This window comes from Impatiens glandulifera, chromosome 4 (genome assembly GCF_907164915.1).
Source record: "Impatiens glandulifera chromosome 4, dImpGla2.1, whole genome shotgun sequence".
NCBI classification, from domain to species: Eukaryota; Viridiplantae; Streptophyta; class Magnoliopsida; order Ericales; family Balsaminaceae; genus Impatiens; species Impatiens glandulifera.
The window spans coordinates 16523415-16595503 of record NC_061865.1 but is presented as its reverse complement, the minus strand read 5'-3'; the positions used below and the strand labels follow the sequence as shown (position 1 = coordinate 16595503).

At 31.3% G+C, this 72089-nt stretch overlaps 3 protein-coding genes across 3 annotated transcripts; 1 reads left to right on the top strand and 2 right to left on the bottom strand.

Moving 5' to 3' along the window:
* Positions 1-36997: 36997 nt before the first annotated feature.
* LOC124935746 (ras-related protein RABA4d-like) lies at positions 36998-38507 on the bottom strand. The gene is made up of 2 exons (XM_047476166.1): positions 38281-38507; positions 36998-37624 (listed from the first exon to the last, which is right to left on the bottom strand). The coding sequence occupies exons 1-2, from the start codon at positions 38505-38507 to the stop codon at positions 37189-37191; spliced, it is 663 nt and encodes a 220-aa protein (XP_047332122.1). The 3' UTR covers positions 36998-37188.
* A 5595-nt stretch (positions 38508-44102) lies between these two features.
* LOC124935738 lies at positions 44103-48340 on the top strand. Its single transcript, XM_047476158.1, has 7 exons — positions 44103-44283; positions 45679-46888; positions 46967-47143; positions 47229-47402; positions 47481-47633; positions 47714-47827; positions 47909-48340. Exons 2-7 carry the CDS (start codon positions 45710-45712, stop codon positions 48149-48151), a joined length of 2040 nt encoding a protein of 679 aa, XP_047332114.1. The 5' UTR covers positions 44103-44283; positions 45679-45709; the 3' UTR covers positions 48152-48340.
* Positions 48341-50058: 1718 nt separating this feature from the next.
* On the bottom strand, positions 50059-54201 carry LOC124935718. Its single transcript, XM_047476137.1, has 6 exons — positions 53992-54201; positions 51252-51376; positions 50865-51173; positions 50715-50794; positions 50584-50642; positions 50059-50506 (listed from the first exon to the last, which is right to left on the bottom strand). The coding sequence occupies exons 3-6, from the start codon at positions 51162-51164 to the stop codon at positions 50202-50204; spliced, it is 744 nt and encodes a 247-aa protein (XP_047332093.1). The 5' UTR covers positions 51165-51173; positions 51252-51376; positions 53992-54201; the 3' UTR covers positions 50059-50201.
* Between the last annotated feature and the right edge of the window lie 17888 nt (positions 54202-72089).

Here is a 72089-nt window from a genome sequence, read left to right as displayed (position 1 = left end):
TAGCTCTTGAGAAGATTCTCGAGAGTGAGAATCCAGCTGATATGTTGACGAAAGCTGTGAAAAATGGGATACTGAAGTTGTGTGCAATTTCAATTGGTCTTCTTCGTTAAGACACCGGATGGAAAGCCTTTACCGATCGAGAGATAATGAAGTTAGTCTCCAAGTGGGAGATTGTTGAGTTATGGAGCCTACACTTATAATAAACTCTATATTATTAATTAGAGTTTATTGGATTTTCTTTTTGGTTTTGGGCTTGGGCCTGACCAAAGTTATTTAAGTTTATTACGTGAATGTTTACCCTATAAATATATGATTATTAAGGGTTTACATGGTTAAGACATAATTCTAGAGATATAAAGTGTGAGGCAAAAACACTCTGAATTCCTTCTTTTCCTTCATAATGAAATCTGGTGGTGGCTGAAGTGGACGTAGCTCAATTTGAGCGAACCACTATAAATATGTGTCTTCTTGTGTTATTATTTCTTGCATTTTTACAGATTGTTTCAAACAAGTCGGATTTGGGAGATAAAAATCCTAAAAATTTATATGAAGGTGTTAAGTGTTTTCTATGAAAGTGGACAATGGGTAAACAATTGTAAACATAAGAATACTAACCCTTAGGGATCTTGATGTCAATTTGTTCACAATTGTTTTAGGGTTGATTGTTTTCGTTTTTTTTGTGGTCGACCGTGAGCTCCTACTTTTAAAGGAGACTATATCAATTTCTCAATTGATGTAGAAGCTTCATTGGATTTCTCATTATTATCAGTCTTTGCAATCTAAAATTTGTCCTTCATGTCTTTCAAGACTTCAATGAAAAGAGAAGAATTGTCTTCACATTTTGCATCAATGTGATGTACCTCTTGCACCAATGGAGTGAGGATATTATACTAATTTATTTCACTATCACACAATCCTGAATTGTAAATGTTAGTGATACTTTGATACCTACCTTGACTCTTCCCAACACTCTAATGATATGCCTACATAAAACCTCTAAACTCAAAAATCCAACATTGACACCTTAGTCTAACTCGATATAGAATACTTTGTATGAAACATCTCTCAAGTGTTCTCCATTAATCCACAAAATGGTCTCTAATACTTGAAATATGGAAGTTACCTCTTCATATAATAAGGAGTTGTCACAAAACATCAACCTTCTCACTTCATTCTAAAACAACCTAAGTATGGCATTAGTATAAACATTTTAAATTTCCTTAACAATGCATAACCATTCACAATTAGTATGAACAAATTAAAAGACTGAAAATTTACATTCGTTTCATTCTTAATGTTCTTCTTCAAAACCCTATCATATTGCTCAACAAATTGCTTCAGTGATGTTTTTAAATGAACAAAATCATTAAAAAAAACATTCATACTTTCACTTATTTGAAATATTGATATAACTACGCAGAAGTGACTTTTAACATACACATGAATCCATTTACTAATTCTTTCCACAAACAACGAATTCAATCCATCATTCCGGTCCAATTTAAGCTCTAATATCGTTTTGAACCAATTATCCTCACACTACTCAATTTTAATGTAGTTATTAACAATATCTTTCATTACTTTCTTTATCATTTTATATTCAATATGGGCAGTTAATTATACTAGGAGTTTCTTTATAATTAATATGCCAAAGACAATAACCATGATGGGTATTGAAAAAAAAGTTTTCAATTGCAATCAACATTGATCAGTTATTATGGCGTTTGGAGCACGTTCATGCATACATGTCAACCAAGCTTTAAACAACCAAGTGAACGACTCTAAATATTCACTTTATAATAAGGCAAATCCAAACAAAATTGATTGGTCATGATGATTGACCCTACAAATGGAGCAAATGGTATGTCGTAGTGGTTGGTCAAATATGTTGTATCAAAAGTGATGACATTAAAGAAGTATTCATAAATTGTCCGACATTTTCTATCTACCCAAAACACATTTTTTTTATCTGAGATTCCTCGCTAAGTCAAACACATAGTAAACGTTTAAGCACCTATTTTTCATTTTAGAGAAATAATTATTTAAGGTTTCAGAATCTCCATCCTCTAACATCAACCTTCTAGCTTCTGAAATGAATTTTCTACAAAATCTCTCGTCAAATGACAATTTATAATAACCTCCAGCCTCCACTACAAATGATTGAAAACTCATAGTGAAAGTTATAGCAGCTTCATCATTTAATTTCAATCTTTCTTGGACATTGAATTCAAAACAACACGAAATTTAAGATGTAGTGACTTTCTCGGACTCAACAAATAATTATGCTCAAGAAATACACTAGTTATCACAAATTCACATTTATTCTGAACCACAACATTAATTTGGCCTTACATTTTGTCTTAGTGGAAGGTGATGATGTAAAAAAAATTTGGTTTTTCTTCCCATCTTCTTTATTTTTGGCTTGGGCATATGAATTATATTATTCACGTAGTTCAGTTTTGGTAGTTCGGTTTTGGACGAAAACATCATTTCAACTGACAAAATTTTGACATCACCAACATTTTGTAGTTGGACATCACTTCAGCAACAATGGGAATTGGGACCTCGGACAAAGATATTGATGGTTGAGTTACATGAAACATCATGTAACAACCTTTGTTACATTTTATATAAATGTATAAATCGTTTTATACAAGAATTTGTTGTATATTTTTCAGTTTTGCAATAAAAGTCATATTTGTTGTTTATATTTCCGTTTTCAAGCAATAAAATTTGTATTTGAACTTGAAACCAATTATTTTAAATGATTTAAACAGTTTTTGTTATCCTATTTTATTTTTAAAACAATACAATAAATATCATTATAGATATAAACTACGCTGAGTGTGCTGTATATTTTTTAGTTTTCAAGCAATAAAATTAATATTTTCTTTTATACAATTAAGTTTTAAAATAATAAAATCTGTATTTAACATGAAACCCAGCATTCTAAAGGATTATAAAAAGATTTTGTTATCATCAGTTATTTTTAAAATCCTGCAGTATATCGCAATCCAGGTCTAAACTATGTTTTATATGAATATATAAATCATTTTATACAAAGATATAAATAATATATTTTTAAGCATATAAGTTGTATTTTCTGTTTATATTTCAGTTTTTAAGGAGAATTTACATGAAAACCAACTACAATATTAAAACAATTTACACCTTCATTCACTTAATATTATAAAGGCACTTATACATACTTATTTTCTACACTCAAACAAGGCCCTTTATCTTACCAAATATTTGCCTTCTTCTTCATTCCTTTCACCATTTTCTGTCCAAATTCACAATGACTCTAGTAGCTCTCAAGTCCATTATTATGATGTGTAATTTGTGGTGTTCCTGAAACATGGAGATGGAGACGATAACAGTGATTATGATTATGATTATGCTCCTACATGTTTGGAAGGAGGCGGCGATGACGACATTGATTATGCTCCTGCAGCATGATTAAGATATTTTGAACATCAATATAATATTGACCTACCCACAACTGACTAACTGGCTGTTATTGTATTAGTAGAGCTTCTTGAAGTTCTAATCTACTTCAATATATTGTACTATTCTTGTGAATTGCAATAAATTATATTATAATTACTCTTTATCCACTCCATGAAAGTCTAACTTTTGCTTTAAAGTCTTGTGTTTTGACACCGATAGGAGAATCTAGAAAATCGATTCAATCATCCAGTCAAGTCACCTTAATGGCCCCACTTTGGGTATAGACATGATATTGATCCTAGCAAACAAAATTTTGTTTCTAATAGATGAACTAATATATTCCTAGTTAGATTAGGAATTAAATCATTCAAAAAATATTTTAAATTTATAATATCTATCTAAAGTAACTACTGATCAATTTTATATATCCATAAGATCTTTCAAATCTACCAATATGGGAATTAAACCTTATAACTAAACAATAATAAGTGTTACTTGTCAATTGATGCATTGTTACTTCAGTACTTTGTCCATTCATACGTTTTGGTTCTAGTGACAAGAAAGCACCAGAATTACCTTTCCAATATATCGATGTGGGATCTTGTAGCATTCCTTTATTCGTCATTTATGTCGAGCATCTATTGTCTTCAAGTCTCAATATATACCAAATTCATCAACATTATGCCTGCAATCACATTTTGCAGAGATAAAAAAAGTTCAAAATATTATCCCTAATCTAAGATATGTATCTACAAATGTAAGAACACAAAAGAAAAAATGAATGTATCTTCGCCACAACAGGTGCAGCTCTAGAACCCATACCCACAGTAGTGAAAATAAAATCTGAGCCTGTAAGAGCAGAACCTAAGTGATAAGAGAATGTTGGTTTCTAATGAACATTGTTAAATTATCAATTAAAAGGCCCAAGCCTTCGCTCAAGACCATGACCCTAACTCATCGCTTGGAACGGGCGGGCCAACATTAGCAACCAAGAACCACACACAATTGGTCAAACCCATTATCCAATCACAGTAATGCCACCGTTTGAGTTACAGGCCCATGCTACTGAGCCCGTAGATTATAAGTTGAATTCTAATCAATTATATTAATAACATTACCTTTCTAATCTAGTAATGTGGGAATAATGTCCACCCTCCTTCACTTGCATCCACTCCCCCCTTATTATTAGTCCTTTATGTACAGCATCCATTGCCTTCTGGTGTCAATATACCACCAAATCCATATTCAAATTCGCTAATCTTCAAAAGAAATGAACAAAGTTAAGGGATCCTTTTTCGGTCGATTCTCTGCTTCGCGGGAGGATCATTGTTGTCACCCCGAAGAATGCAGCGACAGAGAACTTGATCGATGGTGGAAAGGATAAGACTAGGGAAGATGGATGGATCCACTGCTCCGAACAACTAAAGCAGGAAGAAGTTCGCCCTAGCCTAGAAGACTGGACCTCTCTCTCTCGTATAGAATTACAAGTATAAGATATAGAGGGAATAGGAGGAGTCGTAGCTTCTTCAAGTATTCTTCATTCATTTATTCATTTTGGGCGGTTATACATGATTGATTGCTCGAATTTAAAAAAAAAAAATAGAAAGAAAAAAATTACCTTTGTTGTGTGGAAGAGCTTGCTAATTTTGGCATTTTGGTTTTGAAGGCCTCAACTTGGTGTGAAATCAATTGGGATACCTTGTTAGAATCACCCGTAAATTCTGTAAACCTTTGAATTTCATCCAATTTTCGTGTAACTTTGTAATTCTTTACAAATATAATTATGAATGGAAACAACACCATTTAGGTATTCTAATTACTCGATGTTCAATTCCTTGTTTTTATTCGTTTCTAAGTGTAGCATTTAACATTTCTGAAATAGTTTGAACATTTAAAATGAACTAAGAAAGAAATGCTCAATTCCAAATTTGTATAAATTTGTTGTGTAGGTTTTGATTTTAAATTTAGAATGATTCTAAATACTCTAGACACGTTCTAAATGACTTATAGGAACACTTAGTGTACTAAAAAAATGTTTAGATCCCTCTATTTTGAAATCACATTTTGGTTGGGTGAATAAATTGGTCTTTTTATGTTTAATATTGAGATGATGTTTGGTTTATGTAGAAATGTGTATTTGGTAGTATATATATGTTTGTGATTGTAGTTTTCATTTTGGAGTTGGTAAAAGAAAAAATAAAATAAAAAGATTGTTACAATTTGTTTAGCATTAAAATGTCTTTATTGCTCTGATCGCCTTGTGCCAAGCTCAAGTCTAATTCCTACACCACTACGCTAACATGGGGTTTATTAATTAAATATTTTATATGATACTTGAGATTTCCTCGTTTACTAAAGAGTAAAAGAGAAAATGTGTTTCCTAGTTTAAAAAAAACATTAAAAAAAATTATGTATGACCTATTTGGTTTCTTTCTTCATTTTCTCATTACATTTATATTTATATGCATTTAAAAATTCAAAGAAAAAATAGAAAACACCCAAAAATAAAATTTCTAACAAAAGAAATGTAATTTTTTAAAGACTCGTTTGGTTTTATTTCTATTTTTTTAAATCTAACACTTTAATTTTTTTTGGTACCTTTATTAATAATTTTCCCCGCACCATGTATTTCATTCATTCCCTCATTTGTTAGATTTATGACCCATGATAATGACGCAGACTTTATAAGCATAATGATACAAAATTGGACATATGTTTAGGCTTAAATTCACTTTTAGATTCATTTTTAGGATGAAATAAATAACTAAGGTATAAAATAATATTATTTTAAATGATCAAAAGTTTAAAGTTGAGACCATTAGTTGATGGACACGTGAGACATATTGTCGATGCTCTTTTTCATGTGTAACCAAATACCTAACAAAAAACATAATCACTAAAACGCGTTTGAACACGCACAATATTTTTCTTTCTAATTTCTCGAGAAGTAAATTAGGTGGCGATTCTAAAAAAGTACAAGCTAGTCTAAATAAGTATTTTTAAAATATATTTTAGCGAAGCCTACAATTTTGATTTCTCGTCTCACTCGAGACTCGAGAGAAATGTGAGTTGTATGACGTGATTATCGAGTTCAAAAACTTCTTTTCGGAAATGGTCAATTTTTGGTGTTAAAGCTTATTTTGCGACTCTATTGTGAACTATCGATGATTAACTTGAAATAAACTTTTGACTATTTTTAAGAATAATATTTCACACTTTCAACAAAAATAAATCTAAAAAGAAACAAATTCAAAAGAAAAAATAATAAATGAAGGTGAAAAACGATACATCACTCAACTTTGTCTTTCTACATGAATTGGTTCTAATCTTGGGGGTACATCGCTCTATTGTTTTGAGGTAGTACACGATGTGCGTTATTCGACATCATTTATACACCTATAATATTATGTACAAAGATCAACCAATGAGGAATGATAATATGTTCTAAATGCTTGAGTGACGTTTCGTGAGCTTTAACTTAGGTCTCAAGATCGATCCACACTTCCACATTTAGCGTGTTTTCTATTTAGAGGTAGAACTAAGGCGAGGAGAAATTCCTAATTTAGGGTGTATGTGTGAAATAGGGATTTGGCATGTATAATACTGATCAATTTGATATGTCTAAATATCGACACTCAATTTTTACTCCCTAATTTTATAGTTTATATATTTTAATAAATTTCGGCCTATTAATCTTTAAAATCCATATACGGGCTTATTGTACGGATTATTAAATAAATAATTTTTTTGAAGTCATCGTCGTGTTGATCAAACTCTGAAAATAATTAATTCCGAATTATAAAATAAATAATAAGATATATAATAAGTTAGATTTGAACAATCTAGCCTATTATTGATATATTTGATTCTTGTTAAATAAATAATTGTTTTTGGAGTCATTGTCGTGTCGATAGGACTACGAAAATAATTAATTTTAACTTAGAATAAATCAAATATATAAGATAAGTGATATGTTAATGTATAGATGAATTTTAATAAATTTATTTGATATTAATATTATATTATTTGTTTGTAAATATTTTGAGAACTGAAAATAATAATAAAAATTGTGGTTGGAATGGCCAAAAAAGTCGTCGATCGTTGAGGGTTCCCACAGTGTCGCCAATGGACTGACGGTAGAGCCCATCGGGCCAGGTCAACAGGCAGTCGCCCATGTCAACAACCGAGTGACCCTGACCCAAGCGTGATCCCATACCTAGACTTAGGCCTAGGCCGCGACCGAGCAATCAAAGGTCCGACTAAGGTGCAACCCACGCGCGTGACCGAGAAATCTCAAGAACATAGACAATCTTCAAAGGTCATGTTCTTGGTGTTCTTCAATTGTTGTTCTTCTGAAGACCAAGTCCAAGACACGTGGAAACTTTTTAATTTACTAAAACGTATTTTTCTCCTTCGATACAACTCCGATTTTAGCTCTAAAAATTTATGTGTCACCACACAAATGTGAGCAATTTAAATATGCCAATAATGTTTGGTTTTGAGCTCCTATTTTATTTGAGTTTATATATTGTAATGGGTTTTAAGCCTTTATTTGGGTGAGAAGTATTACTTTAGTGTTTTTGCTTTTGATGTACTCCTATAGATAGAGACATTATAACCTAGAGTTACTTGGACCATTATTCTATGAAAAATCAATATAATCAATGACTCCGAGGATGTAGGCATTGTTGGTCAAAACTCATTATATCTTGTGTTCTTTATTATTTTTTACTCATTTATCTATATATCTTCTTTTATCGTATGTTTAAATTATATATTTTCTCAACAAGTGGTATTAGAATATGTTTTGAGAATATTTATTCTAATCTATTTATGAAGATAAGATATAATATTATGATATAATATAATATATTGAGAGAAGGAGCCAAGAATCGTTGAAGCGGTCAATAACTAAGAATTTTTCTTTAAGTCTCAATTGTTTTCATAAAATAGGTTTAAGACCTATTTGATTCTAATTTTCACAAGTAAAGCCTTGTATGATTTCAATCAAGTTCTTAAATCTTTGTTTACTTTGATTTTGGATTTGTATTAAGGCTTGTTTGACTTGAATTTCTCAAAGATGGAGATTTATGATTTATCTTCTAAGGGATTTCATATTTGTCAATATGAAGATTAAAAATTGGAGTTGAAAAAGAAGGTGGAGGAATATTTATTCGATATTGCAGATTGTGGAAGATAGATGATGCGACATGTAAATGATTTTCTAATTAAAGTAGATGGCTTTAAGGATTGTTTGCAAGAGTATGATTTTGATGTGTGTGTATAAGGTCCGGATTTGGATTTGTAGCAAACTTTGTGAATTGGTTTGTTTGGCAATCTCTGGTAAGTGCTGGTACAAAGTTATCAAGTGGGTGTTGATGCCTTAAAGGTTTTACTAAGAATGATAACTTTTAAGGTATAAGTTAAAGGTGTGCTAATTATATACTTGGTTTGTTATATTCTTTTTATGCAGGATTTGGCTAGAAGAATGTGGAAAACAAACGATATATCTTCATGCTTGTTGAAAATTAGTTGAGATTTTAAAATAACTGATTGTTGTCTTGGCATACATGAGTGACATTATTTCATTATGTTGAGGGATTTGACTTAAATAAATTCTTGGCTAAAATAAGTTTGGAGAGATTTTTCTTTGAAAAATGGTTATTGAAGAAGCCAAAATTAAAAGAGAGGTAGAGAGAAAATCTAGCACCAGATTTTTGCATACTGTCGCGCAGAGTTCATCAAACTGACGAACAGAGATTCAAACGGAGTTCGATTGCACTGAGATTTTATTGAGAGGGTTGGTAACTCAATCCTCTATATTTTTAACTGTCGGATCAAGGTTTGGACGTCTTGAAGTTTGTTTTCTGGGGCTTAAAGTTTTTGCCTAATTTTTGTTTTATTTGACTTTTTTAGGACCAAAATGTTTTTATCTTTTTAGTTATGACCTTTTATCTTATTGGAAGAGCTAATCAAGATGAAGACAGTTGTGAGATTAAGTGTTTTATACTTGATAAAAACAAGATCGAGTATGGAAAGTTGTTAACAAAATGGTGTTTACCGATAACAATATTGTCGACATGTTGATAGGGCAATCCTTCGGGCCAAATTGTAAGATTGCATTGAGTCGGCGGGTGATTAAGGATTGACACAATTCCAGTTAACACATAATATGAATGAAATACCAGGAAGATGAAGACTAATGAAATACAATTATAAGTTGAGGTGGAGACATCTTGAGAGCAACTCTCAAACGACCAAGAAGAAATCATTGCATTATCTTCTAGTGTGAGAAAATAAATAAAAACTTGAGTAGGATTTGTAGTCATGAAAAAGGGGCTAGATGGGAGACTCGGTTAATTCGAAGTTGATGATTTTGTTACTTCTTTTGTTCTATCTTAATTGTCTATACATTGTGAATCATAGTTTAGATGAATGAGATGATTGATTTGTCATCTTATTGATGAGATGATTGAGACCTTAAATGGGATTCCTAGTCACGAAAAAAGGGCTAGATGAGAGGTTCGATCAATTCAAATGGAAGGATATTCGATTTCTTTCAGAGAAATTATAGACGATCATTTGAAGCATTGGTAAAAATAATTGAAGAGAGATAATGAATCTTAAAATAATATTCATAGGTTGCTAGGAGTTTTTTATTCAAAAACTAGCAGATTGTAAGTTAATGTGTTCAAGGAGAAGTATGAGGTTCAAGTTGGTTGAGTATGCAACGTTCAATGCAAGATGGGGGACAAATACTTTTTAATATCTTGAGCTAGATAAAAGGGATGTAGTGATAGCCTAATTTATTTGTTATAATGTAGACGATAAAAGTTTGTCTTGGGTCTTCTCATTTTCAATCGATATCTTATTTTGAAGGAGTTGACGATGAAAGTTCGTTTTGGGTGTCCTAAGTTGTCGATAGATATCTTATTCTGAAAAAGTAGACGATAAAAGTTCGTCTTGGGTCTATTCGGTATTTTCGTTTCAGTCGATTGTTGGACTTGAAAAATAAGATACTCAGTTTGTGGCAAATAAGGATAAAGATTATTTTGACATAATAAAGAATTGTTAATTCTAGTTTCCGTATATGTCAACGGGGGTATAACAAAGATTGGGAAGAGTTGTTGAATGTCTCTCATCATTGAATAATGTGGTTACCCAAATTTATTTGGTGTTATAATCTCTACGATGTTATCTTCTAAGGGCTTTTGAGCAAAAGTAGAGGTATAATGATTTATCTTGTGAATGGCTCGAGTAGTGAAGATTGATGTGTAGCTAAAACTTTTTTATGACGCGATATACGTGATGGTAGAGATTGTTATTCTTCTTCGGCTCTTGAGTGGAAGTGGAGGTACCAAAAATTATCTCATGAATGACTCGAGCAAATATGAAGATTGAAGTGTTGAACCCACTTATTTCTTGATGGCTTGATTTTTGTCAAGGTGGAGATTGATGGGTACGGCTCATGTATTTCCTAAGGGATGTGAAATTCGTCAAGATGGAGATTGTTAAATTGTAATTTATTCATCACATCTAAATAAGCGCGTATTCTCCCAAGGTGGAGATTGTTGGGTTTGGGGATCATATTTTATTAGAGTTTATATATTTTAATTGGGCTTTAAGCCTTAGTTTATTGGGCTTAGAAGTGGTAGTTTAGTCTTTTTGACTTTTATTGCATTCCTATAAATAGAGACATTGTAACCTAGGGTTAGTTGGACCATTATTCCATGGAAAATCAATAGAATTGACGACTCCCCGTGGATGTAGGCATTGTTGGTTGAACCTCGTTATATCTTGTATTTTTTATTACAATTTACCACTTTATCTCTATATCTTCTTTTATCGTGTGTTTAGATTACATCTTTTCTCAACACTTTCGGGTTAAACAGACGATTTGTTTAATGCTTCATCTTGTGAGACATTGTCTCTGTTTATTCCTAAACATTAAACCTGAAAAAGTTATGACATCCGGCTAGGGGACGGGAAAGGCACTCTATTCTTGCACAACCTCTAGTTCAAAAACCAGCCTATCATCCACAAGGAGGAGTTTCAAAATACCCGCATCAGAAGGGACTTCACTGAAGCGAAAATCAGAGACATTAAAGATGGGACAAAATATATCAAATGTTCATTCATAACCAGACTTGTTAAAATACTTGAAGTAGATAAATAATGGCAATCTTGTTGTGGAAGATATAATGGATCACTTTGCCTACTTTAAACAATACAAGTCCTTGTTTTGCTTGTTTTATTATTTTTTTATGATAGGTGTCTCAAATCATGTCATTTCTTTTCTTTATTTATTTTTATAAAATGATTCAATAAACAAAATTATAACTTTTTTAATATATTTATAATATGAAAATTTTAAATTTTAGAATACATCTATTAACATAGAGCACATCAAATTACATAGCTAACAATTATAGGTAATTTTCTATTAGACATTCATTTATCACGACTCCCCTTAAAGATCAATTGACCTTTTCTTATCCAAGCTCCAAGCTCCTTCTCTGGCTTAATCTTTCCCTGGACGATTAACTCATCGATACCCTCCACATAGTAGAAGTCGTCCCTAGATACTAGAGTCGTCATGTAGGATTCATCTGTCCCCACTCCGAACCATGGGACGTCGATTTGGCGAGGGCCATCTTTTTCAATGAGAGCTGCCCTTTGAGTGGGAGAGAGGTATGGAAGTATGTTTTCCTAAAACTCTTTTGCATTAAATACAATTTTATTGGATTCCTTTACTTGGACAGATGCAATTGAACTTTCATAAGTTTCTTCAAGTTGTGTGGTTTCCTCAACATGATTGCCAAAGTGCTCTTCAAGGAAATCTTCATCCAAATCCATGAAACCCTTCTCAAGAAACTCATAATAGTCAAATTTTGTATTGTCTTTACTCATTTTATTAACTCACAAATCAAAGATATAAAATTGTGATATGGAGACTAACATATTTATATTTACAAATTCTAACAACTTTACTATTAAGAAGATTACCTAAATTTATATTATTAATGATAGTGAATTATAATTAGTCTAATTGTGTTTATCTTGAACTATTAAATATAAATAAATATAATCTTGTGAATATTGAGGTAATATTCTTTAATAGACTTTACTAAATGAGAGATTAAGGCAATGTCCTATATTACAAAAATTAACAAATAAAGAAAGAAACTTATTATCATGAAAAAATATTAATAATTAACCTACTAAATTTCAAAACAAATGTTACTTTTTGAATTTTTATTTATAAAAATAAAAATATTCCCTTTTTTGATAGATTAAGGCAATATTTGATCTTATGATTTAATAATGAGCGGCTTTATTTTTTAAAGACCGATTATGTATTTAAATTTAATTACTTATATGAAAAACTATTTGATACATTAAACCAAAAAAAATTAAATCATTTTTTCATTTTTAATTATTTAGTCCTTTTTTTGATTCTTTACATAAAACTAACCTTTTAAATTCTGTCTCATACACAATACAAATTCAAATTACATTGAACTATATTTTTTTTGTCTTAAAGATATTTATCTTATATTGAACAAATTTATGAGTGACTAAATTTTAAGAATAAATGTTACTTTTGAATTTATTATTTACAAATATATTAATTTTCTTTTATACAAAAATACCAAACAAACATTACTATTATTTATCTAGTTCAAGTATTATAGTAAGTCATGTTATGGATGAATATTTGATTTCTTTTGTCCCATATAATTTATGAATACTTATATTTTTTTATGACATATATATTAAGAGTTGAAGTTTCCCCAATGTTTTTGAACATATTGAATTTAAGATTAAAAACCCAGACCCTCTTTAATAATTTATCATTATTAAGCTTTTCATTATATTCATCAATAGTTAAACTGTTGATTAATTTTCTACTCAAATATACCCCATATGATTTTTTTTTTGTCCATTCAACTTAAACACTACATGATTTTCCCTATAACCTATTTGATTTGATATATTTATAATATTATCTCATCGTTAACTAAATTTCATCAAAAAATACACATTATAATGTGGATTTGTTTAGTTCGATTTTACTATCGATTCTGTGATTTTTTAAATAAATGTATCAACATTTTAATAAAAAATAAAGGATCAAAATCAACTACAAATTAAAAACAAATAGAAACTCCATTCTATTAGGCTATAGCTTTATTCAAAATCAGCTATAACGTGCAAAATAAATATGAAAATGACATAGTCTCTTAAAAAAATCTGAAGCTCAAAGATAGTGTTAGAAAGTTAATCAAACTTCAGATTGGAAATGGGAACGGAATTCTGTTTTGGCATGACCCTTGGTTCGATGATCACCTTATTATTCATAATAGTGTCTTTCTCTCTTTCGAATAAAACGAAAATGTCAATTAACTACTATCCAACAAGTCAAAAATGGGGAATTGAATAACCTTCTTAGGGGAATTCCAGAAGGTACGAGAATTCTCAATACTCTGTCTTCCTTTCACTTTAATAATTGTGAAGATTCTCGAGTTTGAAGTGTTGAAAATGAAGGCATATTTGACTCGAGATCAGCATGAAATATTGTTCGCGATAAGGAGAGGTGGTTTCATTGTCTCATTTAGTGTGGTCCATGAAAGTTATTCCTAGACACCAATTCATTTTGTAGTTGGCGTTCCGTGAAATACTTAACATGCGCGATCGAATTAAGAAGTATATGAATATTCAGGATCCCAACTGTCTTCTTTGTATGAGAAATGAGGAGACCATTGACCATCTCTTTGATGACTGTCTATTTGCTTCCTTACTTTGGAATAAGTTCTCCACATCAATGAGTCTCATTAGCTCCCCTAAAGAATAGACTAATATCAAGGAAATGGAAATCATCAAGACAAAGGGTAATGACTTTAGTTTAAATGTCTTCAAATATTTTTTTTTGCAAACATTGTTTATCATATTTGGATGAAGAGGAACAAAATACAATTTTCAAGGGTTTGAAATGATGTGAGTTTGTTTGGAATAAATTATCTTTGATGAAAACTCACTCATTCAAACGTGTAAGTGAATTACCACTTGTGAAATAAATTGGTTGATTTGTCAAAGATGGATCATTTCATATAAGAAAGTCATTCTTACTTCTGATTTTAATGCGCTCTAAGCTTCGTTGTTTGTGTCACTTTTGTTCTTATTCTAGTTTTTTTTTCATCTTGTTAGTTCCTTAATTTTTGGCAAAAACTTGTTCGGCCTGAATCCTGAACTCTTGTAATTTTTTACCATTTTCTGGTCTTTTTATTTATTAACATTATGTTGTTTTCTAAAAAAATGTTATAAGAATACATAAATAGTTGGAAGAGGGTGAGTGGTTCGGTTTAATTAAGTTATTCATCAAAATATACATCTAAACGTTTACACTGGTATGTTAAATTTCAAACCATTTAGTTTGGTTGATTCGATTTGATTGGTTTGAAAAAATATACCAAAACTTAAATAAAGAAATCTACTACCAAATTATGGGTAGCCTGCTGCATTCTTTTGTAAAAATTGAAAAAAAAACTGACCATTTCAAGCAAGAAATCTAACATATGATATTAATGTAGATTTTAAAAATGTATACGTGTCACTTCTTAAGACTAAACTAAAGAAAATGAATTTCAAACCAGTTTTCTGAAATTTGAGAAACTTGTTTTTCTTTGTTCTTTTTTGAATTACAATGAAGCCTTAACAACAGGATTGCTTAAAATTCAAAACAAAGTGAATATGAAGGATTTGTTTGGCATGAATTGATTTCTTAGACTTTCTTTCTCTTGAAATGAAGTGGAATTGAGTTTAATTTTTTTTTTTTTTGAATGAAGATAATACATGATTCAAATTGAGAAAAATGACTAATTGAATTGATGATTCACTTTGAATGATGACAATGCTTGAATATTTTGAATGATGGCATGCTTTCATATCTTTGTTGATAGTTGAACATGATATCATGAAAACATGCTTTGAAGGTCTTCAATTTGTTGAATGTGAATTGCATGTTTCGAATGATATTCATATTTGCCTCTGGGCTTAATTCTAATAAGTTGTGTGTTGATTTATTTGATATGATGATCATGTATATGTGCTAACATGAGATATTTCTTCTAGAACTAATAATTGTTGAGTTGATATATAGGCATTATAAATTTTCGGGTTTCGGGGATCCGAACCAGACCTAAACTGAACCGGACCCGAATTTGCCCCGAAATAATCGGGTATTTAAATTATCCGAAATATCGGTTCAGAACCGATGGGTACCCGAACCCGAACCGGACCCGATTTTTTAAAACTATTTTTTTTTACTTATTTAACTACTTTAATATATTTTTAATTTTTTAACATAAATATTATATTAGTTAAATATAATTTGAATGAATTTAAAAAAAAATAAACTTTTTAACTTAATTTTAAAGCATTTAATAAAAAAATAAATAAATAATAAAAAATTTTAAGCTTTACAAAATTATTTGATAAAAATATATAAAATATTATATTAGATAAAATAAAACAGTCTTATATTATATCATATATAAAAAAAAAATATTTATAACAAAACAAAATTATAAATAAAACTAATTATCTCTCAAATCTATCTTTCTTTTTATTTCCTCTCATCTTCCTCATCTCTTCTTCTCTCTTAACTCATTTTTTTTCTCATTTTACAACACTCATTCAATAATAACAAAAATAGACATGTGTTATAAAAAAATAAAAATGAAACTGGAACGGAATTAAATCAATTATAATAAAAAAAAGATATATTTAATAAAATGGGATTTTGAATTTTAGAGTTTTTTTCTCGAGTACCCGAAACCGATCGATTCTGACCCAAAAATACCCGGAACCAAAAAACAAAAAAAAAATACCCAAACCGATCGGTTCGGATCCTTCGGGTACCCGACCGTCGAGGCTAAAATGCCATGCCTATTGATGTATGACTTGAATGATGAAGATGTATATGAACATGACAAGTATTTGAATGCTTGAATGATATATGAGATGCTTGTTTATGTATTTCCAATTGATGATCGAGGTTCAATATTCATGGCAATATGATTGAGTTGATTATTTGATATGCATGATTAATTGAAGTTGTTGTTCTTAAATGATAACATGCTTTGTATTAATAATTTGATGATAAGAATTCTAAAATATTATTGTAGACACTTCTTTTTTTGCATCATAGTTATAATTTTTAAAAATAATTTTGATTCAACAAATGACATTAGCACCTTAGGGAGAAATCAGATTTTTCAATTTTCTGAATCAAATCGTTCGGACCAAATGCCAAGCAATCCATGAGGGACAAAGATCATAAAGCCTTAGAGCGTGGAACCTCCCACTAACACGGTTAGATAAATTAGTTTTATTATATTTATTAGTAATTAAGGGTATTTTAGTCTATTAGCACTTAAAGGTATTTCAGTCTATTATAATCACTAACTATAAAAACTCTTTCATTACATTCAATTTATTTTATGTTTGCTAATAAGAAACCTTAGCTTCTCTCTTTATTTTATCATGGTAACAGAGCCCCCATTTATGGATTCACTTTATTCAACCTAAAATTTTCAATCTACATCTTTCGATTTGGATTTGGTGTTTGAGTCTACAATCGACAATGATTCGCTTTTGCTTCCTTTTGCTATAGTTGATTTTGTTTGGAAATTTATATTCGTGTCGCGTCATGTTGCATTGTGCCATATTCGTGATATTATATTTGAGTTGTTGTTGTTGGTATTTGTATTCGTGTCGCTTCGTGCCGCGTCGTGCCGTGTCATGCCATATTTTTGTTGTTGTATTTGTGTTATTGTTGCAGATTTGTATTTGTGATGCATCATGCCATATTTGTACTGTTGTATTTGGGTTGTCGTTGGAGATTTGTATTCGTGTCGCATCGTGTTGTGTCATGCCATATTTGTTGTTGATGTTTTCACCATGTCTGATCGTAAAGATTATTCGCCAACGAGTGCACAATGGACTTATCTTCCACCGCATATTGGTAATATAATTGTTGCTCCAACCTTGGATCCCTATATGTTTTAGAAGTTTTAGCAGTTTAAGCAGTTCCTCGCCTCACAGCCACATGCCATGTCCGCCTCCTTTCATAAAGGTTTGTCATCGTCTGATAATTCAGGTAAATTGTCTCCCTTATGGATATTAGATTCAGACGCATCTCATAACATTTACTTGTCATCATTTCGTTTGAATAGTTCATCTTCAGATTTTTACCTCGTTGACATTTTTGTTTGGGTCATGTTTCTAGATCTCGTTAAAAAATTTTAGTGTCTACTAGAGCTTTGGGTAGTTTAGAAAGTCATGATATTTTTTATTGTAGTGGTTGCAAATTGGCTAAATTTTCAGCATTTCCTTTTTATAAAAGTGTTTCTTTTTCCACTACTCCATTTGATTTCGTGCATTCTGATGTGTGGGAACCTTCTCCTATTTCTTCTAAAGGAGGTTCTCGATATTATGTTTTGTTTGTTAATTACTTCATTCATTATACTTGGGTTTATCTTATAAAATGCATGTCTGAATTTCTTATTATAGTCACCAATTTTCGAGCTCTTGTGAGAACCTAACATTCTTTAGTCATTAAATGTTTTAGGTGTGATTTAGGATGAATACACTTCTAATGATTTCTCTTAGTTATTTGCCTCTGATGGTACCATTCACAAAACCTAATGTACTGACACTCCTCAACAAAATGGTGTGACTGAAAGAAAACATCGTCATCTTGTTGAAACAGCTCATTCTTTCATGATATCAGCCAGGGTTCCTAGTGTGTTTTAGGGGGAAGCAATTCTTACCGCTGCTCATGTGATCAATAGAATCACAATATCTCATAATTCAAGTGTGTTCCATTTTGAAAAATTATATGGTCATTCATCTAATTATTCCTCATTGCGTATTTTTGGTTGTATTTTTATTCCATCAACCACATGTTGAGCGTAAAAAGTTGTCTCCCCGGTCTGTCTTATGTGTCTTTTTGGGTTATGGTGTGTCAAAAGGGATATCGTTGTTTTGATCCAGTTAGTCAAAAATTGTATGTTTCGCATTATGTTGTGTTTTTAGAGCACATTTTATTCTTCTCTGTTCCTGCTAGTTCACATCATATGACCTAAACAGATCTAGTTTGTATTGATCCCTTTAACATTGAGCCCGATGAAGATATATTTAATACTTTAGTTCTCGATACTTTGGTCCACGATACATCCACCTCCGATGTCCCTGCTCCGACCACCCAAATTCTGGATGAGACTATGGATCATCTTCCTAGTCTATCTGATATTTTAGTTCACGATACATCCACCTCCCATGTCTTTACTCCTACGACCACCCAATTACCGAATGACATTGCGGATCCTCCTCCTCGTCACTCCACTTGCATTCGTAAGTCTACTAAACTTCCCGATTTTAAGTACTCCTCTTATTCTACTTCATTTGCTTCCTTTGTTACTTTTATTCATCGTTTTTCTAATCCTTCATCCTATAAGGAGGCAGTTCGTGATCCCCTTTGGCAGACTGCTATGGCTGAGGAACTTACTACTTTACATTAGACTCATACATGGGATTTAGTTTCACTACCGTTTAGAAAACATGTCATTGTCTCTCGTTGGATTTACAAGATTGAAACAAAATCAGATGGTTCCATTGATCGATATAATGCTCGACTTGTTGCTAAAGACTATTCTAAAAAATATGGCATGGATTATGAGGAAACGTTTTCTCCTTTTGCAAAAATGACAATTGTTCGCACTTTAATTGATGTTACTTCGGTTTGCCAATGGAAAATCTATCAAATGGATGTGAAGAATGCTTTCTTGAATGGTGACATTCATGAAGAGGTTTATATGATGCCTCCTCGGGTGTTCCTCATCAACTTGGTGAAGTTTGCAAGTTTCGCAAAACTCTTTATGTATTAAACAAACACCACGTGCCTAGTTTGAAAAATTCTCTATGGTGATCACTTCGCTTGACTTTCCTCCTAGTCACCATGATTCAACTTTATTTGTCAAGCGTAGGGGTGAGCAAACGGGTAAACCCAACCCGTATTATCCTACTCATATTCAACCCAAATTAAATTCACCCAACCCATTATTCAACCCATATTATTTACTAATATGGGTTGGGTATGGGTTGGGTTGAGTATGGGTTGGGTAACCCAATTATTTCATTTTAATTTTTAATTTAACATGTATTTGACTCATTTAACACATTTTTATTCGTTTAACACGTTTTTGACATGTTTTCCATATTTTTTACGTTTTGACACGTTTTGAAATGTTTAACATGTTTTTCACATTTTTGACATGTTTAATACGTTTTTCACACGTTCAACACGTTTTAGGCACGTTTAACACATTTTGATAAGTTGAACACATTTTCATGTTTTTGGCATGTTTAACACGTTTAACACGTTTTTAACACGTTTGACACATTTTTCACGATAATGACACATTTAACACATTTTTGACACGTTTTTCACGTTTTTTACACGTTTAACAAATTTTGACAGGTTTAACATGTTTTCACATTTTTGACACGTTTAACACGTTTTTCACGTTTTTGATACGTTTAACACGTTTTGACATGTTTTTCACGTTTTCAACACGTTTAATACGTTTTCACACGTTTAACACATTTTGACACGTTTAACATGTTTTTGACACATTTAACACATTTTGAAATGCTGAACACTATTTTCATGTTTTAACATGTTTAACACGTTTAACACATTTTTGACACGTTTGACACGTTTTTCACAATTATGACACATTTAACACATTTTGATATGTTTTTCATGTTTTTGGCACGTTTAACACGTTTTGACACGTTTAACAAGTTTTTCATATTTTTAACACATTTTTGGCACGTTTAACACGTTTTCCACGTTTTTGACATGTTTAACACGTTTTGACATGTTTTTCACATTTTCAACACGTTTAATACGTTTTTCACACGTTTAACACGTTTTTGACACGTGTAACATGTTTTTGGCACGTTTAACACATTTTGACATGCTGGACACTATTTTCATGTTTTGACATGTTTAACACGTTTAACACGTTTTTGACATGTTTGACGTGTTTTTCATGATGAAGACACATTTTAACATGTTTTTCACGTTTTTGGCACGTTTAACACGTTTTGACATGTTTAACATCTTTTTCACATTCTTAACACATTTAACACATTTTCACATGTTTTTCACGTTTTTGGCACGTTTTGACACGTTTTCCATGTTTTCCACATTCTGGCACATTTTAACACTTTTAACACATTTTTGACACGTTTAACATATTTCTCACATTTTTTACACGTTTAATACGTTTTTCACACGTTTGACGTGCCAAAACATGAAAAATGTGTTAAACGTGCCAAAACATGAAAATGTGTTAAACATGCCAAAAACGTGTTAAAACTTATCAAAACGTGTTAACGTGCAAAAAAACATGTTAAGCATGTCAAAAATATGTTAAATGTGCAAAAACGTGTTGTAATATAAAAAATGTGTTAAACGTGCCAAAATGTGAAAACGTGACAAAAACGTGAAAACGTGCCAAAAACGTGAAAAACGTGTTAAACGTACCAAAACGTGTTAAATGTGCTAAAAATATGTTAAATGAGCCAAAAACGTGTTAAACGTGTTCAACATGTCAAAAACATGTTAAACAAGCCAAAAATGTGAAAAATGTGTTAACGTGTGAAAACGTGTCAAATATGTCAAAAACGTGTTAAACATGCCAAAAACGTGAACACATGTTAAACGTGTGAAAACGTGTTAAACGTGTGAAAAACGTGTTAAACGAATGAAAAACGTGTTAAACATATCAAAAATATATTAAAATGTCAAAAACGTGTTAAACGTGCCAAAAACGTGAAAATCATGTTAAACTTATCAAAAACGTGAAAACCGTGTTAAACTTATCAAAAACGTGTTAACGTATTAAATATGTTAAAAACGTGTTAAACGTGCCAAAAAGGTGTTAGACCTGTCAAAAACACGTTAAACGTATTAAATATGTCCAAAACGTGTTAAACGTGACAAAAACGTGAAAAACGTGTTATTAGTGTGAAAACGTGTTAAACATGTCAAAAACGTGTTAAACGTGACAAAACGTGTTAAACATGTGAAAAAACGTGTTATAAGTGTGAAACTATATTAAAAATATTAAAAATGTGTTAAACGTGTGAAAAACGTGTTAAACGTGTGAAAAACGTGTTATAAGTGTGAAAACGTGTTAAAAATACTAAAAACATGTTAAACATGTTAAACGTGTTAAAAACGTGTTCGAGTTATAGTTGGAAGATTATAATAGTTTATATTTGATTAATAATAGAGAATTAAATTAAATTTATATAATATGGGTAACCCTAACCCAACCCAAATTAAACCAACCCATACTCAACTCAACCCATACTCAACCCAACCCATATTAACCAACCCAAATTAATATTTTGGGTTTGGGTTAGGGTTGGGTTTGGGTAAACCCAAATTATGCTCACCCCTAGTCAAGCGTACAACAACAGGACACATTCTTCTATCCTTATATGTTGATGATATGATTATTATAGATGATGATCATGATGATATTGAATCATTAAAGTCTGAGTTAACACACTCATTCATTATGAAAGATTTGGGCATGATACGTTATTTTTTTTGAATTGAGATAACTTATTCTCCAAAAGGTTATCTCTTATCTCAATCTAAATACATTGCTCATTTGTTTGAGCGCACTCGACTAACTGACAACTGAGTTGTTGATACACCCCTTGAGACCAATGTTACCCCTTGAGACCAATGCTAGATACTCTTCATCCGATGACTCCCTTGGAGGATTCAGGTCTTTATCGTACTATATTTGGCAACTTGGTTTATCTTAATGTAACTCGCATAGACATTGCGCATGCAGTTCACGACATTGCGCATGCAGTTCATGTGGTTAGTCAGTCTGTCATTCCCCCTACTATAGATCATTGATCTGTTATTCCTCGTATTCTCAAGTATCTTCGGGGCACTTAATTTCATGGTCTCATTTTCCTTCCACTTCTTCATTAAAGTTGCGTGCCTACTCTGATGTGGATTGGGTTGGTGATCTTACGGACCACAATTCGATCACTGAATATTGTATTTTCCTCGATGATTCGCTTATTTCATGGAAGAACAAGAAACAAGAAGTCATCTCTCGGTCTTCTACAGAAGCTAAGTATCGTGACATGGCATCGACTACATGTGAAATTGTTTGGCTATGCAGACTACTTACTAATATGGGTATTTCTCTTTCTCACCCTACTCCGCTACATTGCGATAATCAAAGTGCTATCCAGATTGCACGGAATTCTGTCTTTCATGAGCGAACCAAATATATCGAGATTGATTGTCATGTCACTCGTCGTCATCTACAAACTCACACCATCACTTTTCCATTCGTTCCTTCCTCCTTGCAGATTGTTGATATATTTACAAAAACGCACTCGACTTCACGCTTTCGTTTTCTGACTGAAAAAATCTCAATGCATATTGTTGTTACATCGTGAGTTTGAGAGGGGATGTTAGATATATTAGTTTTATTATATTTATTAGCAATTAAGGATATTTTAATCTATTAGCACTTAAGGGTATTTCAGTCTATTGTAATCACTAACTATAAAAACTCTTTCATTACATTCAATTTATTTTATGCTTGCTAATAAGAAACTCTAACTTCTCTCTTTATTTTATCAACCACGACATTTCGATTTGACAATGCGACAAAAGAGGACAAATAGCGAAACTTTAAAATCGCCACCCAATCTCAAGACCGCGAGGTGAGCCCCTATATAAATGGCTCCCCAAGTGTGAATCGAGATAGATAGAGGAGGGAAGAGAAAAGAGGAAGATCTGTCATTTTTACGTCGGAGTTTTTTATTTTTGAGTTAGAATGCTTTGATAGTTTTGGTGTTGGGTTGTAATATTTCCTAAGGCATAAGTACATATTGAATCTCCATTCATGTTGTATTGTTCTGACTTCAACACAAACAAATTTTGAATGAATTTTGTAATGTTGTGTTATGCTTTGTGATCTTTAGCTTTTTGTATTACATTCAGTTAAGGACATCAATTTGAAATCATCCCGCGGTAACATAACCAATTGTCCCGTTTGGGGCGGTTTTCTCCGGTTTGATCCCGTAATTGACTAGGGATGGTATTTGTGAACCCCGTCCCGATCTCACCATACTTCTTCCATGAACACTATAAACACAATTAAATATATAAAATCACCAATATATTTATTTATCTATTATATTTTAAAAAAGTTTTATGTTTATTTCTTTATAATAATATAAACTTTTAATATATATTACAATATATATTATATTAAAAAATTCTTTTATATAATTTTATTATTTAAAAATAATAATTTAGAGAATATGGTATAAACGATGCCCTGTGGTGATTCTTCGAAACCGAACGAGGTACGGGAATGTTAGTAAAAAAATTTCTGAAATAAAAACGGGACGGGAATGGTAAATACATTCCCCGTCCCGAACCGCTTCATTGTCATCTCTAAATTAAGTTCTAAATAGGTCTTAGAAGCTCCCTAAATTGGTTTTACTAAGAAAGGAGGTGTAAATCCGAAACGCCCAAATCTCAGATTTTGGCTGTTTTAGTTTTCTCACTTTGGTTCATGGCCTCTAGGTGGTTTGGGTTCATTCCAAACATTTCCATCATGTTTTAAACGCCTCTAAGAGGACGATAGTATTAAAGGAGAACTGATTTAAGCTCAAACCATATTCTTTTGCAAAGTTTTAGTTTTCTTTTTAGTTTATGTTCTTAATCGTTCATGGTTGTCTTTGTTAGCTGTAGTGTTAGATTGTTAGCTTCACAGGTGATTTTAGATCTCGATATCGGTTTGAGCAAAACAAAAGAAACATACATTCCTAACTGCATACTGTGGTTAGTTTAGTTTATTTGTTCTTTTGGTTGTTGGTTAAATTAGTTAATTAGTTGTACAGGAAACCAACGTTTTCGCTCATGATCTGACCGATAATTTCCCTTTGCACGGCTAATTTTTCAATCGAGGCAAAACCCTTAGCTTGGCATAGTTTATGACCGTGGCCCCATCATTGACCGTGGTTCCATTTCTAATTAAAGGTAAGCCTGGTTTTTAGGAGGGCTCCTATTTTAAACATCTAAAACACTTCAAAATGTTTGGTACATTTATTTATTTTCTAATTACATTTGTATTTGTTACATGATTTCAAAAATCTCAAAAAGAATATATGTATAACACATAAAAATAATATTTGTAGATATTAATATTTTGAATCCTAATATTTATAATTTTTAAATATATAAATGAATTAATTTGTTTATGTATTTTGTTTTGCAGAGAAAAGAAAATCTGTTGGTCAAACAGGATCTAAACACATATGCCAAGACTCCAAAAAAATGTCTCAAATCAAAAAATACCGAATTTCTTCTTTTTAATTAGAAACTGATTTTCTCTCTCCTAAGAGCTCTTTTCGGAAAGTTTCAACTTCTGATCCGCTGGACTAAAATAGCCATAAAAAAAATGTTAAATGAGACGAGGATCACTAGGCCAATACGTGAGCCTCTTATCTAAGCCAGAGATATCAAAAAAATATAAATAAAATAAATAAAATAAAAATAAAAAATTGGAGGGGAGAAGAAGAGATAAGAAGAAGATTTTTCTCTAAATTTGAAAGAGATTAATAGATTGGAAGATCTGTTTTCAGATTTCAATTCGAAATACCATTTGGGTTTATCAAGTTGATCAGAGTTTTTTTTTTTCATGTCTTGCTCTTGATCAAGTATCCTTCTTTTAGATCCGTCTCCAACCAGCCAAAAATCAAAGATATGCCCAATACCATTCCTCTGGTTTTGTCACTCGTCTATAGATACTAGCATCTTTTATTTTTAGATTTAGAACAATGATATAGACCGCATATTTTAAAAGAAGGATATACAAAACTACACACATTTTTAGATGTATTTAGATCTGAATTTACCTTTAGGCATATACCCTAAAATTGAATAAATAAATAGAGTGTAAAATAATATTGTTTTAGATGACGAAAAGTTTAAAGTAGAGACTATATATAATATGACAGACACGTGAAATATTACGCGGGAGCCCTTTTTCGCGTGTAACAAAAAATAGAATCTCTAAAATGTGTTTGAACATCCAAAATATTTTTCTTTCTTAATTTCTCGGGAATTAAATTAGGTGGCAACTCTAAAAATGTCAAAGTTATTCTAAATCGATGTTTTTAAATGCACTCTAGTCAAGCCTACCATTTTGATTTCTCATCTTACTCGAGACCCAAGAGAAAGGTGAGTCATGGGGTGCGACTATCTAGTAACAAAAACTCCTTCTCAGGAAGGGTCAATTTTTTGCATTACAAATTTTCTAGCCAATCTATCGGGGAGTAGTCGATGCTTAAATATAAATAAACTTTTGACTATTCTTAAAAATAATGTTTTACACTTTCAGCCAAAAAAAATCTAAAATGTAAATAATAATAAATAAAGGAAAAAATGGTACATCACCCAACTTTGTCTTTTTATGTAAATGTTTTCTAATTTTGGGTTCATCGCCTTATTATTTTGAGGTAATACACAATGTGCATTGTGCGACGTCATTTGTATAGTATTATGTGCAAAGATTAGCCAATGAGAAATGACTATATATTTCAAATTTGAGTGATAATGCGAGAAGAAGAACCAAGTTACACGGGATCGATCATTCTCCCCGACGATAAGGTCCCTTTCAAAGGGTATGCATCATGGGGATGAGGAGAAATTCCTAATTGAGACGACGCTTCCTCTTGTCGGCGATTTTTTATGCTCTCCGACCAGGGTGAGTGAACTCTCTCTTATGATATCTCCGTAGAAACGAAATCCCGATTATGATTCGTAATACTTAGCCATTACACATTCTCGAACGGTTAAGCCACGTCGAAAGTCTTTATTTGCTTACTATACTTATGTAAATATGTGTATGCGTTAGAGCTAAAATAGGCGCTCACGAGTACATTCTGCCCTTTAAAAAACGTTGCTTATTTTTGGTGTTTGTTTTTTTAAGTAGGTTTATGATCGACGCCACGACGCTAGCCATTTAAAACGTCCATCACAAGTATTGTGGTCTTCACCACGAGATGTTCAAGCTATACGAGATTCCATATTCTGAGGACGTTGCCTTAACCATGAAGGTCATTATCAAGCACAAATCATATGCCTCGTATTCTTCCAAGTGGCCAGACGCTAAGACAATGACGGTCTTGACAAGAAAAAGATTTCACATTTGTGGGTAAGTTTCTACAAGTAGAATGACAAAGCAAAAGAAGAGGACGAAATACCAAATGACGGGGAAATGTGAAGCTCGTAGAAGACTCAATTTTTTTCCATCCATTAAACATAAAATCTTTCTTATAGTTTGCAAAACATTGTGTGCATTGTAAGGCGATAATAAGGGTTGAATACTTGTGACAATTTATCTTGTTTACTACTAACCTCACAATTAAATAATTTCATTTGAAATAAAAACGAGTTGGGAAGTGTGCGTCTATTTCCCTTTAGTACGTACATGCATAAATGATGACATGGGTTGTCATATGATTGATGTGTCTTTTCTTCTTAATCAACTTTCTAGATTTACAGGTTCTTCCTGACAAATCAAAATGGAGATCCATTGATTAAAATCATCACAAAAGTCGCATAGTTGATTAAGTTTCACATGCACAAAATTTGCATTGCATATATGCATTGAAGGGTCATCACTCCATAACACACGTTCATGATATTTTGACTTTCCCTTGCATCGATACAAGGACGGCCATGTCATCTAGACGAAGACATTTCTCAATCTACACAACGAATATGAGAAACACAAAGACAATAATAAAAATTGTTTACCCAGAGTTTTATACATTAGTATGCTCAATATGGTGGACGTAATCACATTTTATCCTTTTGAAGAAACTTTGAATTTATTCAAACAAAAGGAGTAGCTAAAAAATCTAACAATGTGTCAATGGAGCAATGCATTGTGTATATACAAGCATGTAAAAAATGTTAACTCGATGTAAAAATCGAGAGATGATGCAGTCCATTGACGGGAGGCTATTATAATTTGATGGAGTCGTGACATTCTACCATATGTATAAACAATGACATCTTGAAGCAACTCAAGTATGTGAATATGTTATGGACAAATACATGATTCAGGATGATCGCACTTATTCATCAATCTCCAATTCAAGACAGGATCTCTTGATCATAACCCACAATTTTGGATCTCTAAAGCTCGCCTTAAGATCAAACACAAGGACGAGAATGGCCATCGCTCCCCAACGTCTTATACACTGCTATGCTAACAAAACTTGAAGTGGCATCGTCCTACCCTTTTGAAGAATAAATAATTTCATTCGAACAAAAGGAGTAGCTAGAATAATCAACCATGTAAATAGAGCAATGCATTGTAGATAAATAAGAATGCGGGAAATGTTAACTCGGTATAGAAACTAAGAGATGATGCACTTTATCAATGTAAGGTATATTATAGTTTTGATGTGACCCTAACAAGTTATTCGTACGATATCTCGAAATGACTCGAGCATATGACAAGACTAGACATAGATCCAAAGTCAACGATACTTGTGCATGTCCATTGGTCTCCAAGAAAAGACATGATAATCGATCATAAACAATGAATATAGTTCCCAAAACCGTGACTTGATCTTAGACTCCATAACGATTCTTGTGGAAATAAATCTCAACGTCTACTAAATCTAGTGAATCAAACATTCAAGGTAAATCACGAAAGATGATAATGTACCTCCCGGAAAACCATAACAAAATAAGTTAGGACATGATCTCTTGCTCATAACCAATGGCTTTAAGTCTCAAGATCGCGACTAAATCTCGGACTCAAGAATGATGTCCATGGAAGAAGAATCTCAATATCTACTTGAGCTAGCGAGTCAAACATTCGGGAAATTAGAGAAGACAATGAAGGATCCCCGAAGAACCGAGGACAAGATTTCTTCCCATACTTGATTAATGGTACACTTGAAAGACTTAAAATATCATTAATAAAGAATTTGGAAATGATTGACCCTTCGTAGGATTGCATTTACACATGCATGCATTAACATCATTTGCATTGAAAAAATTTGCATTGAAAAAATTTTCAATGTCATACGTAAAAAATGGAAAAAATAATAATAACTACATCAACGAGAATGAAATTCTAGTTTTTACACTAATGGCACTGAAAAGATGATAAATGAAAAACAATCAAAAAGAAAAGACAAAAGAAAATCATCAAAATAATAAATGATAATAAAATCGTAGTTTTCATGCTAAGTGATTTTCTAATAAAATGAATTCCTAGTTCATACACTACGACAAAATAAAAAGAAATGACAAAATTAACACATGAACAAAAGAACAAAATATAGTAATGACCATGAACTACGTCAATGACCTGATTCTTTGTCAAATGACACGTAGGTAGCCTGTTCACTAGGCAATGTCATAATCGTTATTTTTTTTTGTACTAAAAACAAATAAGACGATATTTCTGATTTTAAAAAAAAATCTATTTGCGAAGACTAGGGGCATTCTTTGAAAAACATGAATAAAATGTTTAACCCTAAAAAATAAAAAATAAGACTATTCGATGTAAGACGTTTATCGCCGATAACGTATTTTAAGTCATCTAAAAAAAGATGTGATGTAAGACGCCTATCACCAATAGTGCATTCTAAGTCATTCGACCAAAAAAAAGGAAAAAATATGCAATATGAGACGTATGTCCCCGATAACGCATTTTATGCCATCTTAAAATGAATAAAAAAAACAATGGTCATAAACGTAAGTCATTTATCGCAAGTAGCGCATTCTAAGCCATTCAAAAAAGAAATAAAAAAACAGAAATCTAGTTCACACTAGGTGCATTCCGAAAAATGAAGACAAAAAATAATAAAACCCTAGTTCACACCAGGGGAATTTCTAAAATAAAACTAACACTTTTGCAGCTTGAACTACATTTCGACTTGATTCCTCTAACAAGAGGATACGTAGGTAGCCTTTGTGTCGAGGCCCAGTTGTAACCATTCGTTTCCCAAAACATAATGTGAGGAAATGTTACCAAGATCCCTCTCTCAAAAAAAAGTAAGAATAAAAACAGATATTAGAAAGAAAAAAAAGTATGAGTCAAGATGAGAGTGTCCCTTCGACGATCGTTTCAAAAGGAACTTGATAATTTTATAGACGGTTCGAGTGAATGAAATCTAATTGCATCGTTTCGTGTACTCGCGGCTAATTATAATAAAATAAAAATAAAATGGAAGCTCGTGGAAAAAAATCAAAGCCTGAGTTTAAACCACGCGAATAAAGAAAAGTGTTTCGCTTCCTAAAAAAGAAAAAAATATTTCAAGAATGGGAGATGACTCAAAAATCTAGACTTGAAAAATAATAATAATAATAATTGAGCCAAAGTAGTCATCAAGATTGAGACACTAAAACCACCATTGCGTGTTCATCTAGACTCTTGTCTTTATTGTCTAAAAACAAGATTCATATATATCCATATAACTAAATCAGAAAAAAAAAAAAAAAAAAAAAAAAAAAAACCTTCCTCATGGTTGAGATTTTGAAATCATATAGTGCTCACATAGACTCTCGTCTTGATTGTTAAAAACAAGATAATATGTGTATCAATTCTATCAGATATACCGGGTCGACCAAAAAAATATATTAATACTCAAAGTGGATGAAACATTGAAATCATCACTCGATATTATTGAGACTCGCGTCATGATTTACCCAAAAACAACACGAGTGTACCAATTTTGTTAGATAGTACCCCGAGTACAATAAGAGCTCACTCAAGCTGAGAATGACGAAAGATCTCTCAATAAAAATAATAATAAAGAAAGTGAGACAAAATTCCAAAGCATGTGGCGCAAGTCGGAAGTTTGGTTAAGACGTCATAAATAATGCTTGGGCAAAAAAATCTCTTTTACAAAAAAATTGCTAGAACACATATTCGAGTGCATTATTGATGACCTTCGCCTCAAAAGAAAAAATAAGGAAAATCGACCTCATTTTGAGATGGTCCAAAAGCGACACTCGAAGTAAGAATACGAGCATATTTTAATCCTCGATTTGTTCTAAAATGAGAGAATTTAAGACACGCCTTAACTTGCAATAAAAAAAGTAAAATTCCTATATAAGTGTTAGGGAAATTTTCCACCATAAAAGCTAGTGCCATTTTCCAAAAATGAAAAAAAAAAACTAAATTCATGCACTAGAGACATTTTACAAAATATATGAAGCATCGAAGTCTTCCAAATGAAAAAAGAGAAAACTCCAAGTTATGCACTAGGGAAATATTCCAAAAATGAAAGGAAAAAAATCCTCAATTCATCCACTAAAGTCATTTTTCAAAATAAATAAAGGGTCAGTGTCTTCAAATTAAAAAAGAGAAAACACCACAAAGTCATTCATTGGGGGCAAGTCTTCAAATAAAAAGAGAAACTCAAAATTATGATGAACAGTGTTTACTCGAACAAAAAAAACAAAGTGGTCATTACCTAAAAATCAAAAAATTCAAAAAGAAAAAATGCTGAAACGATTCAAAATAATCTCTTTAGGATTATGCCCTATGGGTCCCCTATTTCTAGGTCTTTATGATATTTGTACGCCAACAATCATCGAAGATGTCTTTGCAAAAGTTCTTCACCTAGGAATGAAGTAGTTGTAAAGAATAAGTAAGTTACTAATTATGCAAATAATGCAACACAAAACACTTGTGTATGATCAGGCGTCTGGCTTCCCAAACTACGCAATTACAAGACCGGTAAAATTATTTAGACGTCAATCTACCAAGCTAACGCAAACCTCTAGCTATCTCACGAATTTTGTCATGTAACTCGGACAAATTAGACATGTACACTCGGACTAATTAGATGCGTGCTAAGGATTATGATTGTGAGGTTAATATGATGTAGTCGCCCACCTGAGGAAGTGACTCAACCCTCTAGTTATCTACGCAACTAGTCTATAGACTATAGTGGCGTATGATTAATGTGTTTGGTTTTCCACTTGATTCAAAAGACGATGAAAACCCCATTGGTTATTTCACGCAACTGGTCTAAAGACTATAGTACCGTGAAATTAATGTATATGTAAAACTTTCATCCGCACACGAACGCAAAACTCTTTAATTATCTCGCATAGCTGGTCATCGGACTATAAAAGTTTGAGATCGTTCATCAATTTATAGAATAATGAAAACATTTAGCTATCTCACATAGTAGGTCTCTAGACCGTAATAGCTCAAGATCATTACATTATTTTTATCAGTCTGAAAGATGATGCAAAAACCTCGTGCAGCGTTTTGTAATGTCTAGATATCCATGACCGGATGAGACACATGCATCACTATTCAACACATTAGTAAGAGTTAAAACCAATTCTATCATGTTTCATAACATGGCAAACATCTTTCAAGATCCAACCCTTTAACAAGGAAACCAATAAACACCAAAATCGGGGTATCGTCGATCATTTGATCGACATGTTTTAACTATCCATAATTTTAGTGTTTTCCTAAATAAATAAAAACAAGTGTAAGTTAAATTATAAATTAGTTTGTTTGCAAATGAGGTGTCTATGGTGTCAAACTTGGATATGCGGTTTCCAAAACTTGATCGTAATTTATAAACTTTGTCCAACATGGGCATTCTATAAATACCAATATTTTGCATCCTAATATTTATAATTTTTAAATATATAAATGAATTAATTTATTTATGTATTGTTTTTGCAAAAAAATGAAAATTTGTTGGCAATAGGGCCTGAGAGCATCCCCATTCCTATACCATACATAGGTATAAATATGTGTCACATCAGCTATCACATCAAAAGTAAATTATACCTATAAATTTATACCTCTATTCACCAACTATCTCATGTACAATTATTACTATTTCAGGGTCCCACCATCCACATCATCTAATTTATACAGTATTTTTTAATTCAACCATTCAAGTAAATCTAGTTTTATTTTTAATTATACTAATTTATTTAAATAAATAAAACTAATATTTATAAATTATATTAAAAAATTAAAAAAATCAATAATTAGATAGTGTGTGAGCATCTATTTATAGATTTTATCTGAAAAAAACCTGATTATATGTATAAAAAAAACTGTAATAAAACGGTCATATTTTTAATTGACGAAAGAAACGATCATTTTTTTCAAATAAAAGAGATCCACACTTTATCAATTAAAAAAATTAAAAATCAACAATTTTATATTTTAAATAAAAAAGTAAACAACATGTCAGGTAGGGACCACTTTTTGGCTTACTTTTCTTTATTTGTACCAATAGTAAATATTTGATCCTCTCATTTCTCTCTCCACAATTATACCCATACTCTCATTCATGTACCCAGGTATAATTTGTCTCCACATCAAATTTTCAACCAATTTTCAACCACCGATGGGATGCTTTAAGCGCATATGTCAAGACTAAAAAAAAACAATATCCAAGAATTTTCTCTTCTTCATTAGCAACTAATTTTCTCTCTCCTAGAGGCCCTCTATCACACAGAGCAAGAGTTCTGAACTCTTCAGAAAGTTTCAGCCTCTAATCCGCTGGACCAAATCAGCCATAGAAAAATGTCAAATGGCCTCTAAGACACGAGGACACAAGGCTCCAAGACGAGAGCCTCCTATTTGAGCCAGAGACGTAAACAAAAAAATTGAAGGAGAGGAGAGAAGAAAAATATTTTTTCTCTAAATTTGAAAGAAATTGAGTAATAGATCGAAAGATCAATTTTCAGACTTCAATTCGAAATACCAATTGGGTTTATTGAGTTCTTTATGACCGGATGTTTTCTTTGCAGTCTCGCTCTTGGTCGAGTATCCTTCTGATAGATTCATCTCCAAGCAACTAAAAATCAAAAGAGATGCCCAATACCATTCTCAAGTTTCTCCAATCGTATCGTCTACAGGTACTAGCATTTTTTATATTTAGATTTAGAACTATAACATAGATACATGTTTTGTTTTAGATACAGAACTAGACAAATGTTTATATCTGAATTTATCTTTAGACATATGCCCTAAGATTAAATAAATAAAGTGTAAAATGATATTCTTCTAAATTGTCAAAAGTTTAAAATAGAGACCATAATATGATAGGCACGTGCGCGAGAGCCTTTCTCACGTGTAACCAAGCACCGAACCAAAAATGAAATCTCTAAAATGCGTTTGAACACGCAAAATATTTTTCTTTATTAATTTCTTGGGAAGTTAATTAGGTGACGACTCTAAAAAAGTTAAAACTAATCAAATCGATTTTTAAAATGCACTTTAATCAACCCTATCATTTTGATTCTCTGTCTCATTCGAGACCCGAAAGAAAGGTAAGTTATGGGATGCAACTATCGAGTAATGAAACTCCTTCTCAGGAATGGTCGATTTTTGGCGTTATAATATTGTAAATAAAAACTAAAAATATATATGAGATGAATTGTTAAAATGTGATTTAAAATAAAATGATTTTTAAATAATAAATTATAACTCTAAAATTTTTACCAATACTATTATTAATTATTATTATTATTATATGGTCATTAAAAAAACATCCAATTAGAATGAATATTTTTCAATCTCCATAATAACTAAGGGAGATATATTTAGTGAGCCAACCACACCATTCAATTTCATACACTTAGCTCTAGTCATTACCATTTAACTAAATTCAAAGGTTATTTATTTGGGAAGAAAAATTCATCCCCATTTAACTAAAATGCATTTTTTTCCTTTTAATCTAGGCAAACTAAAGTGCCTTGTTGAAGGTCACAAGATCCGGTAAGCCAAAACCAAAATCAAATGCAAGAACCTAGAATATAATGATTCCCCACAAACAAACAAAAAAGACATTTTAATCTCTCCAATCTAGTAATGATCCTCATAATAAAAAAATAATGATAACATGAATGCACAACAATCAGAGCTTTTTATAATAACCAATCCCCTCATTATAAGACAATCAAATGATAATTCAAAGTCTCTTTATCTCTTATCAGTCGATCTAACTAGAGTAAGTATCTAAAGATTAATACTATACAGACATATTTCATAAATTTGCTGGATTTAAACTAGGAATGTATTCCCTGTCATAGAACAAAGTCTTTTGGGTGTGTTTGATAATCCTGAAATTGGTATTAGAATTAAAATTGGAGGGTTCAATTCTAATTCTTTTGTTTGTTAGACACTTTAATATTAGGAATGGGAATTTGAAATAGAATTCCAATGGAATTCAATATAGTGTAATTTGAGAGTTCTCAATTCCAATCTTTTTAGGTCGGAATTGTAATTCCAAATTAACACGTTTTTCACGTTTTTGACATTTTAACACGTTTAAAACGTTTTTCACACGTTTAAAACGTTTTTCACATGTTTTCATGTTTTTGACACGTTTAACACGTTTTTCGCACGTTTAATACGTTTTTGGCATGTTTAACGCGTTTTTGCCACGTTTAACGCGTTTTTGCCACGTTTAACGCGTTTTTTCCACGTTTAACGCGTTTTTGACACGTTTAACGCGTTTTTGGCACATTTAACACGTTTTTGACAAATCCAACACGTTTTTCACGTCCTTATCACGTTTTTGATACGTTTAATACGATTTTCACGTTTTTAACACGTTTAACACGTTTTTCACATTTTGGCACATTTTGCACGTTTTGGCACGTTTAACAATTTTTTCACATATTCGGCACATTTAACACGTTTTTAACACGTTTTGATACGTTTAACACGTTTTTGACATATTTAACACGTTTTCACATTTTTGACACATTTAACACGTTTTTAACACATTAAACACGTTTATCATGTTTTTGGCACGTTTAACACGTTATTGACACATTTACCACATTTTTGACACGTTTAAAATGTTTTCACATTTTGGCATGTTTAACAAGTTTTTCACATATTTGTCTCGTTTAACATGTTTTTGACACATTTTCATGTTTTTAACACGTTTAAAATGTTATTAACACGTTTAAAATGTTATTAACACATTAAACACGTTGAACACGTTGTTGACACGTTTCACATGTTTTTTACGTTTGACACATTTTTAACACATTTAACACGTTTTTGACACGTTTAACACATTTTTCATGTTTTGGCACGTTTAACAAGTTTTTCACTTATTTGGCATGTTTAACACATTTTTGATACGTTTAACACGTTTTGACATTTTGACACGTTTAACACGTTTTTAACACATTAAACATGTTTATCATGTTTTTGGCACGTTAAACAGGTTTTTGACATGTTTTTGACACGTTTAACACGTTTTCACGTTTTTGACACGTTTAACACGTTTTGGTATGTTTAAAATATTTTTGGCACGTTTAACACGTTTGATAAATTTTGGCATGCTAAACTTGTCAAAATATGTGAAACGTACCAAAAATGTGTTAAACATGTTAAAAAGTGTTAAACGTGCCAAAAATGTGTAAAACGTGCCAAAAATGTGTAAAATGTGCCAAAATGTGTTAAACATGTAGAAAACATGTTAAACGTATTAAACATGTCAAAAACGTGTTAAACGTGCCAAAAATGTGAAAAACATGTTAATCTCATCATAATGTATGAAAAACATGTTAAACGTATTAAAAATATCAAAAACGTGTTAAATGTGCCAAAATGTGAAAAACGTGTTAAACGTGGAAAACATGTCAAAACGTGTTAAACGTGTCAAAAATGTGTAAAACGTTTTAAACATGCCAAAAACGTGTTTAACGTGCAAAAAACGTGAAAACATGTTAAACGTGTTAAACATGTCAAAAACGTGAAAAACGTGTTAAACTTGTCAATATGTGTGAAAAACATATTAAACGTATTAAAAATGTCAAAAACGTGTTAAACATACCAAAAACGTGAAAAACATGTTGAAAATGTGTTTTAAGTGTGAAACGCGTTAAACATGTCAAAAACGTGTTTAAACGTGTCAAAAACGTGTTAAACGTGTAAAAAATGTATTAAACGTGTTAAACATGTCAAAACGTGTTAAACATGTCAAAAACGTGTTAAATGTGTTAAACATGTCAAAAACGAGAAAACATATTTAAGAAATTAACATTTTGAACCGATATTTTATTTTATAAACATAAAAATTGGAATTGAATTATAATTCTATCATTTTCTTAAACATAGGAATTGGAATTGAATTACAATTCTATAATGTTTCCAAATATAGGAATTAAATTGTAATTCAATGTCAATTCTCATGGAATTGGAATTGGAATTCTAATGCCAATTCCAATTCCCCTCATCAAACACACCCTTAAATGTTTTGAGATCGCATTCAAATTGTGTTAATAAAATCTTGACTACCAACCAACAAATCAAAATTTTCTATCAAAACTGGGATTTCAATAACATTAAAATGCTTATGAAGAATGTGTTTACAGGAACAAATCAGAGGTGGAATAGTAGAAAGCAAATGCCTGAAATGTATCATTCTAATAGAGCAAAATGTAATTACTGTCAGTCTTCTTTTCTACACTAAAACAAATATAACAATTCCAATAAACAAAAGAATCCTGAACTGTAAGAATATGATGGGAGTGGAAAAAAAGTATAACCCAAAACAATCGATAACTCACCCGCAACAGCCACTCTTCTTCTCTGAATCCGAATCCTGTCCAGGAACTATGATCGCAGTTCCCTTGAACGACATAGACTTGCCTGAATCCGACCCATCAGCAGCTAGACTCTTCTTTGCCATAATTCGATATATTTCAGTCAAGACAGTCAGAAACGCCGACTCAACATTGGTTGTCTCGAGAGCAGAGGTCTCCATGAAGCACAAGTTCTCCCTCTCGGCAAATTCTTGAGCATCTTCAACTGGCACTGCCCGGAGACTGCCCAAGTCAGACTTATTTCCTATAAGCATCACCACAATATTCTTATCTGCATGTCCTCTTAGCTCCTCAAGCCACCTTGCCATGTGGTCAAAAGACTGGCGCTTTGTCATGTCATATACCAACATTGCACCCACTGCTCCTCGATAGTATGCGCTTGTTACAGCCCGGTATCTAATCAATGAAAAACAAATAAACAAGACAAAGAAGCATATATTCACTAATACCTCATTTGGTTAATTTCTAAAACTAACCACAAACTCCTATTGTTTGAACATGAGTTATTTGGATAACCAATAGACCATTTCAAAATAACCTTGTTTTAGTATTTTGAAACAAGTCCAGGTTTTTTTTTGAATGGGGTGTCAATTTTCACTATTCCATATATAGAACCAATGTGTAAAACAAACCGAAAAGTCCCCAAGTTATTGCTCTTGACTAAGAAACATAGACCCCAACAATGTAAAGATAAAAAAGAAGAATCAACTTTATAACCAGCTATGTTATTGCAATAAGGCTAAGGAATTGACATTAGAGAACTTAATCCAACAGGAGGTTTCCATTTTTAATCTCCAACCCTTTGAAACCAAGAAAGGAGAAAAATTAAAGGTAAGCAGAAAGTGTTCATCTTGGAAAGTAGTATACATCAATTAATCTTCATAACAGCATCTCCCCAACTGATATAAATGATTTCACCAAAAAAATTTCTCAATTCAATTTGATCTAATATTACACAAACCCAATAAATGTATATACTACTAATGGAAGATCAATCAACAATGGAAGAAAACAGAAGCAAAAGATAACAATTTGATTGAAAAAAATCAGACCTTTCTTGGCCAGCAGTGTCCCAAATCTGTGCCTTTACGGTTTTCTGATCGATAACAAGAGTTTTTGTTTGGAATTCTACACCAATTGTGGCCTTAGAATCGACACTGAACTCATTCCTAGAGAAACGAGCCAAAAGCTGAGATTTCCCCACGGCCGAGTCACCGATCAAGACCACTTTGAAAACATAATCAATCTTTTTATTATAATCTCCATACAGATTCGACATTATATATAAGAAATCCTGAATCAGCTGAAATGATGTTAATGAGGCCAGTATATGAGAAACGCAGCTGCGATCTGAGATCGGACAAGTATTGATAAGGAACGCAACGCCTCTAGTATACGGCCGGCGACGGCGATGAGTTGTGATCGAAGATCTGCTGCGTACGGGAAAGCAACGGTGGGATTAACGGCCACTTCAGGGCCCACTTTTAACGGTTTTTTTTCTTGTAAAGAGGCGGTTCTGTCATGAAATTTGCTGCATTTGCTCTACTTAATAAATTTCACACAAAACTTGGGAGCACTAATTTTTCATTTTTCATAGTATTTTAGTATTATTAATAAATTTATATGTATAAATATGTATAAATAAATTGCCTTTAGTTTTAAATTTGAGGGGAGTGATGAGGAGTGTAATTACTTTCTAAATTTAAATAATATATATAATAATTTTGTATAATAAATTATACAAAGTGAGTGATGAGGAGTGTAATTACTTTTTAAATTTAAATAATATATATAATAATTTTGTATAATAAATTATACAAAGTTATATAGTTAAATATATATCATGAATGTATTTTAAAGAATTTACATAGTCTCCTATCACAAGTTATACCAAAAAAAAAAGAAAAAGAAATTTAAGTCTAATACAATACGATAAAACGCTAGTCGTTTAAGTATAACAACCAAAAATAATAGATAAACACGAGTATTTACCTTATCACCAAACACACTTCCAACCCAACGAGATTGATCATTTGAGGGCAATAGTAAAAACATAAATAAAAAATATTTTTCAACAATCAAACCTAACATAAAATCTAACATTATATTTAGATAGTCAACTTTTAACTATTTTAGTCTATAGTTTATCGAAAATCTCCATCCTTGATTTGGTTTTATATGACACTGGGTTCAATTTAATCGGGTTATACTTGTCAGGGGCGGATCTATTTAGGGTCTCAGTCCATCCTGAAAAAAAATTAATAGTAAAAATGTGACATTGTCATTTAATTTTTTTAATTTAATTCAATATTTGTTTATCTTATTAAAAAAATGACAAAACTTATTTTATCCACCTATTTTATTCAAAATTTTCTCATCCCAAATTTTTTTCAAGTCCACCCCCAAATTTTTTTTTTAAGTCTACTCCAACTCAGATTCTTGAATCCGTCCATGATATTAGTACAATTAAGTATATATTTTAATGGAAAAAAGTTCGTTTAGCCGTATGTACTTATACAACTAGCTTAATTAGACGTATGAACTAATAAAAGTTCATTTAGGCGTATGTACTTTTAAAAATTGGCTCATTTAGCCTCTTTTAATAAACTCTGTTAATTTTTTTTTTTTTTAATATTTATTATTTAAATATTCATTTTTTTCTCTTTTTCTTCTTTATTAATTATATTTTTCTTCTATCTTTTTATCTTCTTTATTTTACCTCTTTTCATCTTCTTTCTCTAATCTTCTTTCTTTTCCCCCTTTTCATCTTCCTTTTCTCCACATCTTCTTTCTTTTCCCTTTTTTCATCTTCTTTCTCAGTCAGTTTTCTTCCGATTCAAAGAAGTTTTGCTCAACCAAAGAAGTTTGTGCAACCAAAGAAGCTCGTTCAATCCTCTATTTGCGACTTCAAAGGTTAGTTATCATTCTCCCACTTTAGTGTTTATGTTCAAACTCTACCATTTTCTTTGTGTGCTTACTAAAACTTTAATCCTAAAACTTCACTCATGTTTATGACTAGTTTGTATTTATGTTAAAATATTAATAATTGTTTTGTTGATAATTATGACAGAAAATTAAGGTTAAAAACTAGTTTGTATTTATGTTAAAATATTAATAATTGTTTTGTTGATAATTATGACAGAAAATTAAGGTTAAAAATGATAGAACATGATGAATCGCATTTACAATTAGGATGTGAAGCATATGTGCCTCAATTGGAATTGTCTATAATTGATTGGGATAAGGCTAGCGAAGGGTTTGAGATATGGGTTTTGACAAAGTCTAACGGGAGTGGTGGTGTCAGTGAGAGTGATAGTGACAGTCATGATGACGATGGCGAAGACGAAGATGATGACGATGATGATCCGTAAATGTGTACTCTATTTTAAAGTCTGGAACACGAATGATTGCTACAGTTGACGGTCAAACATCGCAATTCTTACCAACACAAGAGTGTTAGTTGATATTGTGAGATAATTGAGATTTGACAGCACTTTATTTGATAATGTACGAGAATTTAGATTTGGCAACTTGTTTGTATTTGAGATCTTTTAGATGTATTTGAGAAATTATTTTTGGAGGTTTTGTGAAGGGTTTGTTCTATTATAATAGACCTTCTACTTTTGTGAAAAAGATTTAACAATTTTTTTTTTAATTTTATTCTAATATAATGTTTTGAGAAGGGTTTGTTTAATTGTAACATGTCTTCTAATTTTGTGAAAAAGATTTAACAATTTGTTTGTGATTTTTTTTTTCTTAATATAAACAAAAATAAAATTAATAGCTTTATGTTTAATCTTTGATTTATGATTTATAATTTTTAATAGAATTAAATATTATAATAAATAATGAACTATTTTATACATGATATTATGTTATATAAAAAAAGCAAAATAGTAGAAAAAAATAAAAATAAAATACTCAAATAACAAAAAAAAATAGTTAAAAAAGATAAATGAATGAATGAATTAATTAATTAATAAGAAAAGAATAAAAAAATAGTAAAAGGAGATCAATAGATTAATTAATTAATAAAAAAAATGAATATTTAAATAATAAATTAAATTTTTTTAAAAAAATTAATAGAGCTTACTAACCGAGGCTAGATGAGCCAATTTTTAATATTACATACGGTTAAATTTAAATGAACTTTTATTAGTTCATACGTCTAATTGAGCTAGTTGTATAAGTACATAAGTCTAAATGAGCTTTTTTCTTATTTTAATCGTATCTATTTTATTAGTTATTTTGATATGTTTATTGGTTCTTTGTGATATTTTGATATGCATGTTTATACGATCATTGATACGATAAATTAATCTAAAATTCAATTTGAATTGAATCTAAATTACTATATTAAATTAACTATTTTGGTTTTAAATAATTTCGAATTTGATTTGAATTATTTAATTTATCCAAAATAATTTTGTATAATAAATTATACAATAGATCTAATTAAATTGGGTTTATTTTTTAATATTTGCGGGTGGATGCTTGTTTGAAGGGGAACAAATGGAATCTTCGTACGATCAGGAAGGGTTGTGATTTTAGATTAAATAGGTTGATGGCTGGATGCTTCTCTTTCAGTTCTATTAATTAATTTAGTTGTTTCCTTACCTAACATGTAAATTTAATTAAGAGAATTATAATATATATATATATATAATGATGCTTAATTTTTAAAGTGTCCGGATTGTCGGGTCGAGAGCTGTGGTTAATTTGGATATATGTGAGAGTAAATTGATACTTGAGTCGGATTATGGGTTGATCCGTCCATAAACTTAAAACGGTTAAAAATAAAATTAAAAATGCTATAAGTTTGGTTCGAATTTGCAACCTAACAAAAACAAGTATAACATTTTAACCAACTAGGCTAATAACACTTTATATTTTAAATTCAACCCAAAATTTGATAAACGCGTGACATTATAACAATATAAGTTCAACTTTTTAACTAACTAATCTATATATATATATAATGATGCTTAATTTTTAAAGTGTCCGGATTGTCGGGTCGAGAGTTGTGGTTAATTTGGATATATGTTAGAGTAAATTGATACTTGGGTCGGATTGTGGGTTGACCCGCCTATAAACTTAAAACGGTTAAAAATAAATTTAAAATGCTATAGGTATGGTTCGAACTTGCAACTTAACAAAAAAAAGTATAACCTTTTATCCAACTAGGCTAATAACACTTTATATTTTAAATTCAATCCAACATTTGATAAATGCGTGACATTATAACAATATAAGTTCAACTTTTTAACTAACTAATCTATATATATAATGATGCTTAATTTTTAAAGTGTTCGGATTGCCGGGTCGAAAGCTGTGGTTAATTTGGATATATGTAAGAGTAAATGGATACTTGGGTCGGATTGTGGGTTGACCCGCCCATAAAATTTTTATCGTAATATTTTTTTTACGGTTTTTTATATTATTACTTGTGCATGCACGAGATACATGTTAATTATACATAAAATCCCTACTTTAATCTAATCATGAGAGTTTGATTGAATGATGAAGCTATCAAAGATATTGAACAAACCATACATACAAATTAGATGTTAAAATTTGTTAAATAATTTTTGCTTTTTTGGAGCACCGGAAAATAATAGATATATAAATTAGTCTCGCTTATTTAACAATAAAATTCATGTTTGCCAATAACAATTTGCCTCAAGCATACTATATTGAATCCCGGTCAAATTATAAAATATAAAAAAATGTGATTTCATCTTCTCCTCTTTGATAATATATTAAATGATTCTATTTTGCCAATAAGTTTTCTGATTTTTTATTTTTACATCTATAGACTATTTATGTTACTTTGCATTACTATTTATATGTATCATCAAGCAAAGTTTAACTCTTTTCAAAATATATATTTATATAATTTAAAACTCTCAACCGACGATTAAAATAGGTTGGATAGGTTGTCAATTTCATTGGCTGTTATATAATAATAATTCGACAGCTCATAATAATTCTCATTCTCCCAATTTGCATGCATTATTTGACTTTACGCTTCCCAAATCCCAATTTTATTTGTATTAACAACAAAAGAAAAAACAAATCTTAATATTTTTTTTGAGTGGACTCACTTTTTTGTTTCATTTTTATCTCTTAAAAAATTGTAACGAAAGTAGTCGATTATTTTAAGTTAAATAGTTATAAAAAAAAATAATAATAGAGACGATGAATACTTCAAATATCGGTCATCTTCCGACAATGCAGAAAAATCACGATGTACTAATCATAATATATAATTTTTCATATTTATTGTCTAATTATTTTAAAAATAATAATTTTAGAAAGAAATCTCAATCAAATTTATCTATTGATTTATAATGTCAAAACAATAAATGATTATTTAAACTTTACCTACTTTGAGGGATTGATAACTAAAAATTCATTTTACTTTTTGAAAATAAATTTATATTTACAATAATTATGAGGATTTCTGTGATCTCTTCTAGATTTCATTATTTTCTATAATTAAAATTAAAAAAAAAATTGTTGGAACGTAAAATCACCGGTCACTTTACGCCACCGACAACACTGGAGTTTCACCGATCTAGCCCGTGTCTCCACCCACCATTTTATAATATAATAATATTATTTTTTAAATTTAATTCCAACTTTTATTTATTATTGTAATAAATTACTAAAATATATTTCTAAAAAAGTTTTATTTATTATCTGAATATTTTAATAAGAGAATAAATGTATTAAATTTAAAGAGATGTTATAAATCTCAATTAATAATCCACACATCAAACAAAACAAAACAAACAAGCCCTTATTAGTTCTTCTCTTCCCTCGTTTTGAATAACTGCCAAGCGTTGCAGAGAAACTACCTCTGCCTATTTACAGAAAGAGAGAGAAAGCAAACTCTTCTCTTCTTCTTACTCCAGATCTTCTCTCTCTTCTCCATATAGAGACGGAAATTGAGTTTTGTTTCTATCTAGTGTTCATATTCACTTCACAATCTTCTCCAGCTGTTTGAAGAACTGCCACATTTTGAAGCTTTGAAGTTCTAAGAGACGAATCAGGTTCTTTGGATTCAAATCATTTCATGTCTTCATCTGTAACTGTAATTTCAGATTTCGAATACACTTCTTTTCATTTTCTTCTTGAATATTAGTTATCGGATGTGCATGTTACGAGAATTGATTGCTAAATCAGAACCGGAAATGCTAACTGTGTATAGATACCTAGTTGAAATTGAGTTTGTTTCTATGTAGTGTTCTTATTGACTTCATAATCTTCTCCAGCTGTTTAATTCTGTTTGAAGAACTGGCGCAAATCTATGCCACATTTTGAAGCTTCTTCTATTTCTTGAAGTTCTAGATTAGTTATCGGATGTGCATTTAACGATCATTGCTAAATCAGAACCGGAAATGCGTAGAAATTGAGTTTGTTTCTATGTGGTGTTCATATTGACTTCATAATCTTCTCCAGCTGTTTAATTCCGTTTGAAGAACTGGCTCAAATCTATGCCACATTTTGAAGCTTCTTCTATCTTTTGAAGTTCTAGATTAGTTATCGGATGTGCATTTAAGGATCATTGCTAAATCAGAACCGGAAATGCTAACTGTGTATGCATAGTAGAAATTGAGTTTTGTTTCTATGTAGTGTTCATATCGACTTCATATTCTTCTCCAGCTGTTTAATTCCGTTTGAAGAACTGGCTCAAATCTATGCCACATTTTGAGGCTTCTTCTATCTCTTGAAGTTTTAGATTAGTTATCGGATGTGCATTTAACTATCATTGATAAATCAGACCGGAAATTCTAACTGTGTATACCTAGTAGAAGTTGAGTTTTGTTTCTATGTAGTGTTCATATCGACTTCATAATCTTCTCCAGCTGTTTAATTCTGTTTGAAGAACTGGCTCAAATCTATGCCACATTTTGAGGCTTCTTCTATTTCCTGAAGTTCTAGATTAGTTATCGGATGTGCATTTAACTATCATTGCTAAATCAGAACCGGAAATGCTAACTGTGTATACCTAGTAGAATTGAGTATCTTATGATTTTAACTATTCCTAGATCATCTAAACGCGGTTATTGCTTTAAATCTTTGTTTGCTTCACTTGACTGTCGGACTTGCATGATCTATGGCTTGATGTGACGATCTTCACCTGTTTAACGATCATTGCTAAATCAGAACCGGAAATGCTAACTGTGTATACCTAACTATTCCTAGCTCTAATCTAAGCGCAGTTATTGCTTTAAATTTTCGTTTGCTTCACTTGACTGGCGGAATTGCATGATCAATGGCTTGATGTGATGCTCTCCACCTGTTTGATCCAAGTATTATTCATCATACAGAATTAGGGACTTTCGGATATGTTTAATTTCTTCACATGACATATCTCTAAATTCAGCTATACAGTCTGATCTCTAATATAATCTGTCATATTTTTTTTTTCTATAATTTTTTAGGTCTGTTTGTGTGTATAGTGAAACATTTAGTATGAAGGAGATTGACAAGAAGAGAGTTCCGATCGGCAATCAGAAGAAGCATTCTGGTAGACCTGAAAGGAGAGAACGGAAGCAGTTAGAACATGATACAACACACAAAGTCTTGGGAAGTAAAGAAACTGAATCTAATGATTGCTATGCAAACTTGGATTCCAATACTGTAACAAGTGTTTCAAGCAGTATCAATGATTCTTCTGAAGTTGATGAGAATTTGATTATACATTATGTGGATGATGTCAACAGACTGGAGCAGGACATTCAAGATACAAAAACTAGTTCAGTAATCAAAGAGCTTAATAGCAAAATGCATGAAAATGTGCATGATGAAGAAATTGATCCTGAGACGCCACGAGATTCAGTTTCATCTCAGGGTGATTCACAAGTTGCTGAAGATGAGAAAATAGAAAGGGTTTCTAGACTTCCCAGTAAACTTGAGAAGAAAAAGGATACTAATGATGCACATCTTTTTCAAGCTTCAAGAACAAAGTCTGACAGAGGAATGAATAAGTTGCAAACAAAGTCATCGCGAGACGTCCCTAAGAAGGCTCAGAAAATCAGTAAAGCCTCTCCTAATGGAAATATAAAAACTGTTCCCATTAGTAACATGGCTAACATCAAAAGCGTAAAAGTTCATCCTCGATCATCTTTAGAATCCTCTGAAAGTGTTAACGACAAGCTTCTTGATGATGTAAGGGATGTGGATATTTTGGATGATGAAAACGAGGACAATTGTGATGATGAAGAGAAAGCAGCTATGATGAAGAGGATTGAAGAAATGGAGATGAGAATTGAGAAACTTGAAGAGGAGCTAAGAGAAGTTGCTGCACTTGAGATATCTATGTATTCTGTACAGTCTGATCATGGAAGTTCAGGGAATAAGGTTCACACACCTGCTCGGCGCCTTTCTAGAGTTTACATACAAGTTTACAAAAACCCGTCATTAGAGAAGAAGAGGGCTACAATTGCAAGAAGTATTATTTCAGGCCTAGTTTTGGTTGTGAAGTCCTGTGGGAATGATGTTCCAAGGTTAACATTCTGGTTATCAAACATAATTTTGCTTAGAGAAATTATCTCTCAGTTTATTGAGACTGAGACTGAGACTTTCATAGCTTCTTTAGAGAAAGTTGAGTCACGGATTTTCTCCCAGTTAGTCGATTCCGTATGGTGGCAGGTAAATTGAAATATCACCCTGTCTTGCTAGATTTTGTAATCTATTTTTTTTTCTCTAAACAACTTGTTCTGGTTCCAGATATTTACTCCCATCATGCAATCTCCAGTTGGAAGTAATGATCAGAAGCAAAAACAAGGAGGAAGTTATTATTCGATTAACCTGTGGAAGAATGCATTTGAAGATGCTCTCAGAAGACTATGTCCACTCCGAGCAGGCGGACATGAATGTGGTTGCCTGCCAGTGTTAGCAAGAATAGTATGTTTGTTTTCGATTATTCTTGCTATTTTATTCTCTTAAAGCAAAGTAGTTGAATGGATATTGGTCTGTTATAATATAATAGGTCATGGAACAATGTGTTGCCAGACTAGATGTGGCCATGTTCAATGCTATTTTGCGTGAGTCAGCCCACCAGATCCCAACTGATCCTATCTCAGATCCGATAGTTGATTCTAAAGTTTTACCAATTCCAGCAGGAGATTTGAGTTTTGGATCTGGTGCACAGCTTAAAACTGCGGTTTGTATCTGTTCTGTTCTGTATTATCATCATCTCATATATATATATAAACAAATTTTGATGGTCCTTCTTGTGTAGGTAGGTAACTGGTCAATATTTCTTAATGAACTCTTCGGCATTGATGATGATGTTTCTTCGAGCAACTGGGGACAGTTTCAACTTTTGAATGATTTAAGTAATCTCTTGATGCTACCAAAGGACTTACTTACCGATAGTTCAATCAGGGAAGAGGTATAACGAATCTTTTTCTTCTTTAGATCTGCTCTTTCTCTAGTAATTTACTAAAAAATGTTTGAACAACAAAATTGAAGGTTTGTCCATCCATTAGTCTTCCAGTGGTGAAACGAATACTATGCAACTTTATTCCAGATGAATTATGTCCGGATATTGTCCCTGGTGCAATATTAGAAGCTATAAATGCTGAGGTATGTTTTGATTATATATGTAGGGGGAGAAAATAGAATCATAATGAATGATTATATATATTGTTTTGAATTATCCACCAGTGTACTGTGCAAAGATTATCGGGGAGCCACCTTGCGATTACCTTTCCCTACGCTGCAGCTTCGGTTGTCTACACCGCCCCTTCACTGACAAAGCAAGTTGTAGTGGAGGCATCATCATCTATAGAAACAAATGGATACACAAGTCAGGAAGAAGAAGATGGAGAACTGGAAGAGAGAAATTGTAATGGATGCTATGAGAAAGCAGCAAGGTATGAGCTCCTTCGAGAAGTGTGGTCAGTATGAAACATACATGCATTTTGAAAACAAAACCGATTTGAACAAAAAAAAAGCATTTCAAAAAACAGACAACAGATTTTTTTTCCTATATGTTTGTAAACATAAAGAAGCTAGGATGTTATTTCTTTGTTTGTGTACATTTTAAAAGAAGAATATTCATGATGGGTTGTTAGTCTTTTTGATTTCTTTCTACCATCTCTATGATGTTATGAACGTCAACTTTGGTTCGTATGGTTTGGGTGCTCAAAACTCGACCCATAGTTATAAGAATGCATTATGAATAAATCTGAGTAATTCTTTTATAACTAACCAACTAAGTTAAATTTTTTTTTTTTGTTTTTAACATAAAACTATTATTTTTAAAAACTGTTTGAAAAAAATTAAAAAATAAAAGTTAGATCATTTTTATATGTAATAGTTTGAAGACATTAAGTCTGTATCTTAGTATATGTGTTTACTGTTTACATAGATGCAATAGACACCATTTGGATTCCATCCAAATATTAAATATTGACTTAATTTATTTTTTATTTATTTCAAGAATATATATACTTAGTTAAAAGTCCAACTAATTATGAGAAAATTTTAAAATCAAAATATTTACTAGTTATGACAACTATGGTTCTTAATCAAAAATGGAGATAAACAAGCATAAATTTTTCAAAGTAAAGAAAACCACATTACATTCAAAATCAAGATTCTCAAATAAAGGTTAATTTGATCGATACTATCACCAACATATATAATATATAATGGGTTGTTACATTAATTTTACAGATTTAATTTAGAGATATTTGTTTCCTTTTTGCATGCTTTGTATGAACTTGAAATTAAGTATTTCTTTTGTTCTTATAGTCGTCTAAATCGCCCCGATTTCATCGAAAGTCAAAATAAAAGTTTCCATCAATATGAGCATATAATTATACTACTCAATTTTTAGTTGCCTAAATATTTTCCTCTCCTTCATAATCATCGTTTTCTTCGTGTACTCTGTACTGTCATGCAATACTTACCATCTTTCGTGTACACTTACTATCAATATCATTTTTCACCTTTTAAGATTTTCCTTAATGAATTTGAGTCCAAATATAAAATTTATATTTTTAATAAAATTACGTTCAATTTATCTAATGAAAACAAATCAAATAAGACTGTTATATATAAATCACGTTTTTCCAATTACTATCAACAAAACATCAAGGTTAATATTCTATATTTAATTCATTTTCTCATTTAATCTCAACTAAGGATATCAAACTTTCTACTCGTCTTGCGAGCTATTGACTTAATCCATGAAATTAATCGCATTCTGATAGAAAAGTGGTTCCAGCGTTCTAAAATAATTTACACATTATTGATCTTATCAAACTCTTATTTACTATTTATAAATTATTTTATTTAATAATTTCTCTCCCAATTATTGAAAAAGTTACCAATGTTTATAAATCATAATCCTTATACAACACATTTACTTAATTCTACTAATATATATTTAAAAAAATAAAATACATTTTATTAGTAAACAAATATTGTGAAAAAATGAATAAAAATTACTTGTTACATTTTATTTCAAATAAAGTGAACAAATACTATAAATTTAAGTCATACAACAAACAAAATCAATTCAACAATACTTTAACCCAAAGTCAACACCCCACTCACTTCAATTTGAAGACAAAATCAAACTCGTTTAATAGAAATCAAACTCAAAACCCCAAATCAATTTATTGGCTGTTTTAATGGAAATCAAAACCAAAACAACTCAAACCCTATTGTTGGGTTATGTAAAGTTATATGTTATCAATAAAGTTTACAACTTTATTCTATATTCCACTATTCATAACTCTCTTTATGAGTGGAATCCATTGGCATCCTATACAAGAAGCACTTGCAGCAAATGAAAATGTAATTGCTGAGAAAAAAAGACCAAATATTCATATTATTTCTCACATGCCTAAAAAGAGCATTCATAAATATAATGTTCCATTGATAGAAACCAAGTTAAAAAAGAAAGCCAGAACCCAGCCAAGTGAATTCAAACCATATTCTTGTAAAACTACAAAGTAGGCATTTCAAGGGCTCGTAAAACGTCCTTGAATTCAAATTCACTAGTCTCCCTGTTGAATCGTTCTACCAGCTTGAACCTAGAATCATTTAGGTAAAATGATTGTGCAGTCTCTAAAAGCCATTTCGCTTCCGAGTCAGTGAGTTTGCTCGTGAAAACTACATCTCCTCGAACCAGAACCATATCTTTGCTTTCTGCAAATTCTTTGTGATAACAAACAGTGAAGTAGGGAGAAGCTTGAGTTCCTCTCGCCTTGTAATCTTCTAAACCAGTGAAAAGTATGCGTGGCATTTGAACTGCAACATGTTTAAATTATAAGAAAACCGAGTCATTTAATTTTCTTTTCTCAAAGCTCAACAATACAAGAACACACCTTGACAGAACATTGTGGTGTAACCGCTTCCTCTCCATAAAGGAATCACAAAATATCGACTTCAAGAAGAATTCACAAGTTAGAAGAACTATGTAATAACAAGGAAGAAAAAAAGAAATATAATACCATACCAAGTTGATGCTCTTTGCTCCATTAAATGATACAAGTTAGCTTTCATTGTAGTCCCGATATGTCCTCTTCCCAAGTGAAACTGGCAAGTATATAACCCAATCAGGTAAGGAAAAAACAAGACGAAACAAAAGGAATGTAATTTTTTTTACATCATCCCAGATAGCAGCTAGCTCCTCGGGTGATTTGTTCTTTGACCTTTCAATGTCAATGATAGAATCCAATGGCTTATGTTGTAATGGAGTAAATCCAGCAGCAAACCTCGAGGTTCTACAAAAACCAATGAAATCCGATCTCACAAGATCACCGGGAAGAGAATTCTTTAGATGGGGAGGAGGATTTGTAGTGATGAAATGCTTAATTGTTGGAAGAGAAGCAGCGATTGACATGTAGCGAAATCTCGCTACTGTCGAGGATAATAATCCCCTTGAACGTATACCCAAATGCATCATTAGTATGATCTGCAAGCATGAAACATGATAAATCTCAATTGATAGAAGACTAATAAATTTAAGTTGGACATTCGTCGAACATCTTACGAGCAGTTCCTAATTCAGATTCTTTGGTCCAACTTATTCGTTAATTTGTTTGATTTTTCCTATTTTCCTTCAGAAGCCGCGACCCATTAAAAGAACACAGCAAAGCCCTGTTTTGTTTGTGACTTCTGCAAAAAGAGACAAATATCAGCAAGGCTTAAAGGGGTATGTAACATCTTTTTAACAGCCCTTCCTCGAACTATAGAATGCGAAAATATGAAATTGAAAATAAAAAAGAAGAGAAATGTCAGATGGACAGTTATTTTATTTACCAAGGTTTACTCCTTGAGAAACCAGAAAAGAAAGTGAAAGCACGAGCCGTGCGAACCAGAGATAACTAGATAAGTGGATACGATGAGAGAGGATTGACGCTATGTCATATGTGCCTGTCCGTAGACAGTCTCTACTTCGAGTCTTTGACTAGTTTATTATTTTATTTGATTTTCATTTATTTTCTAATTTTTAAGGGTTTTGTGGTTTTGGGGAAGAAATTGTTCGAAAGAATGGAATGGATTAAAATAATCGGAAAGTGAACCAGGCCAAGTTGGCTGCATGGTGATGATCGGGCCTCAAAAACAAAGCACAGCATGTATAATCTGAACTAGTGATCTTTGCATGAATGACTCTATAATCTTCAAGCTCTTTCTTCATGATAACGGTTCTTCAAGCTCTCATGCAATGGCATCTTTGAATCTTCAACTCTTCAAGTGATGAACTCCTCCTGGTACGCATCTCAAATCTTCTTTCACAGATGAGGCTCTCCCGAGCTTTTGATGAGCTAGAACTAAGTATAAATCTTAGATGGTCTAGGCATGAAATCTTGAATGCATTATTCAAGTCATTTCAAACCTATGTCTAGCTCTTTTAAGGATTGAACAATAAACATCATAATAAGATAAGGCATCAATAGAAACAATAATCATGAACATCATTCAAGAGTATTCAATAAATGAAACATGTGAAACAATCAACATATCAAATCATCCAGGCATGCAAAAGGACATCATGCTCAAATCATCATGCCTCAACATCATCATGAAGCTTTTTAAATGTCCATTGAGCATATTCATCATGATAGTCAATTCTCAACAGCAAAAGTCATGGTATCAAAACATGTTCAACTCAAACATTTTAACACATTAGACTCAAAACAATTCATTTCAACAAAGCACTTTAAGCATGCAACTTATTTGAATTCATCATGATCATCACATCAAGGCATTTTCTCACATAGTCATAATCATGATCTATCACATTAAAGCAATTAAAACATGATTAACCAGAATCATCAAAACCTAAGAGCATACATGAATATCATCTCATAGCATGCAATTCACATTCAACAAATCTAGACATTTCGAGCATACCTTTCATGATATCATGTTCACCTATTAATCAAGGCATATAAAATCAAGCATCATTCAAAGGACATTTTCAATCAACTCCAAATTATTTAAAATTCTCTCAACAATTTGCTACTCAAATGACTCAAATCTAAGCTCAAACCAAAATGCAAAAAAAAAAAACATTTAATATTCATCTTATTTGTATTTTAAAAAACAACATACATTATAAGATCAATATTAAGAATCAAATGAAGTTAAATTTCATAAAAGCAGATTTTTTTTTTTGTCAAAAACAAGTTCTGTTAAACTTCGTGATCATTTTCTAAGCATTTAATCTTAACAACATAAGCCAAGGTTAACTAAAATCACATTCCTTAATATATTCACTATCACCTAAGCAAATTTCAGCTCAAAAGAATTAGATTTCACTTGAGCAAATTTCAGCTCAAAAGGATTAGATTCAAATAGATTTTGAATCATGCAAAGAAAGCTAGATAGCATTGTTTCAAATTTTTCAACAAAGGTACTTTTTAGTACAAAATAATTTGGTGCTTCCAATCTATCCTTTTTGAGAAAAGTTTGTCATAAACGAAATTTGAATCCATTTTTCTCTTTGAAAATCAGATCAATATGTGGCCATGAAGTCAAGATATCAAATCAAAATAAGTTTTAGAAACATTGCAATGTTCCTTCAAAATAGTTTACAAAATACGTTCTTCAAGGTTTATAAACACAATCAAATTTGTCAAAGCACTCTACAATTCCTATAAATCTATCTTCATTGTATTGAAGAAAATCACATTTTTTAGATTAAATTGCAAAAGACAGTTTGCTGGAAATTAAATCACTGATCAAAGCAATTTCTGAAATCAATTGATTCGAACCTCAAAATGAATTCAAATGTAGAAACTCAAAACATGAAAGTTCTTCATGACGGATTTTCCAAGAATTCAGCTGAACTTTTCAGCTCGATTATGCAGAAATCCTATATTTGCAGTTGGACAGATTCTGGATTTTAAAATCCAGAAATGTGATATTTCCTCAGCATCTCGTTTTGAGCCTTAATTTCAATGAAGTTGAAGAAGCTTAACAAATCAAAGTTGTATTGGTCTACATTCTTTATTCAAATGACCATAGCCTTTTCTCAACTCGTTTTTTAGAAAAAAATCTCAATTTATATTTCAGAAATCCCCAATTTGAATAAATTCAATTTCTCAAATCATCAAAATAAATTCATCTAATCCTAAATCTAGCAGCTAGAATGTCAAACAAATTCGAAATCAACAAGAAACCAAAGAAACATTCTTTCATTTCATCAAATATCCAAGGTTCAACTTCATTTGCAAAATAATTGGAATAGCTTCATTATATCTTCATTCTTGTAGCTGTAGATGTACCTTAGATCAAGAAGATGAATGCAGCTGGAATCAATGGAAGGCAATCGATCGTATCCGGCCTTCGACCCGCTTCTCTTGCTCTGGAGATCTTCAATCAAAGCCCTCCCACTGACACTACCTTCAGATCACTGGAAGTCGGGAGCAGCAACGGAGCTGTCGAAAAGGGTTTCCTTCTCTCTCTCAAGAAATCTCTCTGAAACCCTCTATGTAAGATCACTTTCAAGTTTCAACCTTTTTTTTTCTTTTTTTTTTTTTTTTCTCCGACACGTTACAGCCTCGTTTGGTTTACCATTTCTGAAAAATAAAATCACACAAACATTAGCCAAGTATGTGGATGTAGCTTTGTTTTTAGTTTAAAAATGACATTTTAAAATTTTAATATTATTTTATATAATATTTTTAATAATTAATTTAGTGTCAATTGTTAGAGAATATAATAAAATAAGTAATTAAAAATAATTTTAATTAAATATATATATATATATATATATATATATATATATATATATATATATATAAACAGTAAGTTAAAATGAATGTTTACCATCCCAAATTTTTTAATTTATTTTTAACTGATTTTTCAATTTAATTTTTGATTTTTGATTTTCTACATTAAGATCAATTTTATTTTATTTAATTTTGATAAATTTGATATTTTTGGTGAAAGTTCATTTAGAATCATCATCCCAATTGATTTAGAAACCTCCTTTCATACATCCCTTATAAAAGGCACCAAAACTTTTTCTGAAGAAATAATCTCTCTTGATTTGAGTCTTGTGACAGCTTACGAAACTTGGGCCGGGGTAAGGTCAATGGCAGCCGATCTCCAAACTTGGACTTTCAAGTATTTTTGATTGGAGCTTCCCTGATTCCTTTTATCGATCATGCTTCCCAATTAAAGGCTCGGCTGAGGTTCGAGACTTGTATAGAGTCTATTATTTAATCATGTTCTCAAATAAAGAAGACAAGGCTTGTGTATCAAAAGGGATTTGGACTTTTTACGAACACAAGGTTTCATAATTGGAACCAATTTATTGGATGCAATCCAACTCCCGAAAAGAAGCAATCATTCTAGATTTGCACAGTTGGACTTCTGCTACATCTTTGGAATCACGAGAACCTTACTAAAATTGGGAACTCCAATGACGAACTAATGGAGATTGACAAGTCCATATTAGAAAAATCAAACTTACAATAAGAAAGAATAAGAATCAAAGGATTCAGTCAATGCATGCCTGCCCGAATTGAGGCCGGCGATGGAGACCTTATCTACAATCTTCCAGTTTGGTTGGAAGCGGGCTCAACCGTTTCGATATAATGCTAGCACAAGCAAAAATCCACCAGGCAGCCTCAACCTTCTACACCCTTTAGCTCCCACTATCTTTCCACACATATCTCGTTGTACCCTTTCACCACTTCCACCCCATACTACGGTTTCCATTAAGGATAAAGATCCATTTAAGGCTAGCAAGAGGAACCGTACCGAATAACCTCAAACTTTTACACCCTTTAGTTCTCAGTACCTTTTCATATATATCCCACCCCTCCTCTCCTACCTTACTTTCCCATAAAAGTCAAACATCCCAAACTCATATTCTACCAATCGCACCTCTAGTCTCACCCTTTCATCCCACGCCACTCCCTGAAACTATTTCGACCCCCATACGCTAAGTATATAACCCCAACTGCCCTCTCTTACTCCATAAGACGTAATCGATCATCAAAATCCCGAAGACCAACTCAAAATCATCCACTAGCTCCCATCAACCCTTACATCTTCTCTCTTCCCCAACACACTTTCATCTAGAGGTGTTTATCGATTTTTTTGGGGGGAAAACAACTTAGTGTCATTTTATTAAAAAAACTCAAAAGAGGGGAAAAAAATACAAAAGTTTAAGATCAGATCTAGACAATTTCTAGATTTGACAATGAAACAATAATTGAATTACAGACAATAACAATAATCAATTAGAGCCTACATCGTTTTTACTTTTATTCTACTTGTGACCTTCTAAAACAAAATATTACATATCTGGCAGAGATTTCTATTCTCTTCATTCCTTTTGATTTCTCTTCAGGATTGAATAAGTGCGTTTCTATCTGAAGTTATATCTCTCCAAATATCTTCAGCGGTTCTACTTCTTTCACTGTGAGTTATTGAATTTCTTTCTTTCCAGATATTGTAGATTACTGCTCCAAAATAACATTTCAACATACTTATATAGAAGGATCTTCCTTTTGCTTTATTTTTCATCCACTCTTGGATTTCTTCCCATATTCTTGGAAAGTTGATGATGTTCATGTTTGCAGCATACATCCTCCAGATTTGTATTACAAAAGAGCATTCCCCAAATAAATGGTTTATGCTTTCCTCAACTCCCGAACATAGAACACAGTTGATATCAGGAATGTTTATGTATTTTTGAATTCTGTCTTTTGTTGTCAACCTTTTCCTATATACCAGCCAGAGAATAAATTGGTGACGAAGAATAATCTTTGGAGACCATACCACCTTAAGTGGCATAAGAGGTGGATATTAACCTTAAGTTTCTGGGTTCGAGCCCGTTAGACGGCAAGTTCTGCGTCTGCTTAAATGATTAAGTGTGTTTGCGGGCTACATACTTAATCTTTTGCCCCAGTTCTGGTGTTTATCGATTTTGTTTTTGGGTTATTCGAGTTTTTCGATTCGGTTTCTTCGAATTTTTATTTATTTTAGCTAATTTGAAAACCGAACCGAGTCAAATAGATTTTAATAAAATTGAACCAAATTCAAATTTGATATTCGGTTCGAATTTTGAATAATTAAAATTCGAACCGAATTCGATTTTATTTTTTCTTTTATTTTTAAATTTTAAATTCAAATTCAAAACAAAATCTGAATTAAAATGTTGAACGAAGGAGATAGATGTTGAACGACGAATATAGATTTTAAATTCGAAATAGGTGTTGAACGACGGAGATAGATCAAAATTTAAGAATATTGACAAAGAAGAAGCTCAAGAGATAGAAATATTAGATAGATCAAAGCTCAGAGATACAGTTGAATCCTGAAAACTCTTTCATATAAGAATAAAGATAAAAGTGAGGTGACTACTAAAAGATTATATTAAAAGAATAAAGATGAGGGAGGCTAGAGAGATTATTTAATTAGGTTAGAAAATATATACGATGAGGAGGGCAGCTGAGGAATTAAATTAAATTTTTTTTAGAAAAAACGACTTAGCGTCATTTCATTAAAATTTCCCCAAAAAGGGAAAAAAAACTCACGAGTTTAAGAGATCATTCTAGACAGACCTAGAATGATTTTGAAATCGTAACATTCTAAATAAAAGCTAAAAAGCTAAAAATGTAAATGAATTATCTAATTACAATGCTTTCAATTCTAGTGAGTTAAAAATACGGTAAATTCCAGTTCTTATAGATATTCCAGTTCTGCTCCGTGTTTGGAAATCTTCTCCACGTTCCCGCGAGGGCGCTGCAATCCGATACAATATCTTTCCATAACTCTTCAACGCTCCTGCGGGTTCTGCCATATACCTTTGCATTTCGTTCTTGTCAAATATTATACACCACTGCTCCAAAACCACACTTGAACACGCTTGTTGCAAATCTATTTCCATTGTCTTTGAGTAGTGCTGCTTCTTTGATTTCATTCCATTCGCTCGGGAAACTTATCAACTCCAGGCTTTTATAGAATTTGTCCCAAAGCTCCGAACCAATACAGCAGCTCCCGAATAGGTGATCTATAATTTCTTCATTTCCTATGCATAGAAGACAACTCACGTCCGGGATGCTCATATACTTGCTGATACGATCACGAGTGCTGAGTCTTTCCTAGAAGGCGAGCCATAGGATGAACTAGTGTCAAAGAATAATCTTCGTTGACCATACAAGAGGAGCTCATTCTACTTTCTGTGTTTTTTCCCAGGTTACCTCCAATATTTTCTTCGATACTAGCTTTTCATTGTCCTCAGCTTTCCATTCATGAATATCCAAGAAATTAGGTTTAGAGAATATGCAAATGAGATGAAGTGGGCGACTAAGGAATTAGGTTTGGAGATTGAGGTGGGCGGCTTATGAATTAGGCTTAGTGAATATAGATGAGGTGGGTGGTTAAGTAATTAACTTAAAAAAATATAAATGAGGTGGGTGGCTAAGGAATTAGGTTTAGTGAATGAGGGAGAAATTATTATATATTTTATAATAAAATAAAATAAATTATTATATATTATACATAATAAATTATATATTAATAAAATAAATAATAAAAAATGAACTCAGTTTTCAGTTTGGTTTTCGAGTTAAAACCTTAACTCAAAAACCAATTTGAAAACCGTATTTGAATTCGAATTGGTTTGAAATTTGTTTCGAAAACGAAAATGAAATTCAAATTAAGTTTATTCGAATTCGATTAAATATTCGGTTCAGACCAAATATTGAACACCTCTACTTTCATCATCTACTCACACTCCCAACTCTACTTAGCAATTCCAAACTACACTTTCATCCCTAACCAACCCCTTTCTCCAAGTTATCCTCCTCACTAGAATTTCATCCCCGTGCCACATCCTCCTTCCCTCTCTCAACCTTTAGCCATATTGCTACTCACACCTTAATTATACTCAGGAAGTCCAAACTACACTTTCCCTCTTCCCCCAACACACTTTCAACATTTAATCACACTTCTAACTCTACTCATCAATTTCAAACTACACTTTTAGCCCCAAACCAACCCCTTTCCCCAACATATCCTCCTCACTAGAACGTCGGTCCATACCACATCCTCCCTCCCTCTCTCAACCTCTACCCATGTTGATGACTTCTCAATAGGAAGCAATAACTCTAAAGAGAGCTTGAAGAGGATTATGTTGCCACAACTAAATTTGACAGTCTCATTGAGCTTGATGTGGTGATCAATTGCTCCAATGCCTCAACCATTCTAAACAAGTCTTTAATGAATCGAAAAACACCACCTCTTATTACATAAATATGCTTAGTCATGTCAACCATGTGACTGATGGACCATCTTCAACCGACATATATACCATTATCCCTCAATGGAGGTGCAGAGGCTCAAGGGACACAAAACCTCTTTGGTTAATCATGTTAACCATAATTATCTCATGGAACGATTGAGGCTTAATTACCCTAGGAAAAGAAACTATGTTTTTTCATCAACTCTTATAAATATGACATTATTTTCATTCAAGACATTTGTATCTCGAATCTTGAAGAGAGCACTCTCGTCGGTCTTGTTAGAAGGAATAATCTTAAATGGGTTAATCTTAATGCTAATGGACACTAAGGGGATCCTTGTACCGTAGAATACAGACCTCTTTCAAGTTGAGGAGACATAGGAACTTTCTCTATATTCAATAAATATTGTTGTCTCTCTAGTGGAAACATACGGGTTTTTAGCGATGTCTATGGACCAATGGACTACAACAAAAAACATGTTTCATTAGAAACTAAAGGACTTGATATTGCTTTAGGCCGTTTCTTGGTGTATTTGTGGCGATTTATACCTAGTGAGGTCACCAAGTGAAAGGAGGAACTCGAACGGATTTACTCGAGTGATGAATTTGTTTAACTCATTCATTAATAACTCATTTCTCATTGACCTCATTCTAGAAGGAGATAAATTCACTCGTAGGAGTGATAGTAACAACAGAAGTGTAATCCCCGGAAAAGACCCCTTTTGTATCGGGTTTCGTGGAAAGCTCGATATTCAAAAAATCAACCTTAATTTGTGTGTCAAGAATTTTCTTATGAAATAAAACATAACTTTTAAAAGATGTCATTGATTCCTAATCGCTTTTAAACTAATTAAAAATAACTAATTTTGGGGTTCAATTTTAAATAATTCGGGGATTTATCAAACTATAATTTGATTTAAAAACCCATTTTAAATTAATTAATTTAAAAGATTGTTTATTTTGAAACAGAGTCGCCAATTATTTTTTTGAAAATCAATAAAGTTGGCATACGTATACAAAAGTATTGACTAGAGTTTTCTTTTAGTTCGTAGTTTAGTGATACTCGAGAAAGAGCTTTCACGTTTTGTCCTCCGTACCTGTTTAAAAACGGTCTCTACTTATAAAATTTTCTTTTTTAAAAATCGGTTTTATAACGTTTGAATTTAACTAATTATTCTTCCGGTCATATTCATGTTTTTAGGTTTTAGCGTTATTTAAAATATTGAAACAATAATATTTAAATACTGGTACATATTGCAAATGGTAACTAGGGTGGAAATATTTGAAAAATATCAGTCATTTTTAAAGATTTTAGAATTTAAAAATAAATTTGAATTTTATAAACACCAAATAAAATGATTAAATATTGATTTTGTAAGAATAATTTTTTTTAACTGTTATTATTATACAGTACTTATGGTGAAACTCAAATTCATTATCTTTAGTTTAGTCTTATGAAGTGATTCATATAATTTTTTTTAACACCAAATTAAATAAATTTGGACAATTTTGCACAAGAATGCAACAACTATCCAAAATTTGGTACTATTTTTTTATATATAAATTTTCATATATTTAATCAAATCAATTCAATCAAAACAATAAGCTAATGTTTAAAATTTAACCAACAAATTTTGTACATTTTTTTGGTGAATAACTTAACTAAACCGCTTACACTTCTAACTATTTGATGCATTTTTTGTAACATTTTTTTTTTATTATAACTGATTTTGAATTATTTTTTTGCCTCAAATTTAATAGAATATTTTTAATTTGTAGTTGATTTTGAGCATTTATTTTTATTAAAATTTTAATATATCAATCTAAATCAAACCCACTCAATCAATATTTTAATTAATCAAATCAAATAAAAAAACTCATGTCAAAAACAATTTGAATGTTGTATTTTGTTTATATCCTTAATTTAACTAATTTGATGAAATTAGTTGATAATGAGATAATAATTTATTTGGATAAAATTTAAATAAATCAAATCAAATAAGTCTCTCGAGTCAAAATCTAAGTAATTTTTAAGTTGAATGGACAAAGTCATGGAGAATATTTGAGTAAAAAATAATGAAAAGTATAACTTTTTAAAATAAAAAAGAACTTGAGTGACAAAAGAAAAAACCAAAAAAGGATTGGAAAGGGTAATTTCAAAATTGTATTTACTTAAATTATAAATATTTTATTTAGTTTGATATAATACTTAATAATAATTGGTTTTAAATATGATTTTTTTTTAGAAAATAATAGCCTCTAACTAACAAATAATAGTTATGAATCTAACTTAATAAAGCAAATTATAGATGGGATTAATCTATTTGCTCAACCATTATTGTAAACAGGGACGGAACTAAGATTTTGAACTGGGGTGGGCTTAAAAAAAATTTAGGATATGTTTAAAATAATAACGAGAAAATTTTGAAAAAAACAAGTATATAAAAGTAAAAGTTTACTATTTTTTTTAATAATTAGATAAAAAAACATCGAATTATATTAATTTTTTTAAGAGATTAATGGTAATGTCATATTTTTACCGTAAAATATATATATATTTTTTTTTGGGTGGGCTTGAACCCACCCGAGCCATACATAGATTCGTCCCTGATTGTAAACACATATTCTTTTAAATCTAAAAAATTAGTTAAGAGGTGGGATTAAATAATAATTCTTGATACACAAAAATTAATGAATTTATTCTATCATAATTCTTAATAAGACAAAAATTAATGAATTTGCTTGATCTAATTGCAAACATGTTCAAAAAATTTCTCTTGAATTTTTTTTCATTATACTATCAATACGATGATGCCAATTATGTCCTTTAAAGGAAAAATAAATAAATAAATAAATAAATAAATAAATAAGAGAATTTGAAAACAATAGTAATAATTAATTAGGAGTGAAGTCATTAAATAATTATATGTGTATTTTTAATTAATTATTTTTCCCGATGGATTATTTGGACAAAATTACAATTTTTTTAATATATTTATAATATGAAAATAAAATGATAATACATACATAAAATTACATAACTAACAATTAAAGGTATTTCTCTATTAGAAATATATTTATCACGACTCCCTATAAATCAGTTTTTAAATTATTAAACTGAATAGTGGGATACTATAAATTCAACAACAGCATTGGCTAAATAGCCTTACAAAAACACAAGGAAACAGTTTAAAAACAAGCTTAAAAATTAAGTAATTGACTCCACTACATGCTACCTCAACCCCATTACTCTAATACATGATCTCATAAAGAACTTGACACTATTGACGATTACAAAATAATCAATAACTTATTCAAACTCTAACATACCCTCCCTTAAAGCTAATTCCTCTGAATTTAGCTTACTTCAAACAAGCTAACTATTCCGAGCAATTCACGTAGTTTCTCAAATTACTCCAGCTTCAACGGTTTAGTAAAGATATCTGCGACTTGATTCTCTGTTGCACAGTATTTAGCTTGATAGTTTTGCATTCACCAACTCACTTAGATAATGAAATCTTACTTTGATGTGCTTGCTTTTCCCGTGAATAATCGGATACTTCGATAGTTGTATGGTGGAATTGTTGTCACAATTAATCACAATTTTGGATTCTTCCTCAACTCCAATCTTCTCCAAAATTCTTTTAAGCCAAACACACTTATAAGCACAGAATGCAGCTGCTATGTATTCTGCATCGGTGGTAGAAAGTGCAACAACCGACTGATTCTGTGATGCCCAAGATATTGCACATGATTCCATCAAGAACGCATATCTGGTTGTGCTCCTACGATCATCTAAGTCACTAACGTAGTCACTATCTGTAAAGGCAAAGGCCTTGGACTGTTTCTCTTGCTTCTCCAGTCGTACCTTTCAAGTATCGTAGAATCCTTTTTGCAGCGAGCCAACGTGACATCCTTGGACTTGCCATAAATCGACTTATGAGGCACACTCCATACATCAAATCGGGTCTGGTCACTATTAAATATATGAGACTTCAACCAATTGTTTGAACATGGTTTCATCTACTTTCTCACCATTTTTATCTCTTGCGAGTTTCGTTCCCGGCACGATGGAATTTTTAATAGCGTTGCTTTCCTCCATCCCAAATCTTGCTAAAACCTCACGAGCATATCGTTTTTGGAAAATAAAGATTCCTGCATCACTCTGTTTCACTTCAATCCCATGAAAATGCTTCATTTTTCCTAAATCTGACATCTTGAATTCCAGCGTCATCAACTTTTTAAACTCTTCACACATAGTCTTATCATTCCCGGTAAATATTAAATCATCGACATATAGGTTGACAATGAGATTATTACCTCTTATTGTCTTAGTAAACAAAGTGTGTTCGCTGTGACATCTTTCAAATTCCTCCTTTAGAAAATATCCTTCAATTCGGCTATGCCACGCTCGCAGGGTCTGTTTAAGCCCATATAGTGTCTTCCTCAACTTATACAACTTTTCTTCTTTCCCTTTCTTTATAAACTCTTCTGGTTGTCTCACATACACATTCTCCTTCAAATCTCTATGTAAAAATGCATTCTTGACATCCAACTGAAAAATCTCTCAATTCGATTGTGCAGCAACAACAAGTATGTTTCAAATTGTGTCGAGCCTTGTAACTGGAGCGAAGACTTCGGTATAATCTATGTCGTAGCATTGAGTATAACCTTTTGCTACCAACCTCGCCTTGTGTTTATCGACTTCACCATCTTCATTCAACTTGGTTTTATAAACCCATTTCACTCCAATTGGTGTGATGTCTCTAGGTAAAGTGGTTAGCTCTCATGTGTTGTTCCTCACAATCGGTTTGATTTCACGTTCCATAGCTTCTCTCCAAACATTGTCTTTTACTGCTTCATCAAATTGAATCGGATCACTCATCATCATTAGCATCATGATAGAAAAGTCTTTGTCTTCTCCATCTCCTACAACATAATCAGCCAAGTATTTTGGTTTTCTTGGTGTTCTGCGTGGACGTGCCCCTATAGTTGCTTCTTTTTCATATGTTCTTGGTGAATTGTTGCTTGAGCTTGGAGGAGACGTCGAACTTGGACTCAAAAGTGGACTTTGTGAAGTCGAGCTACCACTCGATGCACTCGACACAAACGAATCTTCACTTGACATCATGAGACTTGTAACAATTATCGCATCATCTCCTCCTTCTACGTTCTCTCCTTCTTCGTCTCCATATTCAAGAATGTTTCCTTCTGCATGAGTTTGATCCCAATCTAAACCTTTACTTTCATCTAACACAACATTTTTTCTTATTACAATTTTCTTTTTCATTAGATCATTTAGCCTCCATGCCTTTGATTCATCACTGACCCCTAGAAACACACATTTCTTGCTTTTATCATCAAATTTACTTCTCTTTTGATTTAGTATATGCACATACCCTATGCACCCGAACACACGAAAGTATTCCACCACCAGTTTTGTACTGCTCCAATCTTCTTCGGGAATCATTCCCTCTACCACCGACGTTAGAGATCGATTTTGAACATGCACTCCATCTGGTAGCCTTAGACTAGAACATCTTAGGAATTTGTTTGTCTTTGAGCATAAATCGGACTGCATTCATGATTATCCGGTTTTTTCCCTTTGCGACGTCGTTCTGTTGTGGTGTGAATGATGTTGTTAATTGACGATTGATGTCGTGGGATTTACAAAATTCTCCAAATTCATTAGATGTAAACTCTCCACCCCGATCTGTCCTCAAGCAAGCTATGAATCCATCAATTTGCTTCTCTACGCTCGCTTTGAAGAACTTGAAAGTCGAGAAAGCTTCAAATTTTTCATGGAGGAAATACACCCATGTTTTCCGAGAAAAATTGTCAATAAAACTCAGTATATACCTCTTTTCACGGTGCGAAATTGGAGTGATAGGTCCACATATATCAGAATGAACCAGTTGAAGCTGCCTCGATGCTCGCCATAAACATTTTCTTGACATCGTCTCTCTGTGTTGTTTTCAATCAAGCAAACATCATAAATTTCCTTTGTGGCCTTCAGATTAGGCAGCCCAATGACCATCTTCATTTGTGACAACAATTTTAACCCTTCTTGGTTTAGATGCCCAAACCGTTAATGCCACAGATTCATCTCCTTCTCAACCACTTCTTCTGTCTACAAACACATCGAGTTTTTCTGTACTTTGGTGGCTAGAAGAATAAACATTATATTTCCACTCATGTTAGTCTCCATGATTGCACCTTTGCTAGGGTGATATACCTTATATGTTCCATCATGAATCAGAATTGTTAAGCCATTTTCATGTAATTGTCCAAGGCTTAGCAAATTGTTCTTCAACTCTGGAACGTAATAAACATCGGGTATGACTTGAGTGACACTATTGACTTGAACTTTTACACCACCTTTTCCCACCACCAATAACCTCGTGTCATTTCCGAGCTTAACTGATAGATTGATTCCTTCGTCCAGATCAGGAAAATATTCTTTACTCCCGGTCATATGGTTGCTACATCCCGAATCTAGAAACCAAACATTTTCTTTAATTGTTTGGTGTTGCTCCACATAGGCCATCAGGAGCAATTCTTGTTTATCTTCTAATTCATCATAGTTTGTCTTTTTCTCCCAATTTGGACATTCATTTTGTTAATGCCCCAATTTGTGACAATTGTAACACTCGACAATTGCACGATCAACGGTTTTTCTTCCTCTTCCTCTTCCTCTTCCTCTTCCTCTTCCTTTACCGCGACCTCCTTTAGACGATCCGTGACCTCGTCCACTACTTGGTCTCTCATTTGAGACACACTTTTAAAGCATGCTCTTCTTGCACAGGTACATTCAATCGATGCTCATGAACAAGTAAGCTCCCGTGCAACTCATCAATGCTCAACGTGCTTAGATCGTTTGACTCCTCAATCGAACACACCACATAGTTAAATTTCATAGTCAAGGATTTGAGAATTTTACTCACAATCGTGCTCTGCTCCATCGTTTTATCATTCGCCATCATCTTGTTTACCATTGTCAAGGTTCTTCCCTAGAAGACATCAACTTTCTCCCATTCTTTCATGGCTAGCAACTCAAACTCTCTCCTCAATGCTTGCAGTTGTGCCCTCTTCACCTTTATGGATCCTTGGTATTTCTTTCTCATGGATTCCCAAATCATCTTCAAATCATTCAGTATCCCTTCTTCTACAGATTTTCTATACGTCTCATATGCTCGATGGGAATCTTTTGAACTCCTTCTTCACCAAACTCCATAGCTCTCTGCTTCTGAGAAAGTTTTCCATCGTCTTAGACTAGAAGTCATAATGACCGTCGAACTTTGGAATGGCTGGCTGCACAAAGTTTTCACACATTTTTCTTCTCTTTCTTTCTCTGTATTTTGGCAAGGGCTCTGATACCAAATGTAAATTGTTTAACTTAAAAGTAAGATACTATTAATTCAACAACAGTAGTGACTATAAATAGCCTTACAGAAACACAAAGGAAACAATTTAAAAACAAACTAAAAACTAGGTAATTGACTCAACTACATGCTACCTTAACCCCATTACTCTAATACACGATCTCATAAAAAACTTGACACTATTGACTGTAACAAAATAACCAATAACTTATTCAAACTCCAACACAGTTGACCTTTCCTTATCCAAGCACATTCTCTGGATTAATCTTTCCGATTAGCTCATCGATACCCTCCACATAGTAGAAGTCCCCACTTTGAACCATAAGCTGCCCTTTGAGTGGCATAGAGGGATGGAAGTATGTTTTCCTCAACCACTTTTGCATTGCATTGAATACAATTTTATTGGATTCCTTTACTTGGACAGTGGCATAGAGGGATGGAAGTATGTTTTCATCAAACACTTTTGCATTGAATACAATTTTATTGGATTCCTTTACTTGGACAGATGCAATTGAAGTTTCAGCATTGGATTTCATTATAATAGGATGGATTTAACCTGCAATATATAATAAGAACATTTGAGAATAAAACCATAAACAATTCTTAAAAGAATTAACATATTATGAACAAATCTATAAATCTATAAGAACTATCAATCATATCAGAACAATCAATTTTCCCCTTGTACAATTTGAAAGAACTTTTAAATTATATCAAAATTTACTAACGAACTAAATTTTATAGAGAATCAACTTGGAAAAGATTTATCGTGAACAAACATTTTGTTGTCGCTAAATTGCCCATGAACTTTACCTGTATAGAATCACTAACATTGGTGTCTTTCTCTTATTCACAAAGTTATTAGATGGCGCCGCTAGGTATTTGTTGAGAGTCTCTTTATAGGGATTTTTATATTTAGGGTTTCATTTATTTTTTTCATAAACGAGACAAATAAAAATGCCTAAAATTTTATTAGCCTACATCCAAAATAATCAATTTATGAAATGAAACTTTGGTCCATATCTTGTATGGATCATTTCGATAAAGGACATCTCAAATTCATCGACCAGCTCAAAATTTTGATAGCCCATTTTAAATTTGAGCCCAATGATCAAATTTCAAAAGTTTTGCGACGCTAAACATTCTAATGTCATGGCAAAACTCATATTTGTATGAATCCAACCACCACTACATTTTTAGAATCACAACATCAACCAACATCAACCATGTTCGTTGATTTTCAATTCTTTTTACCACCTAACTCAGGGACGGACCCAGGATTTTGAACTGGGGTGGGCTTGAAAAAAATTTAGGGTGGGCTTAAAATAATAACGAGAAAATTATGAAAAAAACAAGTATATAAAAGTAAAGTTTTACCATTTTTTTAATAATTAAATAAAAAAATAATGAATTATACTAAATTTTTTAAGAAATTAAGGGTAATGTCATATTTCTACCGTAAAATTTTTTTTTTTTCGAGGTGGGGGCTTCAGCCCACCCGAGTCCCTACATAGATTCGTCCCTGACCTAACTTGGCAAGGATAATTTTTTTTAAGACACCATTTTACCTTTAAAAATTCATTTACTACAATCTGGTGGTGGTTGTTTGTCTTACCAAAAACAAATCTCATGTATTGCCCTGTCTAGATTTTACCACTAGTTTGGAATATATAATAAACTGTTGTAACTTTAAATTACCCCATTCGAATGATTTCTTTAGCTAAAGAAGAATCAACTTGTTGAAATAAGTTCCCATAAATAAGAAGTATTTTTTGTAGAGTTGTCTAATTATTGCAAGAGTTTCTATCTCCATTATAATATAATATTAATGCAAATTACTAATAAAGTCTTGGTAAATTCATTTATTATATATGTTATAATAGTTATAAAATATTATGAAAATAATAAAAATTTGATAAATTGTTGAGATTATTTCTTATTTTGATATTTGATCATCAATGCCATATCAAGAAGAGAATCTCTAAACACTCATTTTTACGTCTAATTTATAATATTTGAAACTTTTTAGCCTCAGAATTGTTTAGAAAATATTTTACAAGGTTAATTTCACCAAATTAATAATAATTAAATTTGAATCAATGTTGTACGTTCGGATTCCAAATTAATTATTAATCATTGGACAAATTTGAATAAACCCTGAATCGATGTATTAAATAAATAACCTTTGGTTGTTTACAGAGCCGGTCCCGAGGTTTGGACTGCCCAGACCCGGTTGAAAAATGTAAAATTAATTTTTATTGCCCTAGGTCTAGTTTAAAAAATGGTTCTCAGTAAACTCATAATAAAAAAAAAATGCTGCAACATCTTTTATCTAAATACACATTAAATTTAATCAACTATCTTAAATTTTTATTAAATGGGCTTCCCTGAAGAGTGGGCTGCCCTAGCCCGAGTCTTGTTGGGTTTACCCCAGGGCCGGCCCTGGTTGTGTAGGGTCAACGCTGGTGCATTGCCGGGTCTCTTGTAGCTTGTGCTTAGGTCTCCTACATGCGGGTTGCTGGACAAAGACCCGAACAACCAAATGATTGAGGTTTGTTGGGTTGAATGCCTTATGACCAATGTGAGTATAAATACAGAGTTTGGGGAACGAAATAAAGAGGAGATAAGTTCAAGAAACTTTAAATTGGGATTTCGTTTTTTTATCCTCTAGGCTTGTAAGGTTATTTTAGATTGTTCATATATATATATATATATATATATTCCCACTCCAAAAGAAGAATTTTTTTTTTTTCCAGTTAAAATATGATATTATTCTTAATTTTTTTAAGAGTTTAATAGAATTCACTATCTTATTTATTTAATTATTAAAAAATTGATAAAACTTATCTTTATTTACTCATTTTATCCATAATTTTCTCGTTATTTATTTAAATTAACCCTAAATGTTTTTTAAGCTCATCCCTCAACGGAATCCTGGGTCCGGTCCCTATATATATTGTTCTTCTTCCATATTCAATTGATGATATTAATCCATTCACTTCTTCCGGAACTCATTAAAATCAAGAAAATTAAAAAACCTCAAATTCAATTTCAAGAAAGTGTTTGGTTTCGAACTTATTATTCTTGGAATATTCTTGTATTGAATTGGATGTTTATAAGATTAATATATCATTAAAAATAATAAGGGATGAATCATTCTTATGTATTAATTTATCATTTTTAATTTTTTGTTTTAATTTAATTTTTAAATAAGCTTAAAATTGGACTTCAATCGGTTGGTTCGAATGGTATAAATAAGGATGGACACTTATATGAGTCAATTTTATGGTTATTGTTTAAAGCCTCAATCTATTTCCAATTGGTTTTGGTCATTTTCAAAACATTGAATTTTTATTAAATTTGGCAAACTTTTATGAATGATTTTGATTTAACTCTAATTCCAATTGATCTGAATTGTTTTGATATGTGTTAGATCACCTTTTCTATACAAATTTGTTTCAATCAACATATTTCTAAATTTGAACTCTAAAGGTGTCTTATCTAATACCACAAGAAAATGTATCTTTGACAAAAAAAAAAACGATATTATTTGGTGTTCGATTGTGAACTTATATCAATAACAATTATTTTTTATTTTTATATAATTTATATGATTCATATATCTACAACTTTGTGTGGAACATTATTATCAATTATTATCCTTAATATGTCATATGGAGGAAAAAAAGTAAGGTCCAAAAAATTAAGATTTCTTGATTTCTTTTCTTTCAAATCTTTATATAATTTGTATCCTTAATAGGTTATATGGAGGAAAAAGATAAGGTTCAAAAATTACAATTTCTTGACTCTTTCTATCAAATCTTTGTATATTGTCGATCATACAATGATATTGATCCACAATGTTTGAATTTGTTACACAGCATGCAACATACATATATCTGCCACTTTCTTTATATCTCTCCAATTAATTCTATCTAGATATGACCTATGAAGTTCACATAGTATGTTTGAAATTATAGAAATTGAAAGAAATATTTGGTGATATATTTTTGTAAAATATCTTTAACAATTCGAATATTACTACAAACAACTTGATTCATTAACATGCATTCTATTAACTTGTTTAATTACAAATTCCTCATTATAATCATTTTTCAGTTTAACATCTAAACTACATAAAATTGTGTTTAACAAGGCCTATAAAACTGCATAAAATTGAATTCTAAAAACCTAAAACATTAAAAAGAGTTTTTTTATGTTTGTTTTTATTATAGATATTCATATAATTTTTCTTATTTTTTATTTATATTTTTTTTTATGAATATGGATAATTTGTTGATTAATATAATAATTAATGAGTCAAAATTGTAAATACAAAATATATGTGGCTGCTAAGAATGATTATGAGATGGTTCAAATATGTATTATATAGTTGGTTTGATTTTATTATATTTATAAATTTTATATATAAAAAGTTATTAAGTATAATGATATTTTAAATTAATTATTTAGTTTATGGTTATTAACTAGGTGAATCCTTAAAAATGATGTCTTTTATATCTAGGGTAGAATTCTTATGAGTTTTTTTTTGGGGAGGTCTAAAGCACTTAATGTAATCCGTTTTTTATCAATATAAAATGAGATGTTCACCAATATATTTAACATATTTTATTATTTTAGTTTAGTATTAATATTTTAAGATTATTAATTATTTTTATATATAAATAAATAAAAATCCATAAAATATAATAAATATGTAATATATATATATTCAAATAATAAAATAAAAATTATATATTAAAAATCATATTTTAAATAGTTAATATTTATCATTTTAATTTATATTTTCTGATAAATTTATATTTTTTTACATCTTATCAGGAGAGAAAATGAGAAAATTTATTTATATATTAATTATAAATAAAAAAATTAATAATTTAAAATTTATTTGATAATAAGTTTGGATTAATTGATTTATATATCTCATGTTCTTTAACTAAAATAGTTATTATAATATTTATTTTTTAGAACTATTATATATGCACATAAATTAATTACTAAATATATATATATATATATATATAATATAAATATATATATATATATATAATTAAAATAATTTGAAGAATATATCAAAAGAAAGCAATAGAAGATCTTAATTCTTAATTATCTCCTTTTGTTTAGTCACTTTCTATTTTTTGGTTTCTTTCTTAATACCCACAACTTTCCTCAACTAATTAAAGTTTCTAATAAATCAAAAATTGAATGAGGTCAAGATTTTGGCTTATTTTAGACTTTGAAGTAATTTCTCTTATAATATGATGTTATTTTGATTTATATTACCACACTAATGATACAATGATATATGGTCATTTATTTAGCTTATTCTTATTAATCATGCATCCATAACCTAAACTAAGTATATTTACAATTATTTCTAATTTTATCAAATAATTAGTATATCAGGATCACAATTATTTCTAAAATTATCAAAAATAAAATATTTATTTAATTTTATTTTTATTTAATATAAGAAATATAATTAAATTAGATAAAATATTTTTAATTATAAAGTAAATACAAAAATTTGATAAATTTTTAGATTATATTATTTTTTTAAAATAATTAAATACATTTTCAATGAATTTTGTATAATTTTGAGATTGTTGTAGATTTTTTATATTATTAAATATACTTTACAAACTTAAATAATATCAGTCTTAAAGTCTTAAGTAAATATATTTTTAATTTAAATATTTTTTACTTTTTTATATTAACC

Bases quoted from the DNA above. Each gene is read 5' to 3' on its own strand.
- LOC124935746 (XM_047476166.1), bottom strand. From the start codon at position 38,507: ATGTCGAATCTGTATGGAGATTATAATAAAAAGATTGATTATGTTTTC. The intron at 37,625-38,280 runs GTCTGATTTTTT...TTCATTGATTAG, and splicing joins GACACTGCTGGCCAAGAAAG to ATACCGGGCTGTAACAAGCG.
- LOC124935738 (XM_047476158.1), top strand. From the start codon at position 45,710: ATGAAGGAGATTGACAAGAAGAGAGTTCCGATCGGCAATCAGAAGAAG. The intron at 46,889-46,966 runs GTAAATTGAAAT...TTCTGGTTCCAG, and splicing joins TCGATTCCGTATGGTGGCAG to ATATTTACTCCCATCATGCA. The intron at 47,828-47,908 runs GTATGTTTTGAT...ATTATCCACCAG, and splicing joins TAGAAGCTATAAATGCTGAG to TGTACTGTGCAAAGATTATC.
- LOC124935718 (XM_047476137.1), bottom strand. From the start codon at position 51,164: ATGATGCATTTGGGTATACGTTCAAGGGGATTATTATCCTCGACAGTA. The intron at 50,795-50,864 runs GTAAAAAAAATT...TATACTTGCCAG, and splicing joins TAGCTGCTATCTGGGATGAT to TTTCACTTGGGAAGAGGACA. The intron at 50,507-50,583 runs GTGTGTTCTTGT...AACATGTTGCAG, and splicing joins CACCACAATGTTCTGTCAAG to TTCAAATGCCACGCATACTT.